General features: G+C 42.8%; 5 protein-coding genes and 1 gene segment (V, D, J or C); 1 reads left to right on the forward strand and 5 right to left on the reverse strand.

Annotated features, from left to right (window-relative positions):
- Nucleotides 1–4,236: 4,236 nt before the first annotated feature.
- On the reverse strand, nt 4,237–18,247 carry LOC115388769 (uncharacterized). 3 transcript variants are annotated; one of them, XM_030092035.1, is made up of 9 exons: nt 17,692–18,247; nt 8,663–8,983; nt 8,217–8,504; nt 7,976–8,089; nt 6,837–6,862; nt 6,335–6,394; nt 6,142–6,213; nt 5,951–6,040; nt 4,237–5,869 (listed from the first exon to the last, which is right to left on the reverse strand). In XM_030092035.1, exons 1-8 carry the CDS (start codon nt 17,735–17,737, stop codon nt 5,984–5,986), a joined length of 984 nt encoding a protein of 327 aa, XP_029947895.1. In that variant the 5' UTR covers nt 17,738–18,247; the 3' UTR covers nt 4,237–5,869; nt 5,951–5,983. The 3 variants fall into 3 exon arrangements, with proteins under 3 accessions (XP_029947895.1, XP_029947894.1, XP_029947896.1); XM_030092034.1 differs by having other exon boundaries at nt 4,237–6,040; XM_030092036.1 differs by lacking the exons at nt 8,663–8,983; nt 17,692–18,247 and having other exon boundaries at nt 4,238–6,040; nt 8,217–8,255; nt 8,351–8,494.
- A 1,962-nt stretch (nt 18,248–20,209) lies between these two features.
- On the reverse strand, nt 20,210–26,845 carry LOC115387930 (uncharacterized). Its single transcript, XM_030090836.1, has 6 exons — nt 26,800–26,845; nt 21,432–21,752; nt 20,974–21,273; nt 20,581–20,682; nt 20,473–20,501; nt 20,210–20,293 (listed from the first exon to the last, which is right to left on the reverse strand). The coding sequence occupies exons 1-6, from the start codon at nt 26,843–26,845 to the stop codon at nt 20,210–20,212; spliced, it is 882 nt and encodes a 293-aa protein (XP_029946696.1).
- A 14,917-nt stretch (nt 26,846–41,762) lies between these two features.
- Nucleotides 41,763–46,154, reverse strand: LOC115389343 (uncharacterized). 3 transcript variants are annotated; one of them, XM_030092834.1, is made up of 6 exons: nt 45,903–46,154; nt 45,007–45,327; nt 44,549–44,848; nt 44,157–44,258; nt 44,049–44,077; nt 41,763–43,869 (listed from the first exon to the last, which is right to left on the reverse strand). In XM_030092834.1, exons 1-6 carry the CDS (start codon nt 45,946–45,948, stop codon nt 43,786–43,788), a joined length of 882 nt encoding a protein of 293 aa, XP_029948694.1. In that variant the 5' UTR covers nt 45,949–46,154; the 3' UTR covers nt 41,763–43,785. The 3 variants fall into 3 exon arrangements, with proteins under 3 accessions (XP_029948694.1, XP_029948695.1, XP_029948692.1); XM_030092835.1 differs by lacking the exon at nt 45,903–46,154 and having other exon boundaries at nt 44,549–44,599; nt 44,695–44,848; nt 45,007–45,836; XM_030092832.1 differs by lacking the exon at nt 45,903–46,154 and having other exon boundaries at nt 45,007–45,836.
- Nucleotides 46,155–46,971: 817 nt separating this feature from the next.
- Nucleotides 46,972–50,130, reverse strand: LOC115387931 (uncharacterized). Its single transcript, XM_030090838.1, has 6 exons — nt 50,048–50,130; nt 49,923–49,954; nt 49,046–49,100; nt 48,833–48,936; nt 48,581–48,732; nt 46,972–48,428 (listed from the first exon to the last, which is right to left on the reverse strand). The coding sequence occupies exons 1-6, from the start codon at nt 50,128–50,130 to the stop codon at nt 48,192–48,194; spliced, it is 663 nt and encodes a 220-aa protein (XP_029946698.1). The 3' UTR covers nt 46,972–48,191.
- Nucleotides 50,131–52,410: 2,280 nt separating this feature from the next.
- Nucleotides 52,411–57,851, forward strand: acot8 (acyl-CoA thioesterase 8). Its single transcript, XM_030092826.1, has 6 exons — nt 52,411–52,634; nt 53,428–53,564; nt 53,716–53,941; nt 55,211–55,368; nt 55,638–55,829; nt 56,646–57,851. The coding sequence occupies exons 1-6, from the start codon at nt 52,444–52,446 to the stop codon at nt 56,762–56,764; spliced, it is 1,023 nt and encodes a 340-aa protein (XP_029948686.1). The 5' UTR covers nt 52,411–52,443; the 3' UTR covers nt 56,765–57,851.
- An 8,517-nt stretch (nt 57,852–66,368) lies between these two features.
- Nucleotides 66,369–67,938, reverse strand: LOC115389311 (Ig kappa-b4 chain C region-like). The segment is given in 2 exon segments: nt 66,369–66,801; nt 67,860–67,938. A coding segment is annotated over 1 exon segment (258 nt).
- Nucleotides 67,939–70,242: the final 2,304 nt, after the last annotated feature.

Here is a 70,242-nt window from a genome sequence, read left to right on the forward strand (position 1 = left end):
TCATTTTAAAACTCATGATAGATTGATAAAAAACAAAACAAAACATTGTTTTGTGTAACTGAGTCCAGGATAAACACAACCTGTCTCTAGATTTACACAGGAACACATTGACTTTTGTGTTATCAGCATCCATGCCTCTAAAGATTAATGCCTGTTGGAAATCAAGAATCATTGAGGAATAAAAGCAGGAATTGTGCTGGATTTCAAATCCACGTTGCCTCATGAAGTTGTTACGAGAGCACATCTGGAATGAGCAGGGTTGGTTTAATAGTGATGATCAAATCTGCCAAATTCAATCATCAAACATGAGTTTGTGGGTTTGGAACAGATGAGACTTTACAGCCTCCACATTGCAGAAACCAAACCACACGTGATGTGGAAACTGCACCAAGTGGATTGAGAACATTGACAGGCAGCTGCAATGATCTGGTCCCACAACTAAAGCACCGTCACTTCCACCTGAGGAAGAAAAGAATGTGTTTGTCTTCATGCTGTTTGCTCGACGCTCAAGCTCAGGTGAAATATTTCAATATTATCATTTTTTTTCTTTTCTTCTATGGAATAATTCACACTCTGCATGATCAGTACTGAATGCAGTTCTCACTGTTTCTGTGTAATTCATGACCCGTTCAGTCTAATTCGGCTTCTTACCTGCTGCAGAGAGACGGGTCGCATCAGTTAATCGCTTCAGCGTCTGCCTCTGAACTGCCCACGTTATCAGAGAAAAAGGAACGTTAATCACTGTAAAACTGTGAGGTCTGAGCTTTTTGTATATTTTAGGACAATAGCGTGCTCTGAAATGAGAACCAGGGTCAGTCTTTAAAGGGACTGTGTCTGGACTGTGCCTGGGGAAGCTGGAGGTGGATGAAATCCACCTTCTCTGGTAAGTATCCTGTTGCGTATTGTTTGGGTGCATTGTGAATGAAAAGGATCAGTCCCGTGAGGAAATCATAGCTATTTGACAATGGCTTCTTGGATTCTGGCTCGTTAACTTGCTATGGATGACAGTGACTTTGCATTATCTTTAATTGCATATACTGTATCTTTAAAGCACGTTTCAGAAACAATGAAACTATTTTACATTAGCAAACAGCTGACAATGACAACAGTGCATAACAATATGAAAAGACAAACAGTAAATACATGAAACGATGAAATATAAAATATTCAAACAATTAAAGAGCATTGCAAGAGAAGTGGCAAAATCAGTTAATTCTGTCTTTGCAGAGAGGTACGTATTCAACCAGCAGTTAAATTAACTCAGGACTGCTCAGAAGTCTCACCTGGTAAACCCCCCAATTGCTGGAACAATAGTTTCCATCAACGCACGACTCAATATGCAGATTTTTAGGTACATTAAATATCATGTAATACAGTTTTCACCCACTGGGTGGTAATAGTGAGTCACTGTTTCCTGTTATTTGCTTCTCTGAGCTTTATTGAATTTGTCTGCAGCTGTTTCTTCTGTTTCTGAATTAATGGCATGAAGGGACTCACTGCACCATCTGGTGGTACAAAGTGGTATTGCAAGATTGATGTGGAGGAGGCTGCAGGTTTGGTGTTGCAGAACTCTCCACTACATTATAGTTATTTTTGGGTTGTTTCAACATAAACAATTCATGTTTTAGATTGGCAGAAGGCAGCATACAAATGAAGTTAGCTAAAGTTCAGGAGGAAGGCCACACCGCAAACACTCCTCTAAGAACCCTGTGGCCATCTTGCACTCAGAATAATCAGCTGCATTATTTATTTTCTTTCTCTGCAGCACCTGTCCTCACTTATGGTGAATGGATCTGCCACAAATAAACCACAGAATTGTCAAAATGTATTGGCTTTAATATGCATGCATGACAGATTCTCTTAGTTTCTTATTTCATAATGTACCACAGTGATGGAAAAACATGTAACCTGAGTGTGTGTCTTCATCACAGCCTCTTACAATGTGCTGCGCTTCAAATTATATCCTTATTGAAAAGTGGAGATGATACACTTTCCACCACACCCTCCTTTCAGTAACGGAGAGCAAGAAACACAACTCCAGCCTCTCACTGAGGAGAGCGTGAAGAGGTCGAGTTCAGGAGCAGAACACTGAGAAACAACAGAGTCTGAGGAGGGACGACACAATGAGGCGTCAGCTTACAGAGACGGATCAGAGAAGGATCCCAAGACTCACTCAGGGGGTTCAAAACGCTTTCTCTCAAACCTATCTGACCAGCAGATAAGTTACCTCTCCTGAGGAAAGACTTTCCAAGGGAAGAGTTAAATCTGAACACAGCGAAACATACACAGAATACAGACATAAGGAAAATGGAAAATAAATATGCAGAATGACATTTATTATATAATTTATGCATTGAAAAGTGATACTTTTCAGTTGAATAATAAAATAAGGTATTATGATATTGTAGTTTGCAGTGTGTTCAGTTGTTTTGTCTTTCTTTGACTTTGTCGACCCTTGTGGTCATTTTGTCGTCTTGTACTGAAAAATGAAACACTGGCTTTCAGAATGTCCACAGGCAGTTAACGGCTTCAGGCCATCATCGCCAGCAAAGGTCATTTTTACACTTTTTGAGCCATCAAAGTGTCAATCTGTCAGAAGTGGCCATGTGTTACAATTCCTTCACTATTTACCTTATTTGGATAGGAATCCCATCGAATTCACCCGTTATAATGGAAATGAATATTTTAAAGCGTCATTTCTTCACTCAAAAAGTTCAATAACAGTGAAAGAGTCGATGACTTAACAGTTAAAACTTGCTTAGCATTAAAATTACTTTTGCTTGTGTAAAAAGATCCGATGAATAAATAACTAGATGCAATTAATTTGTTACACTACCACATTTTATCACATACATTTTGGAATCTAAGTAAAGCCGATATTATGATACCAGCTTGCTAAATGTGGAGTCAACAACAGAATTTTGCCAGTGAATATTTTTTTTTTAAATCCGTTTTTTGAGTGCGCCTGGCAGAGGGAGCAGTGACCATGGAACTCAGCTCAATCCCAGGTAACCTGCTACATGTTTTCTTTCAGTGGTGTACTGTGCCACTCCTTTCCATTGATCGGACAGAGTTAATTTTGAACTCGCACACAAACCTCTGAAATCTCGCATACTACTGAATTCACTGGATGCAGGCACTGCTAAGACTCTGGTGGCCACTTGGAACAGTGCAGGAAGAGTTTTCATGTTTACTGCACAGAACAAGAGGGCATTCTGTCCTTCGGCTATGTCCAGATAGATAGATAGCTGTAGTGCTGGATTGGTCCCCAGACTCCCCATATCCTTCTTCTGCCTTTTATGGTATGCTGCAAACAGCCCTTCTCCTTGTCCAAGCTCCTCTTGCTGTTCTTCATCAACCGCAGGCACAGGCTGCTGTGCTGCATGTTGCACGATCAGTTCTGGCAATCTGCAGAAATCCAATCAATCAAGTGTGTCAGATTTAAAAAAAAAAAAAAAAAAAAAGTATTATTGTTGCAATAAATTATATCAGATTAGGAAAATAGCATCCTTGAACGATGTGCTTGAGTGCAGAAGTGAGCTGAGGTCTCCTTACTTACTGCCAAGTACAGTCATAAAGTGTTGAGAGCGCTTGTTTTCCACAGTCGGCAGGGGCAAGTTGCAACCGATAATCAAATCAGAAAGTATTGCGTTGGTCATGGCCTTCTGTTGAGGATGGCTCAAACTGTAACACCCAACATGGGTGTCCAGGAAATGGGTGATTGAAGGCTATTGTGGTTCATCGATGATGCTTTTAGTCATCTGGTATTCTTCATATCTGTAAGATGCAAGCCTACTAAACATATGTTAGAGAATCCTTGACAGCCACATGAAATTCCATCCTAAACTACTCCTTATTTGTTACATTATTAATGCTGATGCCAGCAGAAAAGCTGATACGAGCCACTTTGAAACCTTCCTTGGTACTGTAGATTCTGGCACGTGTCAGTGTAAATGACTTTTCAGACTAAACCTAGTTTCAAATGTTCTCCATTCCTTCCTTCAGGTACACTGTGTTGTTTCAATGCAGTGACCTTGGGGACGTTATTCTACCACCACAGTAAAGAACACTGGAAAATACTGAAGCTGATTAGAAACACAGTAAAGTCCCCTAAAAATACAGCAAGGCTGAAAAGAATACGTTAAAGACAACTAGAAACAAAGAAAAGCCCACTGGAAACATGAGGCATATTTTTATTTTGGTAGCAGCGAGAAAGCTGCAGACTGGCATCACTTTTCAGCAGAAGCCCGCAGATGCAGTGTATTTATAGACTGATGCAGAAACTCTGATGGTGCTTTCCATTTTCTTTATTTAGGACAGTTTCGAAATGTCACACTTCCTGTAGGCTAAAAGTGTTGCCAACCGTGCAGCTAACAACACGCAGAATACTGGTGGATTAGCGAATGAAACACGTCTTATTTTAATGGCGATGGTAACGTGTGTGGTATTCAGGCACACAAGTCAATTTGAGAACAGATTGGGCCTGAAATTTCACCGTATCTCACTGCGTTGGCTGACCGCCGCTTCCTCATCGCCGACATTACGACACGGAGAACTCAGCTGGCTGTTCCTGCTTTGACAGGAGGGAGAGTGCAACTCTACTGGGTCGACTTTGGGCTGGTTTTTGAGAATGCGATAGCCGCGTTTTGCTGTGTTTGGACTGGAAACTGGGTGGCGGAAAAATGGCTCTCTCCTCACACAGAAAGAAGCAGATGAAGTTGAGGAGTGGAGAAGCACTAGCTTCACACTAATCTCCTGCGAGCAGTGAGATGTTATGTGCAGCAGCTGCTAATAAAGCATGAAGTTCTGAAGATTCATACCAGAGTGTTTCCTTCATCTTCAAGTTTCTACAAACAATATGAGCACTGACTCAGTCCGGATGAACCTGGTTTATTAGAAAACTAGTTCAAAACTTTCTGAAGTGGTTCAACACTTATTGTCACTTCTTTGAATCATCGACAGGAAACTGACAAACATAACAGCCATCCAGTAAATATATGTAACTAGTCTTACACCCTTTTTTCTTTTACTGATTCAGCCAGCTTATTAATTTATTATCATTTTAATTTGAGATTTTTTTTTCACAGACTCCCAAACTCTGTCTTGCTATTGACTGGGGGTAAAGACTGCAGCGGTAAACACACTGTTACTCTGCAAACCTTTACTGTAGTTGTCCTGTGTCAAAACAAACTACAATAACAATGAATAATTTCTCAGTTTTTCTTAGCTGTTTGTGGAGTTTTACGCTCGTGCTCTGTGTTCGCTCACATCCTGTGCCTCTCCTGGGGGCTGAGCCCACCTGAACTGAAAACCCAGCAGCGCCCCTGAACTAAACATTTCAAAACTGAGAAAAAAACAAACAAACAAAAAAAAAAAAACAGAACATCGTAAATTGGTCTGAAACAGAAAAATCACTTCAAACACTTCTTCTTCTTCTTCTTCTTCTTTTTTTGTGGTTGAAGTCCACCACCAGTGAAGAGTAGAGTAGAGTAGAGTAGAGTAGAGCAGAGCAGAGTAGTACTTTATTGATCCCAAACTGGGAAATTCTGTAAAAATTCTGTGAAATCAACACACTGAATTTTCCGTTTTGGAACTCAGACGACAGCGTCTCAAGTTCAATTGTTCAAGTGTCCTTCAAGCGTGGAGGAGGACGTCTCTGTCGTGTGGGGGACCTCGGTGTGGTCGCAGCAGTAAGTGTTCCTGTGCTCATCATCTTCATCTTCAGGATCAGCTGCGGCGTCCAGCAGCGGCGGTTGTGTCTTCTGGTGACGCTGTGCTCGTCTCCAGCAGCTGGCGCCTCGGGGCGTCCGGCGCTGGGCACAGTGTGCGGCTGCTGGTCGTCCGGTGGAGGGAGCTTGTTTTACCCAGGCTGTCGATGAAGTACCAAATTACTTTATCAATAATCAGTAAAGACTGCTGACTGCTCCTTCATGAGTGACGACAGTCTGACCCCGAGGCATTCTGGGAGCTTTCAGTTTGGTCTTCACCGAGTCCTGACAGCAGAATAAGTCACTTCTTCCACCTTTTCCTCAACTTTGACCTGAGCGACACAGACAAGAGCAATAACGTCACTCTTTGATAAAGGATAAGAGGAGCTCTGATTTCTCTCTTAAGGTCAGTGTTTTAAACAGAGGGACTGACCTTCTTCTTCTGATGGACCTTTTGATTCGTGAGGCTCACAGTGGCGTAGGTCAGACTGATCTCTGTCTCATCCTGAGTGTGAACACACACGTTTAAAAAAAACAAACGGCACAATAATTAATTCTCTCCAAAAAAATCATGACACAATATTAGAACCTCAGAGTGACAAATAGTGTCAAATGAAGCTACTTGCATCTTTATGGTCACTGGTGTGATGCTCGTTTACTGTGGCATAGGTCACATCGGCCTCTTCCTGGAAAACACAGGAGTTCATGAAAAATGTAACCTTTGATGGTTCTCATTGGTTATTGGGAAACACCTCACACTGCTGCTGACACCCGCCCTGCGGAGAGTCTGTTAGATGTTGCCAAACATGAAAATAAAATCTAATAAATAACAGAACACAAGTGAAATGAATACAGTGAACTGAACTTCAAATGAGAAATGTCATTGTAGAGCTTTGACAGTGTGTGTTTAATACACAAAGTTTTATATGCTCGCATAAAGAGAGAAGCAATTGATCAAAATGTGTTTGGGCTTTATTCAAATGGGCTCATTTGAAGCTTCTTTCAGATTGTAATAATTGGGGCAAAAATCACTGACAAGTGCTTGAATTTCAGTTTAACAAAGCACAGGAAGTGGCTGCCTGTGTGGAGCTTTTGTGAAGTTATCAGTTCTATTCAGGAACTACTTACTGGAATATTGGCCAGTTTTGGAGCATCTGGAAAAAAGAGTGATATTTCATGCTTTATTCTTCAGTACAGTCACAGGAAAACATAATGTAACTGTAGTTTAAGCATTATTTTCATACATTTTCAACACTGCAGTAAGAAGAACACTTGAACAAAAGGAGAATGCTGAAGCTGTTCTGTATTATTTATATATGACAGCTATTATTTCTTTCATATTCGTTTTCTGGTCTGGCTCCACTGAGACCAGGTTCGGCTGTTTACGGCCTCTGAAGTGACGTAAAGTGAAACAGAATCAGTTTGAAACCCTGGTTCACATCCAGCTGACAGTGAGCAGGTCTGCAGCAGCTTTCACTGCTGCCACTAAAACTTAAAGGTGCTGTAGGCAGGATTCCGCATCTCCGCCATCTTGCTTAGGGTTACCTAAGCAAGATGGCGATTTGACCCATCGAAGATGGCGATTTGAAACCCAGCACAGCCAATCCTGTCCTGTTTTCTCTGACATCACGCCCTTACGCAAGTTAAGCCCCTCCCACAAGAACATGCGACGAACACCCCTCGACCAATCACGGTTAGAGCCTCAGGGGCTCTTCTGATTGGTCAAAGATACCTGGAGCTGTTGAGATTCCTTTTCAGCTCAGAACAGAGACAGATGGAAACGCTGCGCCCTCGCGGTAGTGCAGTTATGCTACACTCCTAAAGGATTATCAGTGGGTACTCTAACATTTAATCCAAAGAAAACTGAAAAATTAGCATCGACTAGCAAAATCCTGCCTACAGCACCTTTAAGTAACAATGAGTTACTAATTTCAGGAGTGACATCAGTTTCAGAGAAACTCGTTACATTATACTGCATTATTCAGAGCTCTAACAGAAAGAACACCAGAGGAAGAAATCAAATGTAGCGTTCACTAGAAATGCTGAGCAGCAAGAATAAAATCATCCTTCTGAAAGAAAAATGAAGACTGTGAATACAGAAAACTTTAGCAGAAGCAGAAATGAAACGAGGGAGGCATTCACTGAATCAGTGTATGATTATAGGCACATTTCTAATAAAAGTGAGTGACATTAAAAAACAGAGTGTTGTTGAGTAGAAATCAACTTTACCTTTGACTTAACAGCTGCATTTGTTCAGTACTACTGACCTTTTGTCGCTTTCACTTGTTTTCTGCATTTCAGTAGAATAACTGTAATGACCAGGATCAACACCAACAGCCCGACCACGCCCCCGACGATGAAGATGAAGGGTTCATCACGGACTGGATCCAGCATCAGGTGAAGAATGATTAATCAAAGTAAAATAAGTGTTTCATGAAGTAAAGTTGATTCTTTAAGCTCATCTTAAGTTTCCATTTGGGACTGAACATGCAGTGTGTGTTACTGTACCTGAGGACGCAGCTGAGTAGAGAGCCTGGATCTTCACACCTGTTTCATCAACATACTGGCAGGTGTATCTTCTGCTGTGTTCAGCCTGATTCTTCACAGTCAGATAAGAAACACAGTTTGTCTGTCCTCCATACCTGAAACCATCACCTTCACCAACCAGCTCAGCTCCCATCTCATCCACCCAGCGGACACTCCTGGGTTCACACCGTCCTCCAAATTTGAACAGGGAGCAACTTAATGTCACGTCTCCGTCTCTATTTGGATCTGTGTCTGTAGATGACGGTGAAACTAGAAGATAACAAGTAATATCTGTTAACAGAGCAGAAAGTGGGACATCTATCTGCAGTAGAAACATCAAACTGTTATTTTTTCTGTGGCTTTACGATCAGCAAGGATTTACAATCAAATTTCTGTCAGGAAAATAACTCTTCTGTTAAAAAACTCACTTGTCAAAATGTTGAGAAACACCTGTGTGTCCCAGGTAGAGTCCTTCAAATATCGACAGGTGTACTGACCAGCGTCCTCAGCTGTGATGTTATTGATGATCAGAGAGCAGTTGGTGTGCAGACTCAGTCTGGCAGCTCGGGGTGAGCTCTTCTCAACTTCTCCATCATCAACATCAAGAAAAGTTCTTCCTGAATCTTTGTTGTAAAACCAGTGAATATCTGAACATCTGGTCTCAGTTAATGACACCTGAAGACAGGGTAACAAGACATCATCTCCAGGTCTCTGATAGAGATCACAGTAAGAGATGCCTCCTCTGATGCCTGATGGAAAAAAAAGAAAAAAAACCCAGGAAAATGTCACATGAGGTTCTAAGAAAGGTAAAATATTTTATGTTGAAAAAGAAAAAAAAACTCAACTCTGTTAATCTAATCCATTAACTGAAATTAGTTCAAGTCATCAAAGTTGTGACTGAAGTTATTAAGTTAAATTTCACATTGAAATGCTTCAACAATTCCACTGAAAACAAATAGCTGAATTTACTGGCATCAGTTTAAATTATTTTCATGTTTCAAACAACCACAAACTCACTTTTAATGTCATCCTTTATCTCACTTTCCTGGAGAAGAAAATTCTCCTTTATTAAATTCACTCTTTAACAAAAATCAACTTGATCCAAATCAAATCATTAGTTTATCACCCATCACTGAACTCAGTTTATGCCTGAAATGTGAGGTTGAATAATGTCAACACACATGTAATGAGACTGGATGAGACGCCTTCCCCCAAACCAGAAATAACCTGCTGCTCAATGAGTGACCTGATAACCGTCTTCTCACGAATATCGTGTATTTGTCAGGAATGAGATCAAGTCACAAACGTGAACGTCAAGTAAGTCCCAAGTCACTTTTTTCTTTGCTCAAGTCATCAGTCAAGTCAAGTCCAAGTCAAGTAAACTCATTTTCATGCAGTGTTTCAACAAATATTTAATCTGTCTTTCTATTTTATATCACATGTATTTACTCTGCCAGGTTTTCAAAACATTTCTGAGCCGTGGTCTGATTTTAATCAATATTAGTAATGTTTCAGCTTCATCATGACCAAATTTATCTGAATGTACCTAGAACCAGATTAGAAATTGGAAAACTAGCTTTCAGCGTAAAAGCTCCTCATGACTGGAATAACCTTCCCAAACATATTCGCTCAATAAACTCAATTCAAATGTTTCGAAATTCTGTTTTCTCATTTCTTCGGAATGTCTGTTCATGTTTATAATATATCTTGATTGTCTCCACACTTCAAGGGGAGTGCAGAGGCTTGGCTACACTACTCTACAAGTCCTCACTTCCCCAGTCAACCCTCTCAGGTTTGGGGAGGGTTCTGGGTACTTCATTCCCCTTGGTCACCCTTTGCTCATTGGGCAGGGGGGAGGCCTGCAGCTGTGGATCCTCTGCCCAGCTCACAATAAACCCCGTTCTATTTAGCTTTACTTACTTATTCATTTAGTATGCACTGATGCTTTTGTTACTTAATCCTGTTGTGCTTGTTTTGTGTGTGTGTGTGTTTTTTTTTTTCCTTATATTCTTACATATCTGTGTTTTACCATCTATTTTATTTTTATTTTTTTTATTTATTTATTTATTTTTTTTTAAACCAATGTTATGCTGAAAACTGTATTATATGCCAAAAACAGACACATTTGTAATATAATGGAGTCTGATGGTTCCATATGTCTTACTTTGTGCATGATGCGGTGGTGGCAGTGGCTGGGAGGTTGGTTGATTCACGACAGCTGTGTGTGTGTGTGTGTGTGTATGTGTGTGTGCGTGGTTATTGTTGTGTTTTGTATTTTTGGTTTTGTTTAGTTCTCTTGTCAATTCATTGTATTATGACTATTATGGTTGGCCCTTTTTTATGCCATGTTCCTTATGTTAATTGTCATTTCATTCAGAGGAACCCCTTGAAAACGAGATGATGCATCTCAAGGGGTTACTCCTCTATAAATAAATGTTGAACTACTTGTAACGTCTTTATTTTTGAAGCAGTACTTCATATAGTCCATCTCAAGCAATATTTAACTAACTTTAAATCCTTATGTACTGAGGCAACTCAGTTGTAATATTTCTTGGTTTTCTATCTTTGCAACGTTTTCTTTTTCAGCCCTTGATTCACTTTTCACTGCATGCAAAAAAGATCATGTTGCTTGAAAACCTGGGAAGATCAGTCTTGGCAGCAGTCTCTCTGGTGTTTTGGGTCAAATGTAATAACTTCTGTTTTGTCTGAATTTCGGAGGAGAACATTACGACTCATCCAGTTTTCTTTAATGTCTACAAGACAAGCTCCTAGTTTGACACGTTGATCAGTGTCATCTGGCTTCATAGATAAACGGATTTAGACAATTTAGAATTGACCTTGCATGCATGTTTATGGACTGTGGGAGGAAGCTCACAGACCCAGGGAGAACATGCAAACTCCACACAGTATTTGAATCAAGGGACTTCTCATGTGAAGTGAGTGAGCTCACCACTAGCTCATCATGCAGTCTTGTTTTATTAATCCCAGAGTGGAATCCATCACAGTTGCTCCACACAGAATAGAAAAAAAGATATTAATATAATGAATAACAAAAAAAAATCAAGAATAAAATCTGAAAGGACTAAATATTAAAATGCAGAAGGAAATGTTGGTGTTCAGACCACGTGATGCAGATTTCATTAAACAAAAACAGAGTTCAGATCCTGATCATTCTGTTAAAAAGTCCCTTGAATTTCTACCTCCTGCTTCAAGTGAAAGTCCAGTTTAGAACATAGTTTGTTCCTGAATGTATAATCCTCCATCAGAAACAGTGGAAACTATAGTCATTTATGTCCTGGTTTCTTCCTCTGCAGCTGTAGCGTTCAGAGTGTCTGGACTCAGGAGCGCCCCCTATAGTGAGGCTGAAGAACTGCCTGCCTCACTTCCAGTCTGTTCACAGCGCGTCAACTATCAAAGAAAGCATTTTCAGCAACACTCAAAGTAGGTCATGCTTCCAGCCACATTAAGAAATTATATTCACAACCTCACACTGATAATGACCACAAAATGGAGATGCTATTTGAATCATTAAAATTACCAAGTCTTACTGAAGACCAAAATAAAAGACTAACTTCACAAATAACAAAAGAGGAAATTTATTCAGCTATAGCCAAATTAAAAAATAAGTCCCCTGGAGCTGACGGTTTTACATCAGAGTGGTACAAAAACCTAAAAGACACTCTGTTACCTATTTTACTTACAACATTTAATTGGGTTTTGTTAAAGGGAGAAATTCTGGATTCATGGAATGAGGCAATTATCTCAGTAATCCCTAAAGGGGAGAAAGACAAACTTGACTGTTCAAATTGTCGACCAATTAGTGTTCTGAACCTTGATTACAAATTATTTACTTCAATTATTGCTAAAAGATTTGAAAAAATCATAACTGGTTTAATCAGTTTGGACCAAACAGGATTTATTTCATCCCGTCAGACACATGATAACATTCGAAGAGCTCTACATGCCATTAGACATATAAAGCAAAATAAAATACAGGCCATGATGTTAAGCTTAGATGCAAAAAAAAGCCTTTGACTCGGTTCGATGGAAATTCTTATTTAAAGCAATGGAAAACTTTGGTTTTGATAAAGTCATTATCAATACAATAAAAGCTTTATATAACAAACCGTCAGCAAAATTGAAAATCAATGGTGAGTTAACTGATTCTTTTGGGCTTGGGAGATCTTCAAGACAGGGCTGCCCATTAAGTCCGCTTTTATTTGTGATCTTTATTGAGCCACTGGCACAGTGGATAAGGCAGAACAATACGATTAAAGGCATAAAAATGGCAGCAGGGGAGCAAAAGCTGGCCTTGTTTGCGGACGACGTCCTTGTGTGTCTCTCGAGCCCAACAGATTCACTGCCTGAGCTGATGTCGGTACTGGAGGAATATGGGTCATACTCAGGACTTAACGAACAAAAAAACCCAGGTTCCTAACATTCACTACAACCCCCCTCCGTATCTTCGTTCAAAGTACCAACTGGACTGGTATAAGAAATACATAAAATATCTGGGAATAGTTTTACCTACCAATTTATCTAAATTAGAAGAAATGAATTATGGCCCTCTGAAAAAACAAATTATTTCGGACATTAACAGATGGAATTTAATTCCTTATCTAAACATAAGTTCACGTATTGAATCAATCAGGATGAACGTCTTACCAAGACTTTTATACTTATTTCAATCCGTGCCTATCGAAAAACCAGAGCAGTACTTCTCAGAGTGGGATAAAACCATCTCACGATTTATTTGGGCTGGGAAAAAAACAAGAGTGAGATACAAATTTTTGCAACTGCCAAAGGAGAGAGGGGGATTGGCCCTGCCATGTCTGTTGGACTATTACAGATCTACTCAGTTACGACCATTGATTGGTTGGTGCAAACCCACTTACAGATCGAGATGCAAAGAGATAGAGAGCACAATGGGGAGAGGACTCCCAATTAATACATTAATAGGAGACCCTTCTTTAATTAGGCATTTGTCAGACCCTGATAATCCATATATAACTAGCTCATTAAAGACGTGGAAGGGAATAATTAAAAAGTACCAATTGGGAGGGAGGGCTACAATCTTGAAATGGTTTGCTTATGATCCAGAGTTCTTACCCAGTAAACATGATACAAGATTCAAAGAGTGGTCTGCAAAGGGACTGACAACTTAGTCCTCACTTCTAAAAAAAGGTATTTTATTAAGCTTCCAGGACCTCAGGGACAATTATAATTTGCAAAATCATGACCATTTTAGGTATTTACAAATTAGAGACTTTATTAAGAAGAAGAAATTTGAAACTAACATGACGAATGGAGATGAAATTCTGGATATTTTTCAAAAAGCCTGCAATGATGGCACCTACAAAAAATTAATTTCTAGACTATACTGTGCTCTCCAGAATTTAAAGGGAGACCATACTCTTGCGATTAAAACAAGATGGGAAGCAGAGGGCAATATCACCATAACAGTAGAGGAATGAGACAGAACCTGCAGACAGCAACGGTTAACAACAAGCTCTCCTTCCTGGCGGGAATACAGTTGGAAGAACTTGATTCGTTTCTTTTGTACTCCAGCACAGAAAATTAAGTACTGCAATCAAACTGCTTGTTGGAGGTCCTGTGGAAATACGATGGCAAACCATTTTCACATCTTTTGGGATTGTCCCTCTGTGGCTCCATTTTGGAAACATGTCCATGGCGTCCTGGAGGCAGTTTTTAAGTTTAAAATAAGTTTCACCTTCAAAATCATGTACCTTAACGACTTAGAAGATCTTGTATGTAGAAAGGGTGACAAATCTTTATTACGACTTTTATTCGTAGCAAGCAAGAAAGCCCTGACAAGAAAATGGTTGAAAAAAGTCATACCTACTATAAATTACTGGATTGATGTTGTCTACACTATATACATTATGGAGAGAATCACATTTAAACTGAGATGTAAAACTGATATTTTTGCTGACATTTGGTCGAAGTGGCTCACGTACGCTTGCACAGTAAGGCCTGATTTTGTATAGTAACAACTGGTGTAAAGGTTGCTGAAGTAATGAAACTTCCCCCTGCTGTTTGTTCTATTATTGTTTTGTAATGGTGTTGTCTTTTTTTTCCTGAAACAACAATAAAAAATAAATAAAAAAAACAGAAAGAAATTAATTCCAACCAAGGTTGAGAAATTTAGGCTGTGTTCGAAACCGCATACTGTCTACTACATCCTTACATACTCATACTATCCATCCTGCATCCTGCTTACTCAGCCCATCAAACAGTATGCGAAGCATTTACACTACAGCATACTACATAATAACCCACAATGCATTGCACTTCTTCCATGAGCAGAAATTGATCTGCTAAAGCTGATTTCACTTTAGCTCTAAACTCATCAAATGTATAACTTCATCGAGATTTTTTTTTTAAATTAGGCGACAAAGTGGTGGTTTAGAGCCCGAGTGTGTCGTTTATTTGTCCGAATATCAGCCGTTTATGATTTTGTTCGGACGAATTCGGCGAAATTCAAGCCAGCCGCAGTGAGCAACGCACTTCCGGTTATTTTCACCAAAATAAACCACCCCTTTCCCTTTCTCATGCAAAAAAAACCTCAGTGATAAATCTGTGCTTTTACTTTGAAAACAAGAAGGCAATCTTTCAGCAATATATCTCGCTTAACATCGCCGTTTGTACCGATGTCCCATTAAAGGCCTCAGTATACTCCCCCGTCGCCGCCACGGCGTTCCTACGCCGGCAACCCTACGCCGCTACTGAACATATCTTGCTCCTGCGTCAAGGGAACGCTCTCCTCTGCCAAGCCGCTAGCAGTCACAACAACAATGCGGCTTCCGTAGCTCCGGCTTTACCTACACATAGATCTATAGACATAGTTATCTAGACATGGATATCTCGACACGTGTGCACTTACCGAACATATATCTGCATATATGACATATCTGGTGACACCGGGCTGTGGTGGAGGAGAGGCTGAGCAGACCGTGATGAAATATTGGTGAAACTAATGAGCTTTTGGACGATTAAAGCCATTTGAGGAGCGGCTATACACGTAGCCCCGTCTGCTAACAGTGCTAACACTGCTAACAGTATAGGGATGTGCGCCGCTCAATTTTGGATCTCAATTTCTCCCGAAGCACTGTTCGGATCAGAAAAGCATTTCGGGTGAGTTCTACTTTATTCTATAAACAACGCGAAAGCGGACCAATCACAGCCCTCGACGTTCACGTCACCACGCGTCGAAACGACGCGAAGTTACAATTTTCGGGAGGCGCACGTCAAGCCCCGACGTAGCCCGACGGAGCCCGTCGTAGGGCTACAACGTCGACGGGGAAGTATACTGAGGCCTTAACGGACCACTTATTATGCCAATTATGATGCTTTACCGACGGAGAGTTTTTTCGGCTCTTCAACAAAGATCGGCTCGCCGTCTTCGATACATCATGGTCGCTTTCAACATAGACTTGTTCTCAGATGTAAGGGTTTTTTTGGGGTTTTTTTTGTTTTGTTTTGTTTTTTTACTATTTTTACTATTACAATCAGAAATCTCGTAATATGACATACCTACGAGCACAAACAATGGAGGGAAGATTAAATCTAGAACCATACTCAGCTTGCTAAATGTACATCATGAAGAAACAGTCATTGTGAACTGAATAAAGTTTATTCAAATGTCCGTCGCGTTGCATCTTGGGCAATTTCAGTATGAGTAGTGAACACACGATGTATACTCAACATTTCTGGCGAATGCAGTATGCATCCGGGAACTTCTCGCATACTCAAAATCGCATACTGCCAGTGTAAACACACTGCATACTCAATAAGTTAGTATGAGTAGTAGGTAAGTATGCGGTTTCGAACACAGCCTTATGCTACGTTCACACCGGACGCGTTGCAGGCGTCACGGGCGTCGCTTTTACATTCAAAGTCTATGGTGGACGAGCTTCAACGCACCTAACGCGCATCAGGCGCTTTTCGAGCGTCGCTTTCTGAGCGTTTCGAGCGTTGCTGACGCGCGCCATGCGCGTCACGCGTTGAAGGCGTCAACGCCTGAAGTTGGGAAAATTGAACTTTGGAAGCGTCAACGCCGAGCGTCATCCAATCACAGACAAGCACTCTGAGCGCTGACGTGGGCCAGAAGCTCGTCAAACTGGGCCCGGGAGAGGCGGAGGCTCGCCGGCGGGCCCGCCGCTGGGGTGACGCGCCGCACCGGGGGGCCGACTCGGTGCGACGCCCGGAGCGGGCCCGCTCCGTAGGACCGCTGGGTGAGACCGCGCGTCTCGGTCCTGCTGCGGGTCGCCGGGAAGCCGGTCGGAGAGGCGGGGGCAGCCGAAGGTGTGATCCGCGTCGCCCGCCACCAAAGCCCGACCGGGCCTGGAGGCTGGGCTGCTGGGTCGGGGGAACAGCGCTGCGCGCCGTGCCGGGCGGGGGGCCCCGTGGCGGGTCCAGGGTTCGTGTGTGCTCTGCTTCTCTCCCTGCTTCTCTGCTTCTCTCCTGCCTCTCTGACTCCTCCGTGCTGGAGCCGCTCACTGCGGCTGGCTCACATTTCGCCGAATTCATCCGAACAAAATCATAAACAGTTGGTATTCGGACAAACAAACGACACAATCGGGTTCTAAACGACCACTTTGTCGGCTAATTAAAAAAAAAAAAAAACGACAAAGTTATACATTTGAAGAGTTTAGAGCTAAAGTGATTTATGCACCGATCCCGCCATTGTCAACATGAAGACAGGACACAAGCTCCTCCCACTCCCGCCACTGAGCTGCCGCGCGTCGCGAGCGTTGCAAGCTTCGTGTGTAATTTGAACATGCTCCGAATTCCACACTTTACTCGCTTCAGCTTTGAGGCGTCAGTGACGCCCGTGACGCCTGCAACGCGTCCGGTGTGAACGTAGCATTAGAGTCCTGTCCCTTTTCCTGCTTCGCTGACCCTCCTTCCTGTACTCTGAGTGGCTGAGGGACTAGAAGCCCCTCTCTGATTGGCTGTAGGACGAAACACTTGTTTGGCAGGGAGAGCATGACTGACAGGGTATTGGTTCAATCAGAACACTGTTATGAAGCCCTGCTCATGTCGGTAATGTAAGATTTTACTTTATATTTGTTAAAACTGAAATCAAGAAATCAACAACACTCAGGTCAAGTCAAGTCCCAATTCTTTTACTTCCAAGTCCAAGTCAAGTCTTTCATTTTTCTTCAAGTCAAGTCACAAATCATCAAAACAGAGACTTTAGTCGACTTGAGTCTTAGTGACATGACTCAGGTCCTCATTGCTATTTGAGCAGATGAAGTTTATGATCGTCAAAGTTTACAGATCAGTATCTCTGCAGAGCGACATTCCACTGACACTGCAGGAATAAATGTGACACTTATATAAGTGTCCACAACTTTCACAGTTCAAATTAAATGTCAAAAGTATCTCGATACCATCAAATTTTGAGATAATAAACACATAAGAAGAGCCTTACCTCCACTCTGAAGCAGAAAAACCAGCATCAACATGAGCAGAATCATTGTGTTTCCACAGGATATCAGTGTGAAGCCTTTCCTCTGAAATGGGGAAATACGTCATGCTGCAGTTTCCTCTCTGTCATGTCAGTGGTGAAATTAAAGGAGAAGTGCCCTGTTTGGTGATAAATCCAGTGAAAACAAGCTGACATGTCTTCCAGACCAATCCGGAGCTCTGACTTGAAATACCACCATGAAAAATGTGTTTGAGGGGAAACCATATCATTTCACTGTGAACTGTTGAAAGGTTCAGGCGCTTCTCTGAATGAGGAGCCAAAACTGACTTACACTCCAGAGAATTGAAAAAGATAACTAATCATGCTGGTATTTATGGTCAGAAGTCTGAAAAGCCGCCTCACAATATGTAGGCTATGGATGAACGCACACACTATAGAAATAAGAACGAGTTGACAAGACGTCAGCTATAAGAATAAATCATATTATTCCTCTTTTTAGTTTTATAAAGGAGACCATGACAAAAAGAGGAATGAATATAAAACAAACAAGAAAAGATAATCAAACACATTTTAAAATGGAAAGAGACAGTACATGCAATGAAAGACACTGATTTGATCAAGTCAGCTGCAGCATAAACCACCAGCGAGCAACAGTTGTTTTTCAACTGTTTCTCAAACAAAAAGCCCTAAATGTCACCAACTGAACACTTTAAGTGCACTGTGACATCAAAGAATTTGTTTTATACCAAATTTAAAATACATGTGCAAAAACTAACAGTCCCGCGAACATCAGCAACATCCGGAACAAAACCTAACAGTATATATCCATGATGCCAGATCCATTTACTGCACTGCAACGTCGTGGGTTCGTGAGCCATCATTTAATATGCTGGCTCTTGTGGCCATCTGGCTGGATTGTCATAAATCTTGGGAATTGAAATGAAGTTTGTTGACATTGTAAATCTCTTGAGCTTTGGAATGATATATCATTCTTGAATGACACTTCATTCGTCAGATTTGAGAAGTGCAGGTCCAGTGGTTCTCCATCTGCGGTCTGGCTGCGGAAAATACAGTCAGCTCTGCTCTATTTTACATTTTAACAAATCCAAAGAAGTTTTCACAAATCAGAAACAAAGTTTTAGTGAAAGTTTAACATCTTTAGAATAATTTAGTCCAGATTTGGGGAGTTGGGGTACAGTGGTTTTCGATCTGGACCTGTGTTCTAGTTATGAAGATTACTGTTGAATATGCTTTTCTTTCACACTGAAATATAAAGAAAGCTGTAGAAATTCAATAATGATTGTTTGACAAATTTATTGTCTCAATTACGTTAAATGTGGTTTTTCATAAATATGTAGCACAGAAAACGGATAAACAGCTGCTCCACTTGTGAAATCATTTTTCCCTTAACTTTTCCCTTTAGTGCCGAATCAGAAGCTAACTTCAGCTTCTTTGACCCACAGAGGTGCACTGGTAGGAAGCTGTGACCGAATGACAATTAGAAATTTTCTGTGTGATATATTTGACAATCTCAGTTCTGAAAATGCACATTTTACTTCATAGTGCTTTTCTGCAAAATGTTGCACATTTCTTTGTTTCTTTCATATTGCAAAGGGGGTTGTTGAAATATACTTTTTTCTTTATATATAACACATAATATAGTCTGTTGTCGAAAGAAATATATTTCAATTGGATGCTAAATGTTACAGTTCATCAGGGGCGTCACTGGGGTTTAAGGAGGGGGGTAATCTCTTAAAGACAGCACAACTGCAAACATAGGTTGGCACGGTAACAGTATGTTTAGCGTGTTTAGCTAGTGACGATGGAAACATATTTAAATAAGCCCTCTTCATCAAGTCTAAACCAGCAGAATGGAGAAAATATCAGGGGAATTATCTTGAGTGTGTTTTCACTGAGAGCAGCGACAGAAGACGAAGATCTGAGGCTTCAGCCCCTAAAACTGGCCTAAAGACGCCGCTGCAGTTCAGTCGCCTGACTGCACAGTGGTTGAAACTGATAATACAGCGGCTTCTAGTCCAGGGGATGACTTTGACTTTACAGCCCTGCTGAGATAAGAATTTAGCCTGTTTTTTTTTAAACTTCAGTTGTTTCTTTGAATATCAATCTGCTTCATTCAGATTGATATTTTTTTTTACTGTTTACAGAAGGACAGTTGTTGCATTAAAAAGGGGCATCATGCGTTCACTCATTCATCACTGAGGATACTCCAATGAAATGCAATCCAGTTCAGCAGCTTTGCTCTAAATTCTGCTTTCACAAAGAATTATTGTTCAATATGGAGTTGGAGCCATCAGAGTGACAATAATAAATAACAATGATAAAAGATTGTTGCTTTTAGTTTCCAGTGATTATCGACCCTTTAGCACCGCGTCATGGAATAACAGTACAGTATGTAATGTGGCAAAATGCAGCGCTACAGATCCTCTCAGTAAAATATGAGAGGTTCAACAGATTAGGAAGAATCAAAACAGCTGATGTTAGCGAGGAGAGTTGTTGGAGATCAGCGCAGCGCAGAAGGAGACAGACGCTGTTCTACATTTTCACAGCTTACTTCTCCACCACCATCAGTCTTGATGTAACGAACCTGTGAAATAAAACAGGAAACAATCTGAAAAAGAGGCTTGAAGGGAACTGAATGAACTCCGGTGCCTCCAGAGGGCTGCTGCAATGCAGCTTCACAATCAATACTGATCACATGAAGGATCTCATAACCAAAGAACATGAGGATTAACTGTGACAGTTCAATCCTTTGTTCATACTCACGCTGTTGTTTCGGAGCTGCCTGGTGCTTCCTGCAACCAGATCAGGAGTCAGAACTGAAGTTCAGAGTTACGATTCAGTCAAATTGTGATACGATGTGAAAGTTGTCACCTGTGCCTCTGATGATCCGAGCTGTGAGGACCATCATGAGGATCAATACTGAGATGCGCAGAGCCCACATGGTGTAGCTCAGAGGAGGCCAGTCGGTGGGATCTGCAGGAGAAATACATCTCACGTTGATATTCATGTAGATTTGGGCTAAAAACCTCATAACCAGGAAGTCATTCGTAAAGGCACTATTTCATTCTGAAGACAAAGGACTGGATTTTATTTTTTGGGAAGACTTTTTTTCTGCAGTAAAATTTTGAACAGAAGAAGAAGGAACATGTATAAATATCATGTGAATTTCAATGTGTGTGTGATTTTTCTGTAATCTGAAAACCCTGATGTAGAAAAACACATTGTCAAAGGTTCAGTGAGTCGTGTGTGTGTTTGAGTCCTCACCTGTTGGTGACACTGAGGACACAGCTGAGTAGAGAGCCTGGATCTTCACACCTGTTTCATCAACATACTGGCAGGTGTATCTTCTGCTGTGTTCAGCCTGATTCTTCACAGTCAGATAAGAAACACAGTTTGTCTGTCCTCCATACCTGAAACCATCACCTTCACCAACCAGCTCAGCTCCCGTCTCATCCACCCAGCGGACACTCCTGGGTTCACACCATCCTCCAAATTTGAACAGGGAGCAACTTAATGTCACGTCTCCGTCTCTATTTGGATCGGTGTCTGTAGATGACGGTGAAACTAGAAGATAACAAGTAATATCTGTTAACAGAGCAGAAAGTGGGACATCTATCTGCAGTAGAAACATCAAACTGTTATTTTTTCTGTGGCTTTACGATCAGCCAGGATTTACAATCAGATTTCTGTCCGGAAAATAACTCTTCTGTTAAAACACTCACTTGTCAAAATGTTGAGAAACACCTGTGTGTCCCAGGTAGAGTCCCTCAAATATCGACAGGTGTACTGACCAGCGTCCTCAGCTGTGATGTTATTGATGATCAGAGAGCAGTTGGTGTGCAGACTCAGTCTGGCAGCTCGGGGTGAGCTCTTCACAACTTCTCCATCATCAACATCAAGAAAAGTTCTTCTTCGCTGTTTGTTGTAAAACCAGTCAATATCTGAACATCTGGTCTTCGTTAATGACACCTGAAGACAGGGTAACAAGACATCATCTCCAGGTCTCTGATAGAGATCACAGTAAGAGATGCCTCCTCTGATGCCTGATGGAAAAAAAAGAAAAAAAAAACCCAGGAAAATGTCACATGAGGTTCTAAGAAAGGTAAAATATTTTATGTTGAAAAAGAAAAAAAAACTCAACTCTGTTAATCTAATCCATTAACTGAAATTAGTTCAAGTCACCAAAGTTGTGACTGAAATTATTAAGTTAAACTTCACATTCAAATGCTTCAACAATTCCACTGAAAACAAATAGCTGAATTTACTGGCATCAGTTTAAATTATTTTCATGTTTCAAACAACCACAAACTCACTTTTAATGTCATCCTTTATCTCACTTTCCTGGAGAAGAAAATTCTCCTTTATTAAATTCACTCTTTAACAAAAATCAATCTGATCCAAATCAAATCATTAGTTTATCACCCATCACTAAACTCAGTTTATGCCTGAAACGCGAGGTTGAATAATTTCACACATGTAATGAGACTGGATGAGACGCCTTCCCCCAAACCAGAAATAAGCTGCTGCTCAATGAGTGACCTGATAACCGTCTTCTCACGAATATCGTGTATTTGTCAGGAATGAGATCAAGTCACAAACGTGAACGTCAAGTAAGTCCCAAGTCACTTTTTTCTTTGCTCAAGTCATCAGTCAAGTCAAGTCCAAGTCAAGTAAACTCATTTTCATGCAGTGTTTCAACAAATATTTAATCTGTCTTTCTATTTTATATCACATGTATTTACTCTGCCAGGTTTTCAAAACATTTCTGAGCCGTGGTCTGATTTTAATCAATATTAGTAATGTTTCAGCTTGTAACGTCTTTATTTTTGAAGCAGTCCATCTCAAGCAATATTTAACTAACTTTAAATCCTTATGTACTGAGGCAACTCAGTTGTAATATTTCTTGGTTTTCTATCTTTGCAACGTTTTCTTTTTCAGCCCTTGATTCACTTTTCACTGCATGCAAAAAAGATCATGTTGCTTGAAAACCTGGGAAGATCAGTCTTGGCAGCAGTCTCTCTGGTGTTTTGGGTCAAATGTAATAACTTCTGTTTTGTCTGAATTTAGGAGGAGAACATTACGACTCATCCAGTTTTCTTTAATGTCTACAAGACAAGCTCCTAGTTTGACACGTTGATCAGTGTCATCTGGCTTCATAGATAAACGGATTTAGACAATTTAGAATTGACCTTGCATGCATGTTTATGGACTGTGGGAGGAAGCTCACAGACCCAGGGAGAACATGCAAACTCCACACAGTATTTGAATCAAGGGACTTCTCATGTGAAGTGAGTGAGCTCACCACTAGCTCATCATGCAGTCTTGTTTTATTAATCCCAGAGTGGAATCCATCACAGTTGCTCCACACAGAATAGAAAAAAAGATATTAATATAATGAATAACAAAAAAAATCAAGAATAAAATCTGAAAGGACTAAATATTAAAATGCAGAAGGAAATGTTGGTGTTCAGACCACGTGATGCAGATTTCATTAAACAAAAACAGAGTTCAGATCCTGATGATTCTGTTCAAAAGTCCCTTGAATTTCTACCTCCTGCTTCAAGTGAAAGTCCAGTTTAGAACATAGTTTGTTCCTGAATGTATAATCCTCCATCAGAAACAGTGGAAACTATAGTCATTTATGTCCTGGTTTCTTCCTCTGCAGCTGTAGCGTTCAGAGTGTCTGGACTCAGGAGCGCCCCCTATAGTGAGGCTGAAGAACTGCCTGCCTCACTTCCAGTCTTTTCACAGCGTGTCAACTATCAAAGAAAGCATTTTCAGCAACACTCAAAGTAGGTCATGCTTCCAGCCACATTAAGAAATTATATTCACAACCTCACACTGATAATGACCACAAAATGGAGATGCTATTTGAATCATTAAAATTACCAAGTCTTACTGAAGACCAAAATAAAAGACTAACTTCACAAATAACAAAAGAGGAAATTTATTCAGCTATAGCCAAATTAAAAAATAAGTCCCCTGGAGCTGACGGTTTTACATCAGAGTGGTACAAAAACCTAAAAGACACTCTGTTACCTATTTTACTTACAACATTTAATTGGGTTTTGTTAAAGGGAGAAATTCCGGATTCATGGAATGAGGCAATTATCTCAGTAATCCCTAAAGGGGAGAAAGACAAACCTGACTGTTCAAATTATCGACCAATTAGTGTTCTGAACCTTGATTACAAATTATTTACTTCAATTATTGCTAAAAGATTTGAAAAAATCATAACTGGCTTAATCAGTTTGGACCAAACTGGATTTATTTCATCCCGTCAGACACATGATAACATTCGAAGATCTCTACATACCATTAGACATATAAAGCAAAATAAAATACAGGCCATGATGTTAAGCTTAGATGCAAAAAAAAGCCTTTGACTCGGTTCGATGGAAATTCTTATTTAAAGCAATGGAAAACTTTGGTTTTGATAAAGTCATTATCAATACAATAAAAGCTTTATATAACAAACCGTCAGCAAAATTGAAAATCAATGGTGAGTTAACTGATTCTTTTGGGCTTGGGAGATCTTCAAGACAGGGCTGCCCATTAAGTCCGCTTTTATTTGTGATCTTTATTGAGCCACTGGCACAGTGGATAAGGCAGAACAATACGATTAAAGGCATAAAAATGGCAGCAGGGGAGCAAAAGCTGGCCTTGTTTGCGGACGACGTCCTTGTGTATCTCTCGAGCCCAACAGATTCACTGCCTGAGCTGATGTCGGTACTGGAGGAATATGGGTCATACTCAGGATACAACCTTAATGAACAAAAAACCCAGGTTCTTAACATTCACTACAACCCCCCTCAGTATCTTCGTTCAAAGTACCAACTGGACTGATATAAGAAATACATAAAATATCTGGGAATAGTTTTACCTACCAATTTATCTAAATTAGAAGAAATGAATTATGGCCCTCTGAAAAAACAAATTATTTCGGACGTTAACAGATGGAATTTAATTCCTTATCTAAACATAAGTTCACGTATTGAATCAATCAGGATGAACGTCTTACCAAGACTTTTATACTTATTTCAATCCGTGCCTATCGAAAAACCAGAGCAGTACTTCTCAGAGTGGGATAAAACCATCTCACGATTTATTTGGGCTGGGAAAAAACCAAGAGTAAGATACAAATTTTTGCAACTGCCAAAGGAGAGAGGGGGATTGGCCCTGCCATGTCTGTTGGACTATTACAGATCTGCTCAGTTACGACCATTGATTGGTTGGTGCAAACCCACTTACAGATCGAGATGGAAAGAGATAGAGAGCACAATGGGGAGAGGACTCCCAGTTAATACATTAATAGGAGACCCTTCTTTAATTAGTCATTTGTCAGACCCTGATAATCCATATATAACTAGCTCATTAAAGACGTGGAAGGGAATAATTAAAAAGTACCAATTGGGAGGGAGGGCTACAATCTTGAAATGGTTTGCTTATGATCCAGAGTTCTTACCCAGTAAACATGGTACAAGATTCAAAGAGTGGTCTGCAAAGGGACTGACAACTTAGTCCTCACTTCTTAAAAAAAGGTATTTTATTAAGCTTCCAGGACCTCAGGGACAATTATAATTTGCAAAATCATGACCATTTTAGGTATTTACAAATTAGAGACTTTATTAAGAAGAAGAAATTTGAAACTAACATGACGAATGGAGATGAAATCCTGGATATTTTTCAAAAAGCCTGCAATGATGGCACCTACAAAAAAATAATTTCTAGACTATACCGTGCTCTCCAGAATTTAAAGGGAGACCATACTCTTGAGATTAAAACAAGATGGGAAGCAGAGGGCAATATCACCATAACAGTAGAGGAATGAGACAGAATCTGCAGACAGCAACGGTTAACAACAAGCTCTCCTTCCTGGCGGGAATACAGTTGGAAGAACTTGATTCGTTTCTTTTGTACTCCAGCACAGAAAATTAAGTACTGCAATCAAACTGCTTGTTGGAGGTCCTGTGGAAATACGATGGCAAACCATTTTCACATCTTTTGGGATTGTCCCTCTGTGGCTCCATTTTGGAAACATGTCCATGGCGTCCTGGAGGCAGTTTTTAAGTTTAAAATAAGTTTCACCTTCAAAATCATGTACCTTAACGACTTAGAAGATCTTGTATGTAGAAAGGGAGACAAATCTTTATTACGACTTTTATTAGTAGCAAGCAAGAAAGCCCTGACAAGAAAATGGTTGAAAAAAGACATACCTACTATAAATGACTGGATTGATGTTGTCTACACTATATACATTATGGAGAGAATCACATTTAAACTGAGATGTAAAACTGATATTTTTGCTGACATTTGGTCGAAGTGGCTCACGTACGCTTGCACAGTAAGGCCTGATTATGTATAGTAACAACTGGTGTAAAGGTTGCTGAAGTAATGAAACTTCCCCCTGCTGTTTGTTCTATTATTGTTTTGTAATGGTGTTGTCTTTTTTTTCCTGAAACAACAATAAAAAAGAAATTAAAAAAAAAAAAAGAAATTAATTCCAACCAAGGTTGAGAAATTTAGAGTCCTGTCCCTTTTCCTGCTTCGCTGACCCTCCTTCCTGTACTCTGATTGGCTGAGGGACTAGAAGCCCCTCTCTGATTGGCTGTAGGACGAAACACTTGTTTGGCAGGGAGAGCATGACTGACAGGGTATTGGTTCAATCAGAACACTGTTATGAAGCCCTGCTCATGTCGGTAATGTAAGATTTTACTTTATATTTGTTAAAACTGAAATCAAGAAATCAACAACACTCAGGTCAAGTCAAGTCCCAATTCTTTTACTTCCAAGTCCAAGTCAAGTCTTTCATTTTTCTTCAAGTCAAGTCACAAATCATCAAAACAGAGACTTTAGTCGACTTGAGTCTTAGTGACATGACTCAGGTCCTCATTGCTATTTGAGCAGATGAAGTTTATGATCGTCAAAGTTTACAGATCAGTATCTCTGCAGAGCGACATTCCACTGACACTGCAGGAATAAATGTGACACTTATATAAGTGTCCACAACTTTCACAGTTCAAATTAAATGTCAAAAGTATCTTGAAACCATCAAACTATGACATAATAAACACATAAGAAGAGCCTTACCTCCACTCTGAAGCAGAAAAACCAGCATCAACATGAGCAGAATCATTTTGTTTCCACATGTAACCCAGGTTTATTTCATTGCTCAAGTTAGATTTTCAGTATTAATGAGGTTTTTTTATATATATTGTTTCTATCCCAGGTGCAGTGAATGCACCGCAGTGCAACAAGTAGTTTTGTCCTATGCACCTTGAATGCACCTCGTGCAGCTTCCGTCTTACTTTCGGTTCTGGGGGAGTCGGAGGAGACGTGACTCAGATAAATGTGTTTTTTGTTGGAACTATTTCAGTTTTTTGTGACAAGGAAGCATCTTTGTTGAGTCCGGGTGACGCCTTAAGCAGAGAGTTGAAGAATATTCCGGTGAGTGGCTGAAAATGTGTGTAAATTGCATCGTGTTCCACCATGAGGGAAAAAAAAGTGAAACTGAGTGTATGCAAACCTATTTAAAAAAAAAAAAACCAGTCGGGATATGTTCTTTCTTTTGCACAGAAATGAGGAAATGTGTTTTGACTTTGGTGAAATGTTAATTTCTGTAGAAAATGTACAAAGTAAGTTGTGCATCTAAACGTTTTTTTCCTGCAGACGCAATGCACTGTGGATTGAATCAACACACTGTGTAGAGTGACACGTGGGCCTGATATGACTGTTTTTTTTGTGTTTTTCATAGATAAAATGTTGTATTGGCCTATAATTGTGAAACTGGGGAACAAGAAAAAAAGAGAGATTTATTGGGAAGATGTTCTTTATCATTTTGTGACAGAGAATCAATTGTAAAATCTACTTGCTCATTCATTGATGGCTCTGCATGTTTTGTGCAGGCTGGTTTTTTTGATATTAGATTGATAAGATCGGATTGAGGATCTGATCTGTGCCGTCCATGGGCCGGACTGCATCTGTGAAGACCACAGAGGATCCCAAATTCGGAGGTCACCTACTTCCCAGGAGGGCGGTAGGAGAGAAACCCAATTCATCATTTTCTTTGGGAGTGAATTTCCCTTTCCCCCAATTAATCTGAGATCTCAGACTCCCCCCCCCCCCCGTTTTTTTTGAGTCAGGCCTGACTATAAAAATAGAGACTAACCATAATCAGAGAGACTGATAACAAAAAGAGACTGTGAAACTACAAGAGAAGGATCTGAACTGAAATGGACATTGTATCATCTGTTTTGTTGGTATATTTTTACGGTTGTATCATTGTTTTGTTTTGGAAGAGTTAAAAATCTGTTTTAATACATGTTCTATGTTTTCTTCTTACCAAAAGCAAGGTGTCGGTGTTTTCATTGCGGTTGGAGGTTTCTTTTCTTTCCCTCTCTAAGCGAGGTCGTCAGCGCCAATCTCCTTACGAACCTATTAGAACCCTAAAATTTGTGTGGATTTAGATGGATTGGTGCTTCTGCGACACCACATTGATTTGATTTTTGATTGTTTAGACCACACAAAGAAGCAAGGGTGACATAATAAGTGGCGAGCCAGAGCCAGGAGATTGGCACAGCTTTTGTCATCTCCAACCTATATGAGACACTGATACATTGATAAATTGCCTAAGAGAATGGATCTTTGTGAACGCTTTCAAGTTGATGGTCGAAACACCTTGTATGTCACAGGAGTTGAACTGAGTTGTGGTGAAGATGACATTTCTGATGTGTTTGTGGCTAATGGCAAGATATCTAAAATCATTAGAGTTCCAGATGAGCCACAGCAGCCTTTGGGTAGGATACTTGTAGTTTATGAATCAGAACAGGCCATTTTGAAGATTGACCCCGCAACCTTAGGTGAACTGCAGAGCCCTGTAGACCCAAGTGTTATTTGGTTCTCTAAAACTGTTAGGGACATCACTCATGGGGAAATAGGCAAAGAAGTGGCCCGCAGATACTTGAAAGAACTTGAAGTTTTGGGGAGTAGTGCAAAAGCAGGCTTCTTTAGCTTCCTTCAAAGTGAGCTGCAGGCAGGCTCCTCACCCCAGACTGAGACCCAGCTTATTGATGACCATGACAATACTACAACTCATTCCACTGACCAGAGTGAACGGGTAGTGAATGCAGGTGCGTTTGGTGTGCATGCTGAACCCCCTACAGGCCCAGTTCAGATTGATGAAGGTATTTACAACCCACCTCATGTCCAGAAAGTGGTAGTTGAACACATCATTCGTAATGAGCCTTCACACACGCCACCTTCACATGCAAAAATCCGCACTTTCTCGGGTCGACTACCAAGACCCAATGGTGAAGTTGACTATGAGACATGGCGCACCCAAGTTGACCTTCTACTCACTGACACCTCTATGACTGATGCACACAAAGTGAGAAAGATACTGGAGAGCTTACTAAGCCCTGCTTCTGATATTGTAAAGCCCCTAGGAGTCATTGCACCACCCAGCACCTATGTTGCTCAGCTGGAGTCAGCTTTTGGTGTTGTTGAGGATGGGGAAGAGCTTTTCACTGCATTCCTGGGATGCAACCAAAACAGCGGAGAAAAATCCTCTGCATTTCTTAACCGTCTTCACAGTCTCCTGACTAGGGTCATTTCTAGAGGGGGAGCCAGTGCTTCAAATGCGAATGAGCTGCTCCTTAAACAATTCATTCGTGGCTGCTGGGACCAGAGCTTGATCATTGGTCTCCAGCTTGAAGCGAAAAAGAGCCACCCCCCCTCATTCCCTGATCTTCTTCTCATGTTAAGGTCTGAGGAAGACAGACGATCAGCCAAACTAGATCGGATGAAGAAGCATTTGGGCGCAACAAAGGCTGCTGCACATGCCCACGCTGTTTATAACATGCCCGTCTTCGACCCAGTGCCACTTACAAGCTCCTCGTCAAGAAGTGAAACATTGGAACTTGAACAAAAAGTCACTGAACTCACAAAACAAGTGGAGAAGTTAAGCCAGAAGCCAAAAGACACTATCCAACTGAACAAGTCCCCAATAAGCCCACAACAAATGAAACAAAAACCAAATGAAACTGCCAAGCTGGAAGATCAGATAGCTGAATTGACCAAACAGGTTCAAATGCTTGTCCAGAACCAAAGGGGTGCAAGCAAATCTGAGAAAACCGAGTCCAGGGAGTCTTTTGTTGTGAACACCAGACAACCACGGACTTCTGTCAAAGTCTCTGGCATGCCTCGTGCATGGTTTTGTTTCAAGTGTGGGGAAGACAATCATATTGCAGTCCACTGCACAAATGACCCGAACCCCACTCTTGTTCGAGACAAGAATGCTGAATTGAAAAGGAGGCAGGCAGATTTTTCAGCACGACAGGCTACTGCTCCTTTTGCTTTAAACTAGTGGCAGCTCCTGCCGTGGGACCCCCAGGAGCTGAGACCCCAGATTGTCAGAGTCCCCAAACTTTTGACACTGAGCTGCAGAACCAGGACCCACTACAACCAATGGACATCTTGAACCGTGACTCATTTTTGCCCCAAGGTCTCATAGGCCCACGCTGTGCAGCCTCTGTATTCGTTGATGGTATGCCATGTGAATCCATAATGGACTCTGGATCCCAAGTAACCACAATCTCTCAATCCTACCACAAGTTGCACCTTTCTCATCTTCCCATCCAGCCTATAAGCACTCTTCTTGAAATCGAGGGAGCTGGAGGGCAGAATGTTCCATACTTGGGCTATATTCAAATAAGCATTACTTTCCCCCCAAACATGGCAGGCAAAGAACAGCAGCTGGCTGTACTAGCACTTGTGGTTCCCGAATATCACTTTAACAGTAAAATTCCACTGCTGATCGGAACAAATGCCCTGTTGCGGCTTTATGAACAATTAGCAGAGCAAGATGGGTCCGGGTTTATCCAAAAATTTCACTCTAAACAGTTTGCAATGATCCTTCAACATGTCGCCCAGGCCCAGAGAAATGACACTCATTCCTACCCCGTCATGTTGCACTGTAAAAAGCCAGTTACAGTCCATGCCAACCAGAGGCTATGTCTCATGTGCAATGTTGGATTGAAGAAGAATGACCAAAACATAAGCTTTGTCCTCGAACCTTGTGAACTGTCAAAGTTACCTGGAGGATTGTTTATCGAACCAGTTCTGGTAGACATTCCTTTCAAAGCCAGAACCAAAGTCCCTGTTATGGTGTGTAATGTGAGTGAACATGATGTAACACTGCAGCCAAAGACAGTTGTTGCTCATGCTTGTGCAGCCCAACACGTTTCCCCGTTAGCACCTGGTCAATCAAAGATTTTCCCAAGTCAAGCAGAACAGGGACGCAGTGAACTCACTTTCAATCTTGATGAATCTCCCATTTCTGAGCAATGGAAGGAGCGAATCCAAAAGAAATTGCAATCTATCTCTGAAGTGTTTGCTCTTGATGACAAGTCATATGGCCACACTACAGCCGTGAAACACCAAATCAGGTTACATGATGAAACACCTTTCAAGGAACGGCCAAGGCCAATTCACCCAAGTGACAGAGAGGCAGTGAAACAGCATCTCAGAGAGCTACTCGATGCAGGAATCATCCGTGAGTCTCACAGTCCCTTCTCTTCGCCAATTGTATTGGTCAGGAAAAAGAACGGCTCAATCAGGCTATGCATTGATTACCGTAAATTAAATCTGAGAACTATAAAAGATGCATATGCTTTGCCAAATATTGAAGAGACATTCACTGCTCTCAGCGGAGCAAAGTGGTTTTCAGTCATGGACCTCAAATCTGGTTACTATCAGGTAGAAATGGCTGAAGAAGACAAGCCAAAGACAGCCTTCGTGTGCCCCCTTGGCTTCTTTGAGTTTAATAGGATGCCACAGGGTGTCACAAACGCCCCAAGCACCTTCCAACGCCTCATGGAGCGATGTGTTGGAGATCTCCATCTCAATGAAGTGCTTGTCTTCCTGGATGATTTAATCGTGTTTTCAGACACCTTGGAAGAACATGAAACCCGATTAATGAAAGTCCTGACACGCCTCAGAGATTATGGCCTTAAACTGTCCCCAGAGAAGTGTCACTTTTTCCGGAACTCGGTCAAATACTTGGGACACATTGTGGATGCTAGAGGAGTTCATACTGATCCTGACAAAATCGCAGCCTTAAAAACATGGCCACGTCCATCCACCTTCAAAGAACTGAAATGTTTTTTAGGCTTTGCAGGATACTATAGGCGTTTTGTTGAAGGATATTCCAAGATGGCTAAACCCCTCAACCGCCTCACTGCAAATTATCGCCCACCAAGAAAACGGGGCAAGATTTACAAGCGCGCCCCTTCTCAGAGCGATCACGGATCCAACCAGACCTTCACTGAACAGTGGACTCCTGAATGTGAGACAGCCTTCCAAACCATAATAAGCAAGCTTACATCTGCACCCATTCTTGCCTTCGCAAACCCAAAACTCCCATACATACTGCACACTGACGCTTGTTGTGATGGATTGGGGGCTGTGCTTTATCAGGAACAGGAGGGGAAGCTTCGGGCTATTGCGTATGCTAGTCGAGGGCTTTCCAAGAGTGAACAAAACTATCCCACACACAAACTTGAATTCCTAGCCCTCAAGTGGGCTGTGTGTGAGAAATTCAATGACTACCTTTATGGTTCCTCTTTCAGTGTCCTGACAGACAACAATCCGTTAACGTATGTTCTAACGAGTGCCAAGTTGGACGCAGCAGGACACAGGTGGTTGGCCGCTTTGTCTACTTACCATTTCACCATTAAGTACAGGGCGGGGCAAGCCAACAGAGATGCCGATGGATTGTCTCGGCGACCCCAACAGCCACCCCATGAAGATGAAGAGTTTGTTAAAGAGAGAGCTCGCATTGATGACATGAAAAAACGTCTCAGTGAAGCACAAAATGAACTGGATCATGAAGCCTTTTCTGCTCTGTGTCAGCGTCATTCAGTGTCATCTCCATCTCAGCCCCTTGTTATTGTAGAGTCTCTCACTATTGACCCTACAGTTATCCCTGAGGCATATGGGGAAAATATCTTGCCCTCAATGACAGATGCTGATTGGTGTACGGCACAAAGAGCGGATCCCTCCATTGCTCGGGTCATAACTTTGTTGGAGGAAGGAGTGAAACCTGGATTCAAAGAAAGAAATCTCGAATCCTCCGATGTTAAACTCCTTCTCAGACAATGGAACAAACTGGAACTCCGTAATGGAGTGCTGCACAGGAAGGTTGAGGACAGAGATTCCCTGGTGTACCAGTTAGTACTACCACACCAGTATCATGAGAGAGCTATGCAAGGTGTGCATGATGAGGTTGGTCACCTTGGCTTTGACCGTTCCCTACATCTTGCTCGAGCCAGGTTCTATTGGCCAAAAATGGGCCAGGCACTTGAAAACAAATGCAAAAAATGTCCTCGATGTCTCAGGAGGAAGGCCCTTCCCCAAAAGGCCGCTCCATTGGAAAACATCCACTCAAATTATCCCCTTGAACTAGTGTGTGTGGATTATTTGTCCATTGAGCCAGATAGTCGAGACACTAGAAATGTTTTGGTATTGACAGACCATTTCACGAAGTTTGCTGTGGCAGTGCCAACCAGAGATCAGAAAGCTAAAACAATCGCCAAAGCTCTTTGGGACAACCTGATCATTCCTTATGGTTTCCCTTGTCGTCTGCTTAGCGATCAGGGCAGAGATTTCGAATCAAGGATTATCAAAGAGCTCTGTGGTGTGATTGGAATGAGCAAAGTCCGAACCACTCCCTACCATCCTCGAGGAAACCCGGTGGAACGGTACAACAGGACGTTGCTAGACATGCTAGGCACGCTAGAGGACAAAGACAAGTATCATTGGCGAGACTTCGTTAAGCCATTGACACATGCCTATAACTGTACAAGAAACGACACAACGGGGTACTCCCCGTATGAGCTAATGTTTGGAAGACAGCCAAGGTTGCCCATCGACCTTGTTCTTGGTACTTACCCTGGAAAGGCTACTTCAAAGTCCTATTCAGACTATGTTCAAAATCTTCGTGACAGTCTCCAAGAAAGCTACGCCCTTGCATCTGAACACTCAAAGAAAATGGGTGAGAAGAACAAAGTTCGGTTTGACAAAAGGATAAGGGCTGCTGAACTCTTTGTTGGTGATAGAGTCCTCGTGAAGAATGTCAACATTAGAGGGAAGCACAAACTTGCAAACCGTTGGGAGGAAACCATTCACACAGTTGTGAGGCGCATCAAGGACAGTCCTGTTTATGTAATTAAACCGGAAACTGGAGACGGTCCTCACCGCACCTTACACAGGGATTTGCTTTTCCCTTGCGGGTTCTTACCTGTTGAGGATCAGAGTGGATCAGACTCTCCTCGTCAAAGGAACAAAATCTGTACAAGGAGCAAACCCAAGACCAAAAGAACCGACACTGGAGAAGAGGGAGTGTACAGTGAAGAGGATGAAGAGAGCGATGATGAAGAAACTTGTGTTGGTATGTGGGAGCCACAAATCATCACAAAAGGTCCCTATGTTCAAACTGAGCAGTTTCTTCCAGAACCTCAACCCCTCACACATGTTCAACCCTCTGTGCCATCTCCAGACATTACAAGACCACAAATGTCTGTACCTGACTGTGACAAATCTGACATGGATACACAACATGAAGTCCCTGGTTTAAGTAGCGTTGAGTTGTCACCTACAGATGCTGGGTCCCCAGACCATGTTGTGATTGACATTCCAGAAGTTGACATGATACCCACCTTCACTGACACAGTTCTCATTCCATCAGAATCTGTAGTCAGTAGTGATGTTGTTGAAACTGGCAATGTTGCTACAGAGTCAGTAGGCTTGAGACGCTCTGACAGAGAAAGACGCCCACCTCGTAAGTTTACTTATGATGAACTGGGAGAGCCACTGATTTTAGCCATTAGTTCGTTTTTCCAAACTTTGGGTGTTGCATTCTCCAGTACTGGAAGTTTACCTCCACAGTTTCCAAGATCAGCTGTGCATGAAGGGACTCATGCCGTTTAGAGGGGGAGAGTGTAACCCAGGTTTATTTCATTGCTCAAGTTAGATTTTCAGTATTAATGAGGTTTTTTTATATATATTGTTTCTATCCCAGGTGCAGTGAATGCACCGCAGTGCAACAAGTAGTTTTGTCCTATGCACCTTGAATGCACCTCGTGCAGCTTCCGTCTTACTTTCGGTTCTGGGGGAGTCGGAGGAGACGTGACTCAGATAAATGTGTTTTTTGTTGGAACTATTTCAGTTTTTTGTGACAAGGAAGCATCTTTGTTGAGTCCGGGTGACGCCTTAAGCAGAGAGTTGAAGAATATTCCGGTGAGTGGCTGAAAATGTGTGTAAATTGCATCGTGTTCCACCATGAGGGAAAAAAAAGTGAAACTGAGTGTATGCAAACCTATTTAAAAAAAAAAAAACCAGTCGGGATATGTTCTTTCTTTTGCACAGAAATGAGGAAATGTGTTTTGACTTTGGTGAAATGTTAATTTCTGTAGAAAATGTACAAAGTAAGTTGTGCATCTAAACGTTTTTTTCCTGCAGACGCAATGCACTGTGGATTGAATCAACACACTGTGTAGAGTGACACGTGGGCCTGATATGACTGTTTTTTTTGTGTTTTTCATAGATAAAATGTTGTATTGGCCTATAATTGTGAAACTGGGGAACAAGAAAAAAAGAGAGATTTATTGGGAAGATGTTCTTTATCATTTTGTGACAGAGAATCAATTGTAAAATCTACTTGCTCATTCATTGATGGCTCTGCATGTTTTGTGCAGGCTGGTTTTTTTGATATTAGATTGATAAGATCGGATTGAGGATCTGATCTGTGCCGTCCATGGGCCGGACTGCATCTGTGAAGACCACAGAGGATCCCAAATTCGGAGGTCACCTACTTCCCAGGAGGGCGGTAGGAGAGAAACCCAATTCATCATTTTCTTTGGGAGTGAATTTCCCTTTCCCCCAATTAATCTGAGATCTCAGACTCCCCCCCCCCCCCGTTTTTTTTGAGTCAGGCCTGACTATAAAAATAGAGACTAACCATAATCAGAGAGACTGATAACAAAAAGAGACTGTGAAACTACAAGAGAAGGATCTGAACTGAAATGGACATTGTATCATCTGTTTTGTTGGTATATTTTTACGGTTGTATCATTGTTTTGTTTTGGAAGAGTTAAAAATCTGTTTTAATACATGTTCTATGTTTTCTTCTTACCAAAAGCAAGGTGTCGGTGTTTTCATTGCGGTTGGAGGTTTCTTTTCTTTCCCTCTCTAAGCGAGGTCGTCAGCGCCAATCTCCTTACGAACCTATTAGAACCCTAAAATTTGTGTGGATTTAGATGGATTGGTGCTTCTGCGACACCACATTGATTTGATTTTTGATTGTTTAGACCACACAAAGAAGCAAGGGTGACACACAGGATATCAGTGTGAAGCCTTTCCTCTGAAATGGGGAAATACATCATGCTGCAGTTTCCTCTCTGTCATGTCAGTGATGAAATTAAAGGGGAAGTGCTGTGTTTGGTGATAAATCCAGCGAAAACAAGCTGACATGTCTTCCAGACCAATCCGGAGCTCTGACTTGAAATACCACCATGAAAAATGTGTTTGAGGGGAAACCATATCATTTCACTGTGAACTGTTGAAAGGTTCAGGCGCTTCTCTGAATGAGGAGCCAAAACTGACATACACTCCAGAGAATTGAAAAAGATAACTAATCATGCTGGTATTTATGGTCAGAAGTCTGAAAAGCCGCCTCACAATATGTATGGATGAACGCACGCACTATAGAAATAAGAACGAGTTGACAAGACGTCAGCTATAAGAATAAATCATATTATTCCTATGCTCCACTCACTGGTCGACCTCTCAATTACGTCCAGCGCGAGCATGTCTTCCACCTCCGCCTTCAGACACGGCAACAGACGTTCTGGCACCCGATACATCCTCTGGCGAACCGGTGTGAGGTCCTTGAGGGGGATGGTGTGCTCTATGACGGTGGTGTATCCTGGAGTCTCCTTAAACAGCCCCGGAGGAATGATCTCTGCCAACTCCTTCTGCTGTTGGGAGGACAGATGTGAGATGTCCATGGCAGCCATTTGCCGGCTGCTGCTGCTGCTGGTTGGGAAAAACTGCCCAGAACACTCCTCTTCCTCCACCACAGCCTGCACCCGGAGCTGAAGTCCTGGCTGCCGCTCATGCCACTCTTTGAGAAGGTTGACATGGAAGGTCTGTCGTTGTTTCCTCCTCCCTGGCATGTCCACCTCATAGGTAGCTGGACCCATCTTCTGCACCACTTCGTAGGGCCCTGCCACTGGGCCAGAAGCTTGTTTTCTGACGTGGGTAGGAGAAGCAGAACCTTCTGCCCAGGCTGGAGATTGCACCGCCTGGCAGCCCTGTCGTACCAGGCCTTTTGGTTCGACTGCGCCTGCTCCAGGTTAGCCCGCACCAGTTCCGCCATCTCCTCCATCTTATCCCGTATCTTGAGGACATGGGCCACGATGCTCTGCGTCTCGGGGGTGCAGGGTCCCTCCCAGACTTCTTTCAGCACATCCAGCGGACCTCTCACCCGTCTTCCGTACAGCAGTTCAAACGGTGAGAAGCCAGTGGAAGCCTGAGGAACCTCTCGATAGGCAAAGAGCAAGTAGGGCAGCCACCGATCCCAGTCCCTTCCGTTGGCTGCCACAAACTTCCTCAGCATGCTCTTTAGAGTTTGATTGAAGCGTTCAACAAGACCATCAGTCTGAGGGTGGTATGGAGTGGTTCGCAAGCCCCGGATGCCTAACAGACTATACACCTGCTTAAGGGTCTTGGATAGGAAAGCTGTACCCTGATCAGTGAGGATTTCTTCAGGTATCCCTACCCGGGAAAACAGCTGCAGCAGGGCATGAGCTATGGGGCGAGCTGAAATGCTCCGCAGGGGAAAGGCCTCTGGATATCTGGTGGCATAGTCACATACAACGAGAGAATATTTTTTTAACCGTTCTGAGATCTCTCCAGGGGTCCTACCAAGTCCATGGCTATGCGGGAGAAGGGGGTCTCAATAATGGGCAGTGGCTGCAGGGGATAAGGCCTCGTCTTTCTGATACTAGTCAGCTGGCACTTGGGGCAAGATCTACAGAACTCCTGCACTTCTTTAAAGAGACCTGGCCAATAAAACCTGGCTGCTATCCTCTCGTAGGTTTTGGATGTGCTTAAATGCCCTGACCAAGGGATTTCATGCCCTAAGACGAGCACCTTGTCCCTGAGCTGCTTTGGGACAACCAGCTGTTCTACTCCGCCCTCTGCTGTCCGATGGTAAAGCCGACCCTCTCTCACCACAAAGCTTTCTCCTGTCAAGGCCGGAGCCACCCCGGTAGACACCTCATCTACCTGTGTCACTCTTTGAAATGCTGGCCTAAGGGTGGAATCATCTCGCTGTAGTTTCTCAAAGTCTTCAGGGACATCACCCCACATGTCCCCCGGCTGATTGCCCTGTAATTCCTTTTCCACCGTGCCCACAAGCTTAGCCTGCCTACGTTGCATGCGGGTCTTCCTGATCCTCACACTGGCAGGGGGAGTGATTTCGCTGTCAGCAAAAGCTAGCTCCCTCCAGCGAGTGGACTCGCTGCACTCATCCGTCGGCTTCTCAGGGGACTGCAGCTGACGGTGAGACCGTGTGACCACCACATTGACGGGCTTACAGGACTGGAGTAACTCTGGGAGGATAACAATGTCCTGACCTATAACCACGGGATGGCTCAGCTTCTCAACCACTCCCACAATCAGCTGATATGTTTGGCTCTGTATTTTTATGTAAAGTTCGGCCATGGGGTACTTGTGCTCATCTCCATTGACGCAAAGTACTTTTACCTGCCTACCCGGAATGACTTCCCTTTTCTCCACCAGGTGGGGCTGAACTAGGGTTTGGGTACTTCCTGAGTCCAACAGAGCAGTAACCGGATTACCATTGACCACGACGGTGAGAGTTTGCAGTTGGCCAAGTGAATTTACCGGGCTACCATCAGGTTTAGTGATACAACTCTGTCCTGAATGTTGAGGCTTTCTCTGGGGGCAGTTTGGCTTGATATGACCCTCCTCATTACACAAGTAACAGATTACTGGCTTTTCTGACCTCTGTTTGGTATTTGCCGGGGCCACTGGGTTCCGAGCTGACATCCTACTGGGCTCAGCGAACTTAGGATCACTCACATAACCAAAACCCTCAGACCTACCTCTTGTTGCTGGTCTTGGCCGGGGCTCTGCTCGGAAATTCTTCTGACGCCGTGCAGACATGAAGGTCTCTACCAGTTCCGCTGCCCTCAGTCCATCGGCTGGTCCATGTTCCTTCACCCAAGCCCGGATCTCTGGTGCTAGGGTGCGAAGAAACTGCTCCGTGATCATGACCTCGAAGACTTCCGCGACAGACCTTTCTGCCGGCCTAATCCATTTGAAGAACATGTCCTTGAGACGGGTGTACAGCTCCCGGGGAGTCTCCCCAGGCTGGATGTCAGGTTCCCTGAACCTTCTGCGGTACACCTCCTTGTCAATCTCATATTTTTGAAGGATTGCCTCCTTTACATGGTCATAGTTCAATGCAGCAATCATGTCCATAGCCACATAGGCACTGCGGGCCTTCCCAGTCAAATAGGGCACCAACAGCACCGCCCACTCTGCCCTGGGCCAGCGGTACGCCGCTGCCAGCCGCTCGAAGGTGGTGAGGTATTGCTCAACATCATTCCCCTCCTCGAGTTTGGGAATGAGCCCGTGGCGTCCACTCATGGTTCCCACCATCAGAACCGCTTCCGCTGCTGGAGCTGCCGTCGCCGGAGTTGCTGCTGCCGGAGTTGCTGCCGCCGCCGCCGGAGCCACCACCACTGCTGGAGCTGCCGCCACTGCTGGAGCCACCGTCGCCGGAGTTGCTGCCGCCGTAGTAGCCACCACCACTGCTGGAGCTGCCGCCGCCGCCACTGGAGCGGCCATTGCTGGAGGGATCCCTGATGACCTCCTTCCGGTCTCCACATCTGCTTTGAGCCTGTCCAGCTGGGTCTGGACACTCCTCCAACGCAGCTCCTGCCTGTGGGCCTCCTCCTCCTGGGTACTCAGCGACTTTTCCAGGAGTTGCCTTAAGGCGGTCAGCTCACTCACCCCAGGTGGGCTCTCGGACGGTGGTGGGAGGGTGTCCCGAGCGGCCTCCACCGGCTCCGCACACTCAGGAAAATCCCCCTCCTCTGGTCTGGCCAGCCTTGGGTCCATCATGCCCCACCAGATCTGACCTTGTTCCTCCTCGGGGCCTCGCCTGGCAGCTCGTCCTCTTCTCTTTCCTCTCCCCTCCAGCTTCTCAGGTGGTGCTTATCCCACCACTGCCAGCAAATGTGGGGGACCGAGCGGTCACCCCGACTCGGGATCAGCTCGCCTGGATCGCGTTGGGAGAGGTTTGGCAGAGAAATGAGGTGGAGGTTCACAGGTTCGGTGCAAATTCTTCAGTTTATTTGCAGTCTTTAAGTCCCACACCCTCACAACAGGCTGCTGACAGAGGCTTCTCAAAACTGGCAGCCTCACAGGTCCTCCCCCCCTGACTTTACCATAGTGATGTTAACCGTGACACCGAAGCTTCGAAGCATGTGTTGAAAAAATGAACCTCTTCTCAGTGGAGCTTTGTATCGGAGCCTGATTCGTTTCCTGATAATCACGTGATCTGTGACGTCTGAAGCTTCATTCGCGCACACCCACGTGACGCTTCAGCCGCTGCTTCACAGGTTTAAAACGCGCTGCAGCTGTTTGTGGGTTGTGGAGGCGGTTTGTGAGTCCAGAGAGAGTGAGAGACAGCGAATATAGATTTGATATGGAGCCTGTGGCAAAAAGAGGACGTTCTGAAGTTTGGGAAGACTTTGATTTGATTTAATTTCACCCAACAATGGTGTTATGAGCAAATGTGTTACGCCTACATTTTGTTCATTCTTAATGTTAGACTTTGAAATACATTTGGGGTGGTTGGTTGCAAGTTGCAACAATATGTCATATGTAAAGTATTGTTTTGTCAGACCAAATCCCTTCTTTAAAAAACATTCCTCATTTGTAATTTATTTTTCTCGGTCCAGTGTTTAGTTTGTGGCCAGCATCTGCCAACGTCAATTCACTTCCACCATCTCTCATGATACTTTAATAATTACTGTGTCTCAAATGAGAAGTCAGCTTGCTGCTGACTTGTTATGTGAGACACAGCAAATGTACTGGTCACTTCAAACACATTCAGTCATACATATGAACACTCTGCTTTTTCATCCCCATCTTTATTCAAGTTGGCCTATGAACAAGAGAAATGCTGACATCAAAATATTAGCTATACTAGGGTTTTAGTGATGTGGACAAATCATTCAATAATTTAAAAAATGTAATTACTCATACATCACATTCATTCATTCAGCTGACACATGACATGCTTTCCTTGACTTTCACCACCAGGGGTCCTTGTTGGGCTCTGATTTGAAAAGCTTCCAGTACTGAACCTTTTTTCGATACAATTGTGTTGAAAGCTTTGTTGCTTCAGAACGCTTCAGATTGCCATCGCTACTTTACCATGGTCCTCCTTAAATAAGTCCAGCCCAGACCTAATTAACCAATCCCTGGTCTGGGTCAAACCAAAATTCAGGAGGGGTGTTTCATCGCCTTAACATTATTTACAAGAAGGTTTTAACCCGATCCCCAGTGTATATCAAAAATAAATGAAAATATAAATTCCATCATACACCAAAGATGACCTTCCCCACACATCCATTCCCCAGAGCACAAATATTTACAATAAATACACAATTGTGCTCCCCCTCACATAATGGACTGCTCCTCCCTGCATCAGCCAGGTGAAATACAGCTTCACCAGCGGGCGCGCTCCGTTAGTATCAGCTGGGCAGAGTGAAGGAGGAGGAGGAAGTGTGCGTGGTGAGTAGTTGTGTGGCGTTTCTGCTGGTGTGTGTCCTCAGGAGGTAGTGGGTACCTCACTACCTGCACTCGAGCCGCAGCCACGCCACTCCTCACTGTCACACATGTGAGAGAGTCTCAGTTTCCAATGAGAAGGGGCTGCTACCTTCTCACATCCTCTTTTTAGTTTTATAAAGGAGACCATGACAAAAAGAGGAATGAATATAAAACAAACAAGAAAAGATAATCAAACACATTTTAAAACGGAAAGAGACAGTACATGCAATACAAAGACACTGATTTGATCAAGTCAGCTGCAGCATAAACCACCAGCGAGCAACAGTTGTTTTTCAACTGTTTCTCAAACAAAAAGCCCTAAATGTCACCAACTGAACACTTTAAGTGCACTGTGACATCAAAGAATTTGTTTTATACCAAATTTAAAATACATGTGCAAAAACTAACAGTCCCGCGAACATCAGCAACATCCGGAACAAAACCTAACAGTATATATCCATGATGCCAGATCCATTTACTGCACCGCAACGTCGTGGGTTCGTGAGCCATCATTTAATATGCTGCCGCTTGTGGCTATCTGGCTGGATTGTCATAAATCTTGGGAATTGAAATGAAGTTTGTTGACATTGTAAATCTCTTGAGCTTTGGAATGATATATCATTCTTGAAGGACACTTCATTCGTCAGATTTGAGAAGTGCAGGTCCAGTGGTTCTCCATCTGCGGTCTGGCTGCGAAAAATACAGTCAGCTCTGCTCTATTTTACATTTTAACAAATCCAAAGAAGTTTTCACAAATCAGAAACAAAGTTTTAGTGAAAGTTTAACATCTTTAGAATAATTTAGTCCAGATTTGGGGAGTTGGGGTACAGTGGTTTTCGATCTGGACCTGTGTTCTAGTTATGAAGATTACTGTTGAATATGCTTTTCTTTCACACTGAAATATAAAGAAAGCTGTAGAAATTCAATAATGATTGTTTGACAAATTTATTGTCTCAATTACGTTAAATTTGGTTTTTCATAAATATGTAGCACAGAAAACGGATAAACAGCTGCTCCACTTGTGAAATCATTTTCCCTTAACTTTTCCCTTTAGTGCCGAATCAGAAGCTAACTTCAGCTTCTTTGACCCACAGAGGTGCACTGGTAGGAAGCTGTGACCGAATGACAATTAGAAATTTTCTGTGTGATATATTTGACAATCTCAGTTCTGAAAATGCACATTTTACTTCATTGTGCTTTTCTGCAAAATGTTGCACATTTCTTTGTTTCTTTCATATTGCAAAGGGGGTTGTTGAAATATACTTTTTTCTTTATATATAACACATAATATAGTCTGTTGTCGAAAGAAATATATTTCAATTGGATGCTAAATGTTACAGTTCATCAGGGGCGTCACTGGGGTTTAAGGAGGGGGGTAATCTCTTAAAGACAGCACAACTGCAAACATAGGTTGGCACGGTAACAGTATGTTTAGCGTGTTTAGCTAGTGACGATGGAAACATATTTAAATAAGCCCTCTTCATCAAGCCTAAACCAGCAGAATGGAGAAAATATCAGGGGAATTATCTTGAGTGTGTTTTCACTGAGAGCAGCGACAGAAGACGAAGATCTGAGGCTTCAGCCCCTAAAACTGGCCTAAAGACGCCGCTGCAGTTCAGTCGTCTGACTGCACAGTGGTTGAGACTGATACAGCGGCTTCTAGTCCAGGGGATGACTTTGATTTTACAGCCCTGCTGAGATAAGAATTTAGCCTGTTTTTTTTAAACTTCAGTTGTTTCTTTGAATATCAATCTGCTTCATTCAGATTGATATTTTTTTTTACTGTTTACAGAAGGACAGTTGTTGCATTAAAAAGGGGCATCATGCACTCACTCATTCATCACTGATGATACTCCAATGAAATGCAATCCAGTTCAGCAGCTTTGCTCTAAATTCTGCTTTCACAAAGAATTTTTGTTCAATATGGAGTTGGAGCCATCAGAGTGACAATAATAAATAACAATGATAAAAGATTGTTGCTTTTAGTTTCCAGTGATTATCGACCCTTTAGCACCGCGTCATGGAATAACAGTACAGTATGTAATGTGGCAAAATGCAGCGCTACATATCCTCTCACTAAAATATGAGAGGTTCAACAGATTAGGAAGAATCAAAACAGCTGATGTTAGCGAGGAGAGTTGTTGGAGATCAGCGCAGCGCAGAAGGAGACAGACGCTGTTCTACATTTTCACAGCTTACTTCTCCACCACTATCAGTCTTGATGTAACGAACCTGTGAAATAAAACAGGAAACAATCTGAAAAAGAGGCTTGAAGGGAACTGAATGAACTCCGGTGCCTCCAGAGGGCTGCTGCAATGCAGCTTCACAATCAATACTGATCACATGAAGGATCTCATAACCAAAGAACATGAGGATTAAATGTGACAGTTCAATCCTTTGTTCATACTCACGCTGTTGTTTCGGAGCTGCCTGGTGCTTCCTGCAACCAGATCAGGAGTCAGAACTGAAGTTCAGAGTTACGATTCAGTCAAATTGTGATACGATGTGAAAGTTGTCACCTGTGCCTCTGATGATCCGAGCTGTGAGGACCATCATGAGGATCAATACTGAGATGCGCAGAGCCCACATGGTGTAGCTCAGAGGAGGCCAGTCGGTGGGATCTGCAGGAGAAATACATCTCACGTTGATATTCATGTAGATTTGGGCTAAAAACCTCATAACCAGGAAGTCATTCGTAAAGGCACTATTTCATTCTGAAGACAAAGGACTGGATTTTATTTTTTGGGAAGACTTTTTTTCTGCAGTAAATTTTGAACAGAAGAAGAAGGAACATGTATAAATATCATGTGAATTTCAATGTGTGTGTGATTTTTCTGTAATCTGAAAACCCTGATGTAGAAAAACACATTGTCAAAGGTTCAGTGAGTCGTGTGTGTGTTTGAGTCCTCACCTGTTGGTGACACTGAGGACACAGCTGAGTAGAGAGCCTGGATCTTCACACCTGTTTCATCAACATACTGGCAGGTGTATCTTCTGCTGTGTTCAGCCTGATTCTTCACAGTCAGATAAGAAACACAGTTTGTCTGTCCTCCATACCTGAAACCATCACCTTCACCAACCAGCTCAGCTCCCGTCTCATCCACCCAGCGGACACTCCTGGGTTCACACCATCCTCCAAATTTGAACAGGGAGCAACTTAATGTCACGTCTCCGTCTCTGTTTGGATCTGTGTCTGTAGATGACGGTGAAACTAGAAGATAACAAGTAATATCTGTTAACAGAGCAGAAAGTGGAACATCTATCTGCAATAGAAACATCAAACTGTTATTTTTTCTGTGGTTTTACAATCAGCAAGGATTTACAATCAGATTTCTGTCCGGAAAATAACTCTTCTGTTAAAACACTCACTTGTCAAAATGTTGAGAAACACCTGTGTGTCCCAGGTAGAGTCCCTCTCATATCGACAGGTGTACTGACCAGCGTCCTCAGCTGTGATGTTATTGATGATCAGAGAGCAGTTGGTGTGCAGACTCAGTCTGGCAGCTCGGGGCGAGCTCTTCACAACTTCTCCATCATCAACATCAAGAAAAGTTCTTCTTCGCTGTTTGTTGTAAAACCAGTCAATATCTGAACATCTGGTCTTAGTTAATGACACCAGAAGACAGGGTAACAAGACATCATCTCCAGGTCTCTGATAGAGATCACAGTAAGAGATGTCTCCTCTGATGCCTGGTGGAAAAAGAAAACAACAAATGATACATTTTAAACTTAAAATCATTTTAAATTAAAACAAAGAAGACCCTGACGTGATGTGCAAAGCAAGATCAACTGTGTTATGGTCTCAAAGTTGAATCAAACATTTTCATACCCAAAACACTCATTTCACTTTAAGTTTGTATCGTCACTCTTAATGTAGCTTTTGATTGTTCTTCATTCCATTTTACATTTTACTGCTTTCTCTGTTACGTTTTTAGAATCCTCTAATCTTCAAACCCATCTGTGATTACAGTAACACACAGTCACATTCATACCGACAGATTATATAGTTTCACCAATCAGCCAAACAACAATGTTTTTGGTCTTCTGAAGTCAGCCGGAGTGTCTGGAGAAAAATCCACATCCAGGGAAAACATGCAAACTCCACATAAAACCTTACCATGTTCAAACACTCAGACAAATATACCCTGCCTTTTGCTCAGATGATTTTCTACGTATTGTCTAAACAAATTATTGAACTCTTTACAATGATTAGTAATAAGAACACACACACACACAAAAAAAAAAAACGAAATTAAAGCATTTACCTTCAGCCTGAAGCAACAAAACGAGGAAAACTCTTAGTGAAGCCATTTGATGTCTGATCTTTTGACACTGAAGATTCTCTGATGCGGAAATTAACAGAAGTTTAAAATAGCTTTGACATTTCCTCTTTGTGGTGGAGTTTGTTGAAAAATGTGTGAACTTACTCCTCTCCCTTATTTGGTTGAGAGAAACTAATCTATACCACTTTCCCACTGGCCAAAAAGCTCGTTTAAACCCGCTAATAATCAGCTCCTCATGGCAGTGGGAAAGGGTTCAAACGGCGCCTCGACCTGGGTCAACTGAACCTGCACGCAACCCGGGTTTTAATCAGCCTCTGATCGGCTTCAGCGGGAAAGCCCCGGGTCGACGCGATAATTTAGGCGATGAGGTCGCCGTGGCGTGGCAGCGTTAACGTGCTTGTTGTTGTTGTTTCTGGACACAGCGTGAGATATCCTTCATCGAGATGACCCAGCATTGGCAAGATAGCGAGTTCGCTCACCCGCTAGTTTCAGTGGGAAAGGGATATTAGCTTAAGGGACATTTCCTCTTTATGGCAGAGTTTTTGAGTAAAAATAAGATCACTCATCTCCAGAGGTGGAAAATCTTCTCTCATCTTTTACTTAAATCAAATGTAAATTAAGATCCTGCTCATTGTAAACTTGGAACTTGTCATAAGGATCTGAGTCAGGAACAGGATTGTTGGTCTCTCTGGCAGATTTTTCCTCAAGTCCCGAGTCAAGTCACAAATCGAGACTGACAAGTCTCAAGTCAAGCCCCGAGTTCTTCCTTTTCAGTTTAGAATCATTTCAAGTCATTTTAACAACAAAACAATGATACACTGAATTTACACAGTTGACATATATACTTTTAAAATCTATATCCATGAGAACAAACTCATTGTGTGTGTGTGTGTTTGAGAAAGTGAAACATAACAAGTACATGAACAGAGTTGTGTATTTTCTGTTATTTAAGGTTACATGGAGCTTTTAATTTGGAATGATTAAAATATGCTTCAATTCATTCACTCTATCCATTTCTTCTGAGGCTCTCATTAAAAAAAATTGTCTCAGGATGAGTCAAAGGCCTGCCGCAGGCCGCCATCTTGGAATATTGCGTCATGTCGAGGGAACGAGCGTGTGCAGAATGAGGAGAATAAAGTCGTGTCTAATTTAAATAGAATTCAGCTCTTGAATGAGAATAAACCAGCAGTTTAATTCCAAATAAAGATTTCAGGTGCTTTCCTGGTCATTTTAAAGCGTAATTAACATTTTTTCAGAATTAAAAGTCCCATACTCAACACCACCAGCACCCCCACCGCCACCGGCAGCGTGACGCCGGGTTCCCAGCTCGGCCTGACCCCGGATGTGAGCTCAGAACAGAACCTATCGATGTGGAGGCGCCGCGTCTCGCCCTGCCGTCACCCTGGGTTACCAACCAGGCCGTAGCCCGGGGCGGACGGTGGGTTTAATGTTCGCTCAGTGTGAAGGAAATGCTGTATTTAATGAACCACTTTATTGTAGTACATTCAATCATACTGTGCATGCACGTGCACATCACATACAAACAAATTCTCAGAGAGAGAGAGAGAGAGAGAGAGAGAGCTACAGAGTGTTTGTTAAAATACTTTTCATTTTCTTAAATCTGTGTTTGGGTGAAAGCAGCAGGTCATTTCGAGTCAAAGGGCTCAATCCAAACGAGGTCCCAAGTCGTTGCTGTTTCAGTCCAGGTCGAGTTACAAGTCTTTTCATAAATTTTCAAGTCGAGTCGAAAGTCATCGAATTCATGACTGGAGTCCAGGTCATGTGACTGGAGTCCACACGTCTGGGATTCACTGCCGTAAACATCCCTGTTCCATGAAATAAACTGTAGGGTTACATGTTTTAGACATAAAACTGAAGAAAAATTGTCCAAAGACAATGTCCTCATGGAACTGTTGGAATTGGAGCTAATGATTTGATTTTTTTCCAAACCTGCAAGACGATCTGAAATTTCTACATTTGTACAAAACATCTGATTAGCGTGTGAAAATCTGTTTCTTCTGAACATGGCTTCTGCTGCCTTCAGCTTGTTTTTCTAAACCCATTGCCTCAATGCCCAATGCCTCCGTCTCTAAACCAACCAGAGCGGCAGCTTCCACAGTGGGAAGGACACAAAGTGACTGACTGACAGCAAAAGGCCTCTATATAGACGGAATAAACCCACAGAAAAGAAACTTGTTTTTTAAATTTTATATTTCACAACAGGAAACGCCTGTCTCTGTCTTTGTTTTTTTTTCCCCCTTTGTGAAGTTCTCACTCCCTTTTCTGCCGTTTGCCTTCATTTCCACCGTTGCTCTGTGTGGCTCTGCGGTCTGTGGAGTCGGCAGATGACTGAAGAGAGGAAGATGAGTGCTTTCTCTTCAGTGCTGAAGGAGTCCTGCTGCGCTCCATCTCTCCATCCCTGTGTGAAAACACCCGGCTGCCAGTGTAGCGATGGCCACCAGAGGGAGACAGTGTCTCTGCTGCTGCAGGACAAACCTGGACAGGAGCCTACAAAGAAGGCCAAAAAGACAGTAGTAGGAATGTTGAGGAAAATGAAACGACCCCCGACCCACCGCGAAAGAAGGAGTTTTTTGAGAGAAGACACACAGACTGCGGTGTGTTTTTCCTCCTCCCTCATGAGACCTGATTCTGAAGCTCACCTGCTGCGTGAAGCGTGAATGCTGAGGCTTCTGCAGCGGATCCTGCCTAGAGACAAGAGGCAGGGTGAGGACAGGATCCTCAGCCATGTCTCCATTCTGACCCTGGGACTTCCTGTAGGCGGCACCTCCCTCATTCGTAAACTTGTCGACGGCTTGTATTGACGCAAACGGATGATAACAGATGAATTTCTGAAGTGCAGTGAAGCAGAAAAGCTCTGATACCGTCACACCCTGGTTTGGTCCTGGACTCACCTGTCTGAGAGCGTGATTGGCCGTCAGTGCGTCGGGGGAGACGTGTGGCTGCTTGCATGTGGGGCAGACATGATCGTCGGAGTCCAGCAAAGCGTCGCAAACGCCTGTGGGGGTCAGAACAAGAGCAGACATGTAAAGACAGAAGAGAAACCGCAACAACACTGACGACAGGATCAGTCTGCTGGGATTCATTCGCATGTGTGAGATACTCACATTGATCGCAGTAGCTGTTGGCACAGCAGGGAATGAGCACTGCATCGCACAGCGTCTCCTCACACATCCCACACAGGAGCTCTTCAGGGGTGGGATCTTCCTTGCTTTCAACAAGCGGAGGCTTTTCCTAGTTACCTGCTGCATACGCTTCACTGTAGGCAGAAAACAGTGTGAATATATCAACCAACGTTTACTGATCATCCAGCTTTGATAAAGCTCCTTTCATGCGAGCACCACAAATAACTTTAACTGAGAAAGAATTGATTTTAAGTGCACATTTTTGACCAAGATCTCTTGGTAAACAAAGGAATAAAATCTTGACTCACGAGTTGATGACAGGAAAAGCGTATTGTCCGCTGCTGGTCAGCATGACTCCTCTCATGGTCGGGTCGTCCACCTCAAGCAGAAAAGAGCGAGGGATGCCTGTGGTCTTCTTCATCCTCTGACCAGTCTCAGGATTGTTATTTTGCTGGCAAACACACACACACATCAACAGTTAACACCACGCTGGACATAGACTGGTTGAGGATGAACTGAGTTCAGGTGGGTTTTAAATAGAAGCTGGATTACAGTTGAAGAGTCGTGTTATTTAACTCTTGATGCCCATTCATTGGTGGACTTTTTAAATTAGTGTGATACAATCTGTGTTGACTCAAAAATCTTTGTGCATCTATAAAATGAAAAAGTGTTTTTGACCAGACTGAAGTAGGACTGATCCTGAAGTCTCGCCATGCTGCACAGAGAATTCTGGACTTTTTCAAAGTTGAGTTAAAGTTGAGCGCTGATGGCTTGAATGACAGAGATCATGGATATTCACCCTGACTGATGGACAGTCCCTGATGTGGTGTCCTGGAACTCCACAGCGAAAACAAACAACCTGACAGAAGACTGCAGGGCTTCTTGGTGGAACTGCAGAAAGAGCAAGGGAAAAAGATGATGTGTCCGACAACAGAGAAGCAGGGCACGGATCAAAGAGTCCGAAAAGTGATGGATTTGAATCACTTCATGTAGACGCTGGAAGACTGCCTCATCACCATGCTGAGCTTGTCCTCCTCCAGAATGTCCAGATCAGCCAGATTACCCATCTGCGTGGACATGGAGAAATGTTTGCTTTCAAACACACACCAAGTCCAGTAGAGTTTGAAATTAAATAACAAACAATCCAAGATAAACCTGACATATGAAACAGAAGTGAAAGCAAACCTGGGACACGACAGGCAAGATGCTGCCGGACTTCTGGTAATGCATCTGTAAAATAAAGACAAACAGTTCGACAAAGGTTAAGATGAAGACTAAGAAGTTCCCTCTATGCTCAACTTCTCTAAATATTCTTTTTTAATTTATTATAATTAAGATCTTGTGGGGTCTCGCTTGTTAAAGTGTTGTGATGCCAGTGCAAACCAGTCTGTCAGATTGTGTTTCATATCATTGCTGAGAGATACAACATCACATTTAATGAGAGGCACATCACACATTCTGCACATTTGGCGATGTGCTCTGAGGCTTTGGATACATACGGCTCTGCTGGCTCCGGAGGGATGAGAACGCTGGACACCTGATCGCTCCCTGAAACAAGAAAAGAAACCACAGTCCTCAGGGACAATGCAATCTCTGTGGAAATACACAGAATGGGCCTTCTTACTGTTATTGATTTCTATCCATCTATAAGCCTGATTTGATATATAAAAAAATACTGAATGGGGGTTGTCATGAGTGGTTGATATGTGAGGCCTGTTTGGAAGTATGTTGTGGTTAAATGAGGAAACGTGGAAGAGGAGGGTTTGTGTTTCATTGGATCTTGACGGAGTTGAATCCCAGTTCAGCCCTCATTCCTCTTCCCGGGTGTGCGCTGGGCTGGACCTGTTGCTGTCACTTATCAACACTGAACGGTAGAAGAAAGCAGCTCTCTTAAGTCCACACTTACATGTTGACGCTGGATTTAAAGCCGGGCCTGGCTCCAGAGACGGGGATCCTCCTGACGACGACTGAGGAGCCTTTAGAGATGACAGCTTCATCAGCCGTGTACTCTGGAAGAGATTCACATACAAATTAAGGGTCTCTGTCGTTAATTTATCTCTTGCAAACAAGACTGAGCACCTCAATGACAAAAGTTGAATGTAAAAAAAAACGTGTCAGGCCATTAAGCACATATTGAGAGCAAATTAAAACACAAATTCAACTCATCTGTTTTTTTTGTTTTTTTTTATTGCAACAATGTGGACTGTCCCACAGTGTCCAGACTGAAGGCGTTATGCTGCTTCTTCGTTGCCAACAGCAATGAGTGCGCAGTGTCACGGCTCTGTCCAGAGGGGGCTGTGGCTGGGGAGAAGCCTTCTGTCACTGAAGAATGAATGAACTCTTGAAAAAAATGGCGTACCTGAACACAAAACACTGCTACACAGCAGATTGAGTTTATAACAAATGCCTCTTAACACTGCCAATACAGCTCCTGGTGCTGCTGCTGGACTGTAGAACAAACACAGTTTGAACTGATGGAGCTGATCCTGAGTCAGAAAGAGAGAAAGATTCTCTGTAGGTTAGAGGTTAAAGGTCATGTTATTGGTATTAATAAAACAGAACACAGAGTTCAGCAGAGTTCAGAACACTCTAGCTTAACACATGGCATTGTTTTTTTTGCTGTGTGTAGTCGTCAATACGCCAAGAGGATGACACATTGTATTTGTCTTTTTCTTTATTTTTATGTTTGCTAGTGAGGTAATCTAAAAGTAACTGAAATTAATCTGGTATGTTACGTTTTATTGAAGTAATTAGAATAAGTTACTAATTAAATTTTTTGACAAGTAACTTGTAATTGTGCCGGATTACATTTTTAAAGTAACCCTCCCAACCCTGCTCACTTCTACCTCATACTGTTTAAAATAAGCCTGACCTTAAATACAACAGAATATGACAGAAGTGAATGTAAAGTACCGTACGCACCGAAGAGGGAAAGATGGATGGAATTCTACCACAAGAAGACTTGATATTATGCTTGATATACACATCAATGTGTCATTAAAAGGGATTTGATAACAGGTCCACTGGTTGTTGTCAGTGATCACAATAATTCTGTGGTTTCTGACAATGCTTAATTTATCCAAGAGGAATTTCCTCATAAAAGGATCAGAATGTTAAAATATCAAATATGTCAGAAAAAAAAATGTCATTTTTATCAAATTTCAACACAAATATGCTCAAAGAACTGGTTGAACAAGGAATAATATTCCTGATTTCAACTCGAGAATATACTTTATCTTCAACAGTTGACATGAAAAAGTCTCATATTAAAAGGCTGCGAACGTGTGCGTTGCCTCGCGCTACCAGCAGGGGGCAATAAGTAGCGTTTGTCCCGTGACGTCACCGTAAGACGGAAGAAGAAGAAAAAAAAGTAAATAAACATGGCGGACGGTGGACCGAACGAGGGCAGTGACGTTGCTGCTTTAACTCATATTTTAAACAATGAAGGACTAAAAGAATCACATAAAACGACTGAAAATGAAAGCCCCGAGAGTTCTGCGCCACAGGACCTGAAAAGCGTGCTGGTTACCAGCGTTTTGAACCTCGAGGAGCTCGACGTGGACCTGTACAGGTAAACCGGTGTTTCTGATTAACTGGTTCTCCTGTTAAATGTTGACTTATTTCTAGAAACTCATGCTGGTAATGACCGATGTTAAACTAAGGCTCACAAAAAGGCGTGCAACGTAAAAAACTACTGTAACTGCAGAAAACCGACGTTCGCCAGAACAACTAAAAGTTTTGATTGGGTTTTCAACATCTGTCAGTCACCAGTTAACAGGGAAACCAGTCAATCCGAAACACTGGAGTCTCTTTTTAGGAGGCATCTTCATTTAAAAGTATGAATATAATATGTAATTTACAAGCCTAATACTTAAATTAAGCAGCTATTTGTGTTTATTAAATTTTTTACCGAATTTAAATTTCCAAGTGTATCTAATGAAATGGCACCCCAGTCAGATTAGACCCTGGTTTACCTTTTATTTATATTGGTAATCTTGTTTAAATGCATTTTTTCATTTACAATGGAGCTATGGAAAAACACAATCAGAGATTACACATAGAGACAGAACAGAGAAAAGGGCTACATCTGAAAGTTTTGTGGGGTGACGTTTGACTCATTCAGTAATAACAAAAGTAAACCATAAAGAACAATAACAAGAGTCTAATAACATTCTATGTCATTGTCGCTTTAGAATCACTTTTGTTGGATTTTTAGATCTAGTTGCATGTAGGAAATCTTACAAAATGAGACAATGTACATGAACAGTCAGCTGTGCTGACATTCCCACAGTCAGGTTTGAAATTAATGTTACACATTAGTGTTTATGGTGATCATGAAGCGTTAATCTGTCTTTTCATCCCAGAGGGACTCATCACTGGGTGCCTCGCAGTCAGCGCTTGTTCGGAGGTCAAATCGTGGGCCAGGCTCTCGTGGCTGCGGCGAAGTCTGTCAGCGACCACCACTATGCACACTCCCTGCACTGCTACTTTGTCCGAGCAGGTGAGGCCACGAAAGCTGCCGCACGCTCAACCTGTCACACTGAAAGGACTTTCAACAGTGTCACAAATCTTTAGCAGTGATTAGAATGAACTCTTTGACTGAATGATGTCTTTTCCCAGTGAGCATGTGGTTTTCCTCTTGGGGCTTTCAGGAGATCCAAAGGTCCCGGTGCTGTACCAGGTGGACCGCACCAGGGACGGCCGCAGCTTCTGCGTGCGCTCTGTGAAGGCTGTGCAGCACGGGAAGCCCATCCTGATCTGCCAGGCGTCCTTCCAGATGCTGCAGCCGAGCCCACTGCAGCACCAGTCCACCATGCCGCAGGTCCCCCCGCCTGAAGACCTGCTCACGGTGGAGGAGATCGCTCACCTTTACCTCAGGTAGAAGAACGGTTTCAGGAACAGGAAATGTGCAGCGTCCTCTGTTTGGATCTGATCTGATGTGAGCACAGTTTTGACTGGCTTTGACATTTTTTGTTGTGGTTTGCCCACCATCGTTGGCTGCTGAAATCCTTTGAAATGAGGAGCTCCCCATTGCGGGCCTCTTCTTAAATGTTCTGCTTTCATGGTATAAGATCACTGGAACATCAAGAATCCAAAAGACATGGCAGTGAGCTGCTTGAGTTCCTATCTTAGCACCTTTTTCATGCTGTCATGTATGCAGTGGCGGACCGTGCATTTCACACTAAGGCCTTCAGAACAGATCCGCCTGAATCAATCCACCTCTCAATAACTATTTTGTCTACAAAAAAAATCTTATTATGCAGATATGCATATAAAGAGTTGTTGCACAGCAGATAGATACTTGTGCAGCCAGAATAAATGCCTTTGCTGAAGTGCACAATTCTCCTACTACATCTGTGCACATACAATAAGCATCAACAAATTAATAAAACAGCAATATTATTTAGGAAAAGAGGAACATTTTACTCACCAAAATCCCGATTATTTGAAAACAAAATACATCCTCCTTTCCTTCCTCAAAAAGAGTTCATTTTCTCTGTCATATAGATTATCCGTGCGTTTCAGTTCCATAAAGCCAGGGCTGAAAGTCAAGCTTGCCCTTTGGTATTTCTGGCGTAAGTTTTATTTCTCTTCAGGTCTTCTTCTTCTTCTTCTTCTTTGGAATAATTGCGGTAGGTGACCAACAACTTAGGTGCATACCGCCACCTACTGTATCTCTTGGTGAATGTAAATCAGAGGGCCTGGATATGCTGTTGTTAGTGTACGCTAGCTAGAAGGCGCTGAGTCGCCAACTCGAAATCTGATTGGTTGAAGCAACTGTCTGTTTGACGCTTCACTTTACTTTACTGGGCTATCAGAACGGATAGCGGAGGCCTCGGGCAGATTTCTTTGACCCTAGCAACAGATGATGCCTGAAATCTGATTGGTTAAATGATTTAATATGAAAAAAATATGTCTGGAAGCAGCGCAACCACGGGAAAACTATGAGAGGAACTGGAACATACCGTTTGGAATCATTTATTAATTATATATGGACAAAACATAATTTACATCAGTCTGTAAGTCAGATACTTTTTAGGCCAGCAGAGAAGGCTTTGCAGGCCCTGACGGCCCACCACTGCATGTATGATCAGTGACGACCATGAACACGTTATTCTAATCTGTGTGTGCCTTTTCTCTTCTCAGTAAACCTAACCTGGCAGAGAAAGCCAGAGCCAACTTGAGCAAACTGCTGGCTCAAGAGGTCCCAATCGATTTGAAGCCCATCAAGCTGCCTCAGTTTCCCACGCTGCTTCCTTCAGAGCCAAAGCTGCTGTTCTGGGTGCGAGCGCGGGGGCACATCGGTAACGTTCTCTGTCATTCTCTCCTCAGCTGATGCATCTTCCTCTTCCTACCCGGAGCCTCTGCTTCTGTTAATTAATGTCAGGAGTTAATGGAGACCTGAAAGTCTGAGACATGCATGCAAACATATGGATGTTCATAATGTGTTAGAAATGAATTCCTGTCAGAAAAGTGTGGTGTTTTCATGACAGTGGTTTGGAAAACATTGTCCACCGTGGGAACCGTTCTCAAAAAGTTGCGTCTTCAGCAGCTCCTTCTTGTGGTCCTGCAGGTGAGGGAAACATGAAGCTGCACAGCTGCGTCGCTGCGTACGTGTCCGACTACGCCTTCCTGAGCACGACGCTGCTGCCTCATCCCACATACCGGGCCCGCTTCATGGCCTCCCTGGACCACACCATGTGGTTCCACAACACCTTCCGCAGCGACGAGTGGATGCTGTACGAGTGCGAGAGCCCCTGGGCAGGTCAGTGAGGGGTCACGCTAGGCAGCATCCCATAATCCAGGAAGTACAAACATGCACGATGCAACAGTTTCTTTGGACATTTCACTGTATTTTCTTCCTGTAAGTTTCAATAGAATTGAATTTATGTTGAAATTCTAGTTATTTTTGGTAGTATTTTTTCAAAATAACATTTTCATTCCCTGTACTGTGTGCCAAAACACATTTCAAGTTTAAATTTAAAGGTTATTTTTAGAGGAAGTGATAGATTTTACTGTTGGGAGTGTAAAGAAACTATGATGTGCTGGCATTTTTCTTTAATGTTTGAATTACATTTAGAAACGCATCAATACGTCCTTCTGCTTTCAGGAATGTATTAAAATGTGAGGTATTTGTTTTCAGAACTGGGTTCACACGTGAAAGAAAGCCAGAGTCAGACACTTTGTACAGTCTGGAACAAGCCTTTGATTACTGCTTTGTGCTTCTTTTTTGACTTAAATATTTCATTTCAGCCTAATGCAACATCATTTTCCTCCCTGCTGCTCACTTTTTTAATGTAAATACCTGAACTGGGCCGTTTTTTGACTCAGATGAATTGAATGAAGACTCACCTTCATCCATGTTTCATTATGAGTGAGTTGGACTGGTAAAATACAGCCATTATAACCTTTACAATTCAACTTTAAGGTTTGCTTTTGTTGTGGCGCAGAGTATGAGATGAAAACCAAAAGCAGGGTTTTGTGGGGATGATACTGACTTGAGTGATGCCTACATCCAGATCAGGAGGCTTCTTCATTCCTTGCATTGAGTCTGACTTGTAGTTTTCGTTTTGTCCCGCAGGGGGCAGCAGAGGACTGGTGCACGGCCGCCTGTGGAGACGGGATGGGGTGCTGGCCGTGTCAGTTTCCCAGGAGGGGGTCCTGAGGATGAATCCAGTCACACTGCCCAGCAAGCTATAGGCTGATTCCCACAGTCTGATATATTTATGATCTGATTCCGACTCGAGAATGTGAAGCAATGCTTCAAAGTTTTATGTTTTTATTAATGGAAGAATAATTTTATTATCAGCGTTTCAAGATGAGAAGATATGCAGTGAATGTTGAGAAATACTTTCAGGGTTTCCACTCGTTGAAAGGGCTTTCTAATTTGAGTAATTCCTCATACTTACTCATAAAGACGTGCACTGTTGTGGAAGCTGTCAGAGGAATACTCATACAATAATACAAATAGATGAGACTGGCATTCTGAGAACTCATGAAATTACATTTGTCTGTGTAAAACTGGATGAAACACTGGAAATCTCACATTAAACATGTAGAAAACGGACTGACATAAAGCATTTCAATAGTCAGGCAAAACACTTTCTGGACCACAATTCCCTTCACATTCTGTCCTTTTCACTCAGACCGCCATATTTAAGTGACTTTGCAGAGGTTTTGGCCAATAAATACAAATACACTTTACATTCATTGTCTGTTCTGCAAGAAAAATGTCCTAAAGGATCATTCACAGCACATTTTAAACACTTCACAAACATCAGATGAAGGAAAAAACCTGAGTGCCATTTTCTACTCTGAGGTTTGTTTTATTCCACATGTAGAGCATGTGGTGAAAACTGGTTTGGATCATCTGAATTTACCCAGAGTCCGTCCATTTGTCCACCAGCACAGAGATGATGGCACACACACTGGTCTCAAGTAGGATTGACGACTGTAAAGTGCTGCTTTCTGGTCTTCCTGAAGTAACCACCTCTCACCTTCAGCTTCTCCAGAACTCAGCTGCTCGTGTGTTAACAGGGACCAGAACGCAGGAGCACCCTCAAGAGTTTTTTATTTGAAGTGGTTTATTTTGATTTTTTTTTGTGTGAATATGAACATTTGTTGTCTGGTCAATAAATACATCAAAAAAACTTTTTTTGTTTTTACTAAAAAAAAAGTGACCTGAATCAGCCAATAGAGCATTAACCTTTGAACTTACCACTTCCTGCTAATGAGGGAGCTTTGTTTCTGGTGAGAATAACTTACAGCAATAAAACATGAAGTGCTTTTTTTTCACCTCCAACCACAACAACCGACTTATCGTTTTATTTTGACGTCTAATGAGAAGTGCTTGATTATTGCCTATTCGGTGGTTGAGATCCAAATTCTGGCTCCTTCTGGCTCGCTTTAATTAATGTTTATTAATATGTCATTAGATCTTTTGAAACAAACCTTTTTCTATCAGTGGAGGTTCTTGTAACTGGCAGCAGAGTTGGTGGTCTTATTGAAAACCTGCTTTGTGTGTTGTGCTTGTGACTGTCTGTTCATCCCTGTCGATGAAATAACTTAAAAGTTTACATTCGGTGCTGTGTTTAAGTGGCAGGTTTATAAAACTTTCAACTTTAGCGCTGTGGCTGAATGTTCCATTTGTGCATCATAGCATTTTAAATTGTCGAGCTTTTACTTTGTGTGCAACTGTTTTGAGCACCGTGCACACATATTGTCTATGTTACAGTAGAAAATAAACGAGAACATTAAAATCTTCTGCAAATGTCTGAGGGCCTGGCCCTGACCACGCCTCAAACTCTGTTTGCCAGAAAGAGAAAGTAGATTACAAATAGCCTGTATGAGGTCCGATCAGCAACAAACTATGAAGCTATGATGCATGAGGGCGACAGTAGCTCAGTTGGTAGAGCAGGTCATCTTATAACCGGAAGGTTGGCGGTTCGATCCCCGCTCCCGCAGGCGTAAAACTGTTGTTGTGTCCTTGGGCAAGACACTTCACTCATGTTGCCTAGTATGAAAGTTGTGAGAGTGAGTGGTGGTCGGAGGGGCCGATGGCGCAGATTGGCAGCCTTGCTTCCGTCAGTCTGCCCCAGGGCAGCTGTGGCTACAATAGTAGTTTACCACCACCCAGTATGGTGTGAATGAATAATGCAATGTAAAGTGTCTTTGAGAGTCCTGAAAAGCGCTATATAAAACCAATGCATTATTATTATTATTATGAGTGTTCACGTTTGTTCACAGTCATATGACGATAATGATCACAGGCCATAGCACCACCTGCTGGAAACATGAAGTTCAATGTAAAAAGTCTGAACATGGTTTGATCAGTCTCTGATCCTATGACTAACATATGATGACTGACATCCGCCTGATTAACTTGATCTTTACAGGATAACACACAAAAACTCCAACACTGCTCATGAACAGCATGCTGTATTGTACATTATAAAAATCATGAATCTCATCCTAAATAATCATTATTTGGAGTTTTGTTTACACTTTATAGAAAAGAATTTTATACCATTGGTGGAATACAAATTTTGGAAATTTTTTTTGTACATTTCAAGTTCTTCACTCAAAAAGAGGTTGTATTAAACACAACGAGTAAAATACCAACCAAAAAGAATGAAAAATAAAATAAATCAATAAGTTGAAAAACAAAAAGAATCTGTCTGAATCGTGATTCAAAAGTTCTTTAGTGTTGGGCAGTCCCATAAGATGTGTGTATAGTTTCCCAGTTGATGATAGTTTCTCCAACACAAATTTGATCGACTTGTCTCACATTTTGATGTAATAGTGCGGGTTTTTAAAGTACCTCATTTTTAATTTACAATTAAGTTCTCACCATGTAGGCCTGCTAGTGATTTTGTGTCCTTTTTATGAGACTTCTATATTGACATTCTTTTCTGATATCCATCTGGTGATGAGCAGATGAAGCCTCGTTTGAACTCAACACACAGAACAATTCTTTGACTGACAATTTGTACTTTTATATGTGTATTTAAAAAGAATTTTTAAAATTTATTTCCTATTTTGGAAAAATTTTTCTGTATTCCTAGGAATTTTATAGCAACAATACAAACACATGAAATGATTTTCAAAGTATATTTATAAAAGAGAGAACGACTGTCCTGAGTATTTCCATCAAAGTTTTCTTCCACAGTGTGATGAGGGATCCATAGGGAAAATGGTAGGGTGTCAATTAAAATTGCCCAGAATGCATTGTTTTCTATTGTAAAGTAATGTTTTCATGAAAAATAGTACGTTGATACAGTGCGCTATCTGTATTGAAAAACAACATTTTCCACCAAAAAATAGAAGAAATGTCCGCCATGTTTTTCATCAGAGCAGGCAGAGAGACGCAGTCACATGACCTGAAGATATGTCCACAGGAAAGACTGGAATGATCAAATGTAGCATTGTAACACTCTCTCGGTGTTTTTCGTCACTTGTCTCCAATATGTACTGTGGACCTATGTAGGTATTATCCAATGTGGAGTGAGACTGGGCTGTCAAAAAGCTCCTTAAAACTCACTTTTATGACATCATGAAGATAAAAAATGTGAATCTGAATCAACAAAAAGTTACAGATAGACAGATTTAACTTGTAACAAGTGTGAAAGAGTCTTAAAAAAATATTTAAATAAAAATGTTCAATAAAATTCAGTTCTAAGTCGTTTCACAATAATTGTTTTATTTAAAAAGTGTTTTCAATCAAAGGACTGTAAATAAAACAATATTTTTGAACCTCTGTTTGTACACTGAGCTGGAGAGTCCAAAGAAGTGAAAGCAAATATCAATACTATTGATTGTTCATGTTGTTAAAATCTCTACACCAATATCACATCCAGTAATGATTGAAATATATCCTCCAGGTCAGAGTCCACCCTGACAGGAAGTCCTCCTCTTTCAGAAGAGAAGTCAAACTCCCTTCTGCAGCCTGCAGCTGAAGAAGCTTCCTGCAGTTTGTTCTGAGATTGAATGAAACTGCTCGGAAATGTTTCACATCCGTATCTGAACACTGTAACCAAGACAACAGATAGACATCACTGGTGAACCATGGAACAGACAGGTTTCACTGCAAAAGGGAAAAGGAGAAAACTTTGTACTTCAGACTTCATACTTCAAATCATGAACAGAAGGGTCCATCATTCATTTATCACACTTTCTCCGAAAAGTGATATAATAGTTGTGCATAGCTGAATGATTCTTGTTTCAAGTACAACATCTGAGAAGCAACAAATTGTCTTCTTTAATGCAAGTAAACATGATGAAAGTAGAGTTTTCATTTATGATAACCTGGCCGTGTGACACTCATTGATGAAACTGATCCAAGTCCCTGTTGGAGTCAGTCACAGCATTTCCATAGAGAGCCACTTTGCATCAGCAGCACCATGCTCCAGTGCTCTGGGAGAGTTTATAGTCCTGACAGTTGAAGACTGGATGACTGACAGCTGTCCTTCAGGACAACAGAAGACAGAGAAATCCTCCTCATCTCAAACATGAGTGTGATCTGCGTCCTCATCTGGACTCTCCTCTGCTGCTGCTTCACAGGTAAAGTCCAGAGAATCCAACTCCTCTCCTCTATGAACATCCGTCCCTCTGAAATGAAGCCCACAAAACCACGAGGCTGCTTTCTCTTTCTGTCTGTGTCTCCTCAGAGTCCAGAGGCCAGGTCACAGTGACTCAGTCTGCAGCAGTCAGCTCTGCTGTGGGACAAACTGTCACCATCATATGTAGGACCAGTCAGAACCCCAGCTATTTAAACTGGTACCAACAGAAAGATGGACAACCTCCTAAACTCCTCATTTACAACACCAACAGTCTAGCATCAGAAACTCCAGGTCGTTTTTCAGGTGGTGGAGCAAAGTCTGACTTCTCTCTGACCATCAGTGGAGTTCAAGTTGAAGATTCTGCAGTTTATTACTGTCAGAGTTATCATTCTATCAACAGTCAAGCTGTGTTCACACAGTGAAAAACCGTCGTACAAAAACCTCCCTCAGTCAGACTGAACAGAAACTGAACTGACTGCTGCTCACTGATACACTTCAATGAACACACAATCTGATGCCCACACGGTGTACATACTGGCATGTATTCCAAGTGATTGTTCTTTTTTCAGTGCATTTTTGGATAAAGATACCCGTATCATTAAGCTGCATGGTCAAAAATGTTGTCCCATTTAATCCAAATCTGAAATCATCTTGTTTGGTCCCTCAAATCCCACCACTCCCACAGGCAAAGCCTTTGTCCTCCCTGACACAAACATCAAACTATCAGTCAGAAACCTCACCGTCATCTTTGACTTCAACTTGTTTCTCCATTCTTACAATAAATCAGATGTCTTATACTTAGACTTTGACTGAGACTTAGACTTCCTTTATTTGTCATTTCACAATACACAGCAATGCACTGTCCATCCATCCATCTATTTTCCACCGCTTCACCGGGGCCAGGTCACAGTTCAGCAGTCTAAGGAGAGAAGCCCAGACTTCCCTGTCCCGAGACACTTCCTCCAGCTCTTCCGGGAGGATCCCAAGGCGTTCCCAGGCCAGCCGAGAGACATAGTCTCTCCAACATGTCCTAGGTCATCCCCGGGGTCTGCTCCCGGTGGGACATGCCCGGAACACCTCCCTGGGGAGGCGTCCTGAACAGATGCCCGAGCCACCTCTGCTGGCTCTTCTCGATGCTCCTATTCTCCACCCGGGAGCGGCTCCACCTTTGCTGCTGTGTCCTGTTCTTCTTCTCCACCTGGCTCCTCTCCTCCAGCCAGCAGCTGCTCCACCTCTGCTGACGTGCCGGCCTTCACTGTGGAGGAGGTGCGTGTGGAGCTGAGGAGGCTCCATGGACAGAAAGCTGCGGGTCCTGATGGGATATCACCACGGCTGCTGAGGGAGTGTGTGTCAGGGTTGGCTGTGCCTCTCCAAACCATCTTCAATCGGAGTCTTCAAACTGGATGTGTCCCTGCGTTATGGAAGACCTCATGCCTTGTCCCAATGCCCAAGGTGGCAAGGCCTGCAGGGATGAAGGACTCCAGACCAGTGGCCCTAACATCTGTGGTAATGAAGACTTTTGAGAGGCTGCTGCTCTGGCTGCTCAAACCTCAAGTGGAGGGGACGCTGGACCCCCTTCAGTTTGCCTATCAGGACGGCATGGGAGTGGATGATGCGGTGTTGTTTATGGTCCATCGGGCGCTCTCCTTTCTGGAAGGAGCTGGAGGCTATGTGAGGTTGATGTTTTTCGACTTTACAAGCGCCTTTGATACTATCCAGCCTCAGCTACTGAAGGGGAAGCTTGAGAGGATGGGAGTGGATCCTCTCTTTGTTTGTTGGGTCCACAACTACCTGACTCTGAGGTCACAATACGTCCGGCTTCGGGGGGGGGGGAGGATGTATCTGGGACCCTGATGAGCAACACTGGTGCACCGCAGGTGTTACGGGGCACGGATCTGAGGCTCAAGTGCGGGAAAGCAAGCAGAGGCAGGTTGCAGGTTAGGATGACGTTTATTGACAGATCTTGAGAGTAGCAGTTCCACTCCAACAGGAGTAATCCAACTGAAGAGCTTCAGAGTTTGCAGTGGAGCAGCAGAGGGGAGGAAGGTCCCCACAAGGCATCGAGCAGAGCGGTGGGCGGTCAGGGTGGGTCTTGGAAGCGGTCTGGAGAGGCTGGCTGAGATGTGGCGAAAAGACAGTCCGGCATCGAGTGGCACCACCCGCCAGGTTAAATAGGGGGAAGACCAGGTGTAGGTGATCAGGCCACTCTGCCACAGGTGAGGCTCATCAGCTGATTGCACTGGCCCAGCCGCTCCTGCCCACACACACCCACCTGAGAAACAGAAAGGGAGGGGGAAGGAGGAGAAACAGAGCAGTGCTGCTCCTATATGATGGCTGAGGCGGAGGACATGACAGCAGGGGACTGTACTATCTCCCTTTCTCTTCACACTGTACACTGCTGACTTTGCTCATAGATCTGCTGCGTGTCATGTGCAGAAGTATTCAGATGACACTGCAATTGTCGCATGTGTGAAGGGTAGGGATGAAAAAGAGTACAGGGAGCTCATCACAGGATTCACCACCTGGAGCAGGGACAATGGTCTTATTCTAAACACCACTAAGACGAAGGAGATGATCATTGACTTTGGCAGGAAGCCCTCTCATGATCCGGTCATCATCAACTTAGAGAGCATTGACGTTGTTCACACCCACAAATAATAGGGTGTGCACCTTGACTACAAACTGGACTGGTCAGAGCAGGCTCGGGCCCTGTATAAGAAAGGACAGAGCAGGCTGTTTTTCCTGAGGAGACTTAAATCCTTTGACGTGTGTGGTGACATGCTGTACATTTTCTATCAGTCTGTTGTTGCAAGTGCTGTTTTCTTTGGGGTTTTCTGTTGGGGTGGCAGTATGACAAAAAGAGATTGCAATTGGCTGGACAAACTGATAAGGAAGTGTACATCTGTGATCGGGAGGAAGGTGGACTCTGTTGGAGCAGTCTTGGAGAGGAGGATGAGGGCTCTAATGCAGGGTATATTCAGGAACCCCAAACATCCACTGCCTGACACAATCGCAGCTCAAAAGAGTGACCGGAGTAACAGGCTCCTGTCATTGCGCTGCAGAACTGAGCGCTTTAAGAGGTCGTTCATCCCTTCAGCAATCAGGCTGTTTAAGAGATGTGCCTGAGCCAAACTGAGTACACTATGAGCACTATGAGCACTTTATTACTACTTTATTGTACTGTTGTTATTTATTTATTTGCGTGCGAATGATTTATGTGTTTGCTGCTGGACACCTGAATTTCTTCCTTGGGAGATTAATAAAGTTTTTAACTATCTATCTATCTATCTATCTATCTATCTATCTATCTATCTATCTATCCATCTATCGATGCGGAGGAGTAGCGGCTCTACTCCGAGCTCCTCCCTGGTGACTGAGCTCCTCACCCTATCCCTAAGGGAGCGCCAAGCCACCCTATGGAGGAAGCTCATTTCAGCCGCTTGTATCCGGGATCTTGTTATTTCGGGCATGACCCAAAGCTTATGACCGTAGGTGAGGGTGGGAACGTAGATTGACCCATAAATCAAGAGCTTCGCCTTTCGGCTCAGCTCCTTCTATGCCACGAGTGACTGATACAACGACTGCATCACTGCAGACACTGTACCGATTCGCCTGTCAATGTCATGCTCCATCCGTCCCCCACTCGTGAACAAGACCCCAAGACACTTAAACTCCTCCACTTTGGCCAGAGTCTCTCCACTGACATGGAGAGGGCAGGCCACCTTCTTCCGGTCGAGGACCATGGCCTCAGATTTGGAGGTGCTGATTACTCTGTATTACCGAAGCATCCCCCACAAGACACCACGAGTCACGTGGTCGATCACCTTCTCCAGGTCCACAAAACACATGTTAACTGGTTGGGTGAACTCCCACGAGCCCTCAAGCACCATATGGAGAGTTTAGAGCTGGTCCAGTGTTTCACGACCAGGACGAAAACCACATTGTTCCTCTTAGATCTGAGGTTCGACTATCGGTCAAATCCACCTTTCCAGTACCCTGGAATAGACTTTCTCAGGAAGGCTAAGGAGTGTGATCCCCCTGTAGTTGGAGCACATCCTCCAGTCCCCCTTTTTTAAAAGGGGTACCACCATACCTGTCTGATAGTCGAGAGGCACTGTCCCTGACCGTCACGCAATGTTGCAGAGATGTGTCAATCAAGACCGTCCCTGCGCATCCAGACACAAATGGCGAATCTCATCCACCCCCAGTGCCTTGCCACCGAGGAGCTCACCAACCACCTTGGTGACTTCAGCTTGGCTGATAGACAAGTCCACCTCTGAGAACTTAGCTTCTGCTTCATCCATGGAAGACGTGGCGATGGGACTGAGGAGGTCCTCAAAGTATTTCTTCAACCGTCCCACAGTATCCCCAGTTGAGGTCAGCAGCTCCCCCCTCCACTGTAAACAGTGTTGGTGGAGACCTGCTTTAGCCTCCTGAGGCCCCAGACGGTTTGCTGAAGAAACTCAAATCAAGGACCATGATGTTGCCTGGTATGTCACAGCCCGGGCCCTACCCTGGAGACAGGCCGGGGATTGGGACTCGCAAGCAAGCGAGTGACTGGGCTTTGGCCCACCGGGCCCAGCCGGGCTCAGTCCGAATGGGTGAAGTGGGCCCACCCTCCGGCAAACCCACCACCCACCGAGGGAACCGTAGGGCCCGGGTGCAATGTGGATTGAGTGGCAGCTGACGCCAGCGACCCGATCCTCGGACACAGAGACTTGTGTTGCACTTAGATACAAAAGGGTACCGCTTAACTCAGTTGTGTTCAGCCTCTTACATCTCCACTCCCAGAGCAGACATAGACTTCTGATTGATCACTGCCCAGACGTATTGACTGTAACTCCTATGCTACATGAAGCTTTAACATCATTAACTTCAATAAAAAGTGATGAAACCAGCCTGCATGCTGTTGATGTTGTATTGAACTTTATACAATTCACACTCATCGATCTGAAGCCCAATCACCATTTATTCTGAATCTCCAGTGTTTTTCACCTTTCTTAATCATAAATGAAGGACACAGTTTCCTCTGACTTTGTGTTTTGAGTCTGTTTGATGTGAAAACAATTCAGAAACAAGAGCTGGAATACTGAGAATATTTATCAAGTGACATTTCTGTTCCAAACAAGGTGTTATGATGATTTGATTGTGGAAAAAACTCATCCAAGACCAAAGAGTTGACATGAAAAGAGTGTTTATTTTATCAAAGCTGAAAGAAAATCATGATGAAAAAAGATGAATATTGATGAAGAGAGTTTGGTTTGATGATAGAAGAAAGTGAAAGAGAGTGAATGACAGAGGTGAGATGAGTGTGAGAGTCAAAGCAGTGTGAGAGTCCCAGTGAGTCCGGTCAGGACTGGGAACACTGGTCTCTCCTCAGTGTCTCTCTGAGGGGAGTCTGGGAGCCCTGGGTGGCCTCACAGGTCACAGAGCCCACCTTCCTCCACTGGTCTGCAGGGAGCCTCAGGGTGCTGCTCCAGCTGTAGAGGCCGTCCTTCTGCAGCACCCCGGGGCTCCTGCTCTCCTCCCAGCTGCTGCTGTTGCTGCTGCCATCCACCTCCCAGCTCAGACTCCAGCCTGAGGGGAAGCCCTTGTTGGCCAGGCACATGAGCGTGGCCTTCCCCTGCTGCAGCTCCTCTCTGGAGGGGGGCAGCACCGTCAGGGTGGGGCGCCTCTCACCTAGGAGACACCAATCAGATGAGAGGACAGGGAGCAGCCAGCTGTCAGTCAAACAGCACACACCTGGACAGCTTCAGTGGGACACACATCATTTTGTCCTTCAACAAGTTGCTGCCAGATGCTTTTTCTGCTCCAGCAGTCACTCACTCACACATTGTTTCACTTCCCTTCAAGAAGCCTCTCATGCACATCAGCACAGAGAGAATCATCCAACAGTTTGACCTGAAACACCTCAAACTGCACCGGAAGGAACACAATTACATGTCTCAACCTTTACTGGCAAAGATTTGCATCAATGTTATCAGAAAGTTAGACTTTATAACTTATGAGAGGAAACTTTGACAGCATGAGGTTCAAATCAAAATTCATTTTTTCAAAAATTTAGAGCAACATTTGAAAAAACTGTTGATGAGGTTCTATGTATGACAGATTTTGATCATTTTCAACCATATTTATCACAGTATTTCTATTTAAAAATGAAATAACACAAATATTAAATGAGTAACAGAAACAGAATGTAGAAACATTGTAAAGCACCAAGAATAAATCCAGCTTTGATCAAGAGACACTCAATAAAATGAGAAGAATGAAGCCTGCACACATTACAATACAACCACATTTCAAACAGTGGACATGTAAAATAAAACTCAGTCCAAAGACAGACCAGTGCACCAGAACTGTCAATAAATACACAGGTCAGTCTAAAAACACATTCAACATGAGACTGGTAGAGTTCAAACTTTGTGTTACACAGCCATCAGTCTCTGACTGAACACATTTAAAGAGTCTCAATGTTTTTCTTTATTTGTAATCTAATCCTGATGATCTTTTAATTCAGTGTAATTTTCAAACAAAGAACTTATATTGCTGATAAAAAATTAAAGTGAAGCAAAGCTGTGCTATACCACATGAAATCAATGGAGATCAAAACCTGATCACAATAATAACAATAATGAAGAAAAAAAATACATCTTTCTCATCTCAAATTATTCATAACAATTTTTAATGTATGAATTTGAAATATTTATCTGTCAGTATTTAAAGTAAAATCAACTTACTTCCAAACTCCAGTCTGGTTCCTCCACCGAACGTGTACCACAGTGATACAAACTCATTGAGCCGCTGTACAAAAACCTCTGACTGTAGAGAGACACCACTCTCTGACTGTGAAACAAACAAACTCTACAAAAATACTTTTACTTCCTGATTCGAACTCAACACAACACAACAGTTCTTTGACTGACAATTTGTACTTTTATATGTGAATTTACAGAGAATTTTTCAAATGTATTTTCTATTTTGGAAAATTATTTCTGTATTCCTATATTAATTGTAGAGCAACAATACAAACACATGCAATGACTTTCAACCTATATTTATAAAAGAGAGAACTACTCTTATAACCCATTAAAGTTTGCTTGCACAGAGTGATGAGGGATCCATAGGGAAAACGGTAAGTTGTCAATTAAAATTGCCCAGAATGCATTGTTTTCTACTGAAAAGTAATGTTTTCATGAAAATAGTACGTTACTATCCAAAGTTGTGGGTTTCCTTGTAGCAGTTTGTTACAGTGTGCCATCTGTATTGAAATACATCATTTTCCACCAAAAATAGAAGAAATGTCCGCCATGCTTTTCATCAGAGCAGGCAGAGAGACGCAGTGACATGACCTGAAGATATGTCCACAGGAAAGACTGGGATGATCAAATGTCGCATTGTAACACTCTCTAGGCGTTTCTCGTGACATGTCTACAATATGTGCTGTGGACCTGCATAGATATTATACAATTTGGAGTGAGACTGGGTTGCCAAAAAGCTCCTTAAAGGTCTAATACATGATTTTCTCGAAAAGACGAAGCCCCAGGTCTGTTACTCACTTTTTGAACAACGCGCATGCGCCAGACCATCCGCCCGGCTCTCCTGCTTCTCCCAGGAAACGCGGAAGTGTACGAGCGCGATCTCCTCTTCTCCGGTGTGCACGGCTCTGTCTACAGTTTCTGCGATCCGCCTCGCTCATAAATAAAGCTTTTTTTTCCGAAACAGTTACAGTTTCATTATGTCAGACTCGCCATCGGTAAGTACGAGCTCAGAAGCTCACCAGCTACATAAACACTCTGAATGCGCAAAAGGGAGAAGCTGATTGGGCGGAAGCACGTAGAACCGCCTCACGAAAGCAGCTCGTCAGAATGATTGACAAACAGACCCACCAGTTATTTAGGTGATCGACCTGGAAATCAAAATCGTGTATTATACCTTTAATACTCAGATTTACTACCTCATGAAGACAAAACATGAGAAAAGAATAAGAGTCAATAAAAGTGATAGTTAAAAGGATTTAACATTGCTTTGACTGCAACAAGTTTGAATGATTCCCCCCCAAAATTTAATTGAAAATATCCAGTCAAATGCAGTTCTACGTTGTTTCACTATAATTTTCGTGAAGTGTTTTCAATCAACGAATTGTCTATAAAACATGACTTTTTAACCTGCAAACGGGAAAAGAAGAAGACTTCAAAGAATATTATTTATTATTAAATAAGAATAATAACGAACCGAAGGGTCCATCATTCGTTCGTCACAATTTCTCCAAAAGCCCAGTGAAATAATAGTTGTGCATAGCAGAATGGCTCTTGTTTCAATTAAAACATCTGACAAGCAAGACATTGTCTTCTTTAATGCAAGTGAACATGATGAAAGCAGAGGTTTCGTTGATGATAATCTGTGACAGTCATTCATTAAAGTGATCCACGTCCCTGTTGGAGTCAGTCAGAGCATTTCCATAGAGAGCCACTTTGCATCAGCAGCACCATGCTCCAGTGCTCTGGGAGAGTTTATAGTCCTGACAGTTGAAGACTGGATGACTGACAGCTGTCCTTCAGGACAACAGAAGACAGAGAAATCCTCCTCATCACAAACATGAGTGCGATCTGCGTCCTCATCTGGACTCTCCTCTGCTGCTGCTTCACAGGTAAAGTCCAGAGAATCCAACTCCTCTCCTCTATGAACATCCGTCCCTCTGAAATGAAGCCCACAAAACCATGAGGCTGCTTTCTCTTTCTGTCTGTGTCTCCTCAGAGTCCAGAGGCCAGGTCACAGTGACTCAGTCTGCAGCAGTCAGCTCTGCTGTGGGACAAACCGTCACCATCATATGTAGGACCAGTCAGAATGTCTACAGCAACTATTTAGCCTGGTACCAACAGAAAGACGGACAACCTCCTAAACTCCTTATTTACAACACCAACACTCTAGCATCAGATACTCCAGGTCGTTTTTCAGGTGGTGGAGCAAAGTCTGACTTCTCTCTGACCATCAGTGGAGTTCAAGTTGAAGATTCTGCAGTTTATTACTGTCAGAGTGCTCATTCTATCAACAGTCAATATGTGTTCACACAGTGAAAAACCGTCGTACAAAAACCTCCCTCAGTCAGACTGAACAGAAACT

Source organism: Salarias fasciatus, chromosome 5 (genome assembly GCF_902148845.1).
Source record: "Salarias fasciatus chromosome 5, fSalaFa1.1, whole genome shotgun sequence".
In the NCBI taxonomy this organism is placed as follows: Eukaryota; Metazoa; Chordata; class Actinopteri; order Blenniiformes; family Blenniidae; genus Salarias; species Salarias fasciatus.

Coding starts and splice junctions, on each gene's coding strand:
- acot8 (XM_030092826.1), top strand. CDS start 52,444: ATGGCGGACGGTGGACCGAACGAGGGCAGTGACGTTGCTGCTTTAACT. Junction 53,942..55,210: donor ATCGCTCACCTTTACCTCAG/GTAGAAGAACGG, acceptor TTCTCTTCTCAG/TAAACCTAACCTGGCAGAGA. Junction 55,830..56,645: donor GTGCGAGAGCCCCTGGGCAG/GTCAGTGAGGGG, acceptor TTTGTCCCGCAG/GGGGCAGCAGAGGACTGGTG.
- LOC115389343 (XM_030092832.1), bottom strand. CDS start 45,376: ATGATTTTAAGTTTAAAATGTATCATTTGTTGTTTTCTTTTTCCACCA. Junction 44,078..44,156: donor TCGGATCATCAGAGGCACAG/GTGACAACTTTC, acceptor ATCTGGTTGCAG/GAAGCACCAGGCAGCTCCGA. Junction 43,870..44,048: donor GGCAGCTCCGAAACAACAGC/GTGAGTATGAAC, acceptor TTTATTTCACAG/GTTCGTTACATCAAGACTGA.
- LOC115388769 (XM_030092035.1), bottom strand. CDS start 17,737: ATGATTCTGCTCATGTTGATGCTGGTTTTTCTGCTTCAGAGTGGAG. Junction 8,505..8,662: donor GTTTCTCAACATTTTGACAA/GTGAGTTTTTTA, acceptor GTTATCTTCTAG/TTTCACCGTCATCTACAGAC. Junction 8,090..8,216: donor CTACTCAGCTGCGTCCTCAG/GTACAGTAACAC, acceptor TGCTGGATCCAG/TCCGTGATGAACCCTTCATC.
- LOC115387930 (XM_030090836.1), bottom strand. CDS start 26,845: ATGATTCTGCTCATGTTGATGCTGGTTTTTCTGCTTCAGAGTGGAG. Junction 21,274..21,431: donor GTTTCTCAACATTTTGACAA/GTGAGTGTTTTA, acceptor GTTATCTTCTAG/TTTCACCGTCATCTACAGAC. Junction 20,502..20,580: donor TCGGATCATCAGAGGCACAG/GTGACAACTTTC, acceptor ATCTGGTTGCAG/GAAGCACCAGGCAGCTCCGA.
- LOC115387931 (XM_030090838.1), bottom strand. CDS start 50,130: ATGGGTAATCTGGCTGATCTGGACATTCTGGAGGAGGACAAGCTCAGC. Junction 48,733..48,832: donor CCAATCACGCTCTCAGACAG/GTGAGTCCAGGA, acceptor CGTCAATACAAG/CCGTCGACAAGTTTACGAAT. Junction 48,429..48,580: donor ATTCACGCTTCACGCAGCAG/GTGAGCTTCAGA, acceptor CCTTCTTTGTAG/GCTCCTGTCCAGGTTTGTCC.